We start from the raw sequence: 69,760 nt of genomic DNA, 5'->3' as shown, positions 1-69,760 counted from the left end.
AGCCACTGATGACCTTGTTTCCTGTTTCACTGAGGAAGCAGAAGTAATCAGACGAGACTCCACCAATGCCCACATCCCCCTTCCTGAGACCAAGGCTCCACAGTGCCCTAGACCCGACCTCTCTCATCCCCTCAAGGGTGCTCCTCCGGCATTTCCCCTTCTTTCTCCTTCCTCTTCATTTTCATTTTTTCCCTCTCCGAGATCATTCCCATCACCACACACGTACTATATTTCTCCATTCTAAAAAAAAAAAAAAAGAACTGTCTTGACTTCACACCACCATTTCTCTCCTTTTTTTTACAGAAAGAAAAAATACCCAAAGAACTGTCTCTATTCCCTCGCCCCAATTCCTCTGTAGGAGGCCCCTGCCGTCTTTGCCCCTCCCCTCTGCTCCTTGTCAAGGTCACCAGGCTCTCACGTCACCTCTGACTTGTCCGGTCAGCCCCCTTAGACACAGCTGACCACTCCCTCCTTGAAACCCTCTCCTCTTGTTCTTCTTCCACCTGAGTGTGAGCTCCAGGAGAAACAGAACGTTGGCTGTCTTGTTTACTGATCCATCCTCATCCCCACGGGAGGCCAACGCTATTCATTAAATTAATGAAGAGACAGCTAGCTATCCCCCAATATCCACACTCCCCTTCTTCTACAGTACTAATAGAAGTTTTGCTGAATAGGTACATAGCTGCCCAGATAAAGACTACATTTCCTTTTATCAGGCAGATAAGTGTGACCCCATGACTGGATTCTGGCCAGTGAAATGAGAGCAGAGAGGAGTTGTGCAGGTTCCTATGCATGTCCTCAAAAGGAAAGATGCATACCGCTCCTTGTTGTTTTGCACTTCCCATAGGCTGGAATGCAGATGCAGTGGCAGGAGCTGGAGCAGCCATTTTAAACCAGATGGTGGCAGCACCTGCAAGTTGAGGAAGGCAGGTAATAAAATAAAAATCTGTAGCCTATCTGCACTGGTCACATTATGCTGAGACTGTTATACAAGAGAGAAGTAAACTTCCAAGTTATTTAAATCACTGTTATTGGGCTTTTGTTTTAGCAGGCAGACCAATATTCTCAGGAATGTACCTTTGTTTATCAAAGCACTTATAGTTGGATTTTTTTCATCACCAGCAGCCTGAGTTGTACATATGTGAGGGAAATGTGCTCCATGATTTACTGGGGTCCTGTTCATCACTCAACACTGATGCTGCAGGAGAGAATTTTTTTTGTTAAGCTGATGGTAACTTTGTGAGCCAAGATGTGGACTGGAAAGGGACACAGGGATCCGGACTGACTCTCAGTCACCCTGTGGGTGGCAGGGAGGGGCACAACTCCATGGATAGAGGCACTAGCTGAGGAATGCCAGCACTCAGCGCTTGTTCACCGAGCAGCTGGCAGGCAACAATGTGCCTTCCCATCTTCATTCAGCACCAAGAGAAATGGAGAAAATAGCAAGTACAGGACTTCCTAGGTGGCGCAGTGGTTAAGAATCTGCCTGCCAATGTAGGGGACACGGGTATGAGCCCTGCTCTGGGAAGATCCCACATGCCACGGAGCAACTAAGCCCGTGCGCCACAACTACTGAGCCTGTGCTCTAGAGCCCGTGAGCCACAGCTATTGAGCCCGTGTGCCGCAACTATTGAAGCCCACTCACCTAGAGCCCGTGCTCCACAACGAGAGAAGCCACTACAATGAGGAGTCCGCGCACCACAATGAAGAGTAGCCCCCACTCGCAGAAACTAGAGAAAGCCTGTGTGCAGCAACGAAGACCCAACACAGCCAATAAATAAATAAATAAATTTTTAAAAAATACAAAATTTTAAAAAATGGACTTCATCAAAATAAAAAACTAAAAAAAAGAAAAGAAAAGAAAATAGCAAGTACAATCAAACCAAGGCCACTGAGTGGACGTCTTTTCAGCAACTGTCAGAAGAGATGGGCCGAGCAAAAATCTGCTTTTGCAACCTGAACAACGCTTGTTGTTGAATAAAGGTGCACATCAAGGTTTTTGAAATGAGAGACAAGATTGAAAGTCTTTCTCTGCAACATGATGATGGCAATGAAAACCATTCCTTTGATTTTAAAAAACATGACTTGGGGACTTCCCTAGTGGTCCAGCGGTTAAGAATCCGCCTTCCAATGCAGGGGAGGCAGGCTCAATCCCTGGTTGGGGAACTAAGATCCTACATGCCGCAGGGCAATTAAGCTTGTACACCACAACTACTGAGCATGCGGGCCACAATTAGAGAGAGGCCCACATGCTGCAATGAGGAGCCTCACGCCGCAGCAGAGGATCCCGCATGCTGCAACTAAGACCAAACACAGCCAAAAATTCAATAAATACATAAATATTTGTAATAAATAAAATAAAAATTAAAAACATGACTTGGCTATACAGTCAGCACCTTGAATAATCTGTCTCTGTCACCTGAGGGCTACATCACAGTGTTCACATTTGATAGAAAGATACCAGGGTTTTGTGAGACCGAATGTGGGGCACATTTCTTGATCCCTAAGAGCCTGACTCTTCCCAGCACTTGACGATTTTCTCCACTTTCTCAGGGGGAGAAATTGATGACACAGCAATGAACATATTAAAAGCCACATCCAAGAGCTTCTGCTGAACAAGAAGGAATCCTCTCCAGTGTGAAATGCCACCAAAGCCGGGGCCTGGCTGTTTGTCCCCAGGCATTTCGGCTCTCAAGGGTGGCGCCTTCTCTTCTGATGGGCGCTAAAGAGAGGCTTCTGTGAGAAATCGCTTCGTCATCACCTGGGGGCCGTGTCTAATCCTCAAAGCCCAGAACCATCTAATCGCTACCAGGCACTTGTCCCCATCCCCGACAACCTGTGGCCGATTCATGGGTTGTTGGGTTTGGTGCAATCAGGAGAAAAAGAGAAGCAGCTGCCTGGCCAGGAACCCTGAGCTGCTGGTGGAGCTGGCGCCTCGTGGGGCCAGATGGGAGGCCTGGCTCTTTCATCCATTCACTAGGGGATGAGTGAGGACCTGTTTTGTGCTGGGGACATGGGGGCCTGGAGGATCAATGATGGATGTTAAAAAATAAAAATAAAAAAGATAGGAGGATAACAAACAAAATCATCTCTCCCAATGAAATGAAGCCTTTTACTGTGCTAAAATATGCATAACAAAATTGACCATTTTTAAATGTCCAATTTCTTGGCATTAAGGACATTCATACTGTGGTAAAACCATCACCACCACCCATCACCAGAATGTCATCTTTCCAAACTGAAACTCTGTATCCATTAGACACAAACTCCCCACTCCTCCTTTGGCCAGCCTCCTGACAACTTTTATTCTCCTCTCTCTGTGTCTACAAATTCGGCTATTCTAGGTACCTCATGTAAGTGCAATCATACACTTCCATGAGTGTATAATATGGAAAATCAAATTTGACTGGAATCAAATTTGGCACTTTGGAAAAACTGTGAAAATCAAATTTGTCGCTTTGTGTCTGATTTTCTTCACTTGGTATCATGGCTTCAAGGTTCACCCATGTGGTGGCACATATTCAAATTTTATTCCTTTGTTAAGGCTAAATAATATTCCATTATACATATTTGTGTTATAGTTTTTATGCCTTTATATACGTTTTGTATTCTGTTTATCCATTCATCTGCAGATGAACATTTGGGTTGTTTCCACCTTTTGGCTATTGTGGATAATGCTCCTATGGGCCCTGGGGTACCAGCTGTTTGAGCCTCTGCTTTTTTCAGAGGATGTACTTTCAAACTCTTTTGGGTATATACCTAGGAGTGGAATTGCTGGATCATATGGTAATTCCCTGTTTAACGTTTTGAAGGACTGCCAAACAGTTTTCCACAGTGGCTGCACCATCTAACATTCTAGCATTCATTTTAAACATACTTTATTTCGATTTTTTAAATTATGACCCATCTTTGAGGTGGTGGGGGGAGGGGCAGGAATTCCTGCCAAGCATCAGAGCTGGGCTGTGCGAAAGGAGAGGAAGAGGCAGAGATGAGACAGATGGAGGAGGAGCGCCCAAGTCCTGGAGACCCACCTGAGAGATGTTCTAGATATCCTGAGCTGGCTGAGGGCTGGCTGAGGCTGGCATCATGTCTGGGAAGAGCTGAGAGAAGAGAGAATCATTCATTCATTCAAACAACATCCTCTGAGCACCGGCCCCACCTTGAGCTGGCCTACGGAGATGGGAAGACCCAGCCCCCCGTGTGTCTGTTCTTTCACCGTGTCTGACCAGCCTGCTACTCATCTCCTCAAAGGACCCACCCAATAATAGCCACTGGTCATTAGGGGTTCACCAGGTGCCAGCTGCGTTCTAAGCACATTACAGACGTTAATATTTAATCCTCACAACAAACGCCATCTCACAGGTGAGACGATAACTACAGTTCAGAGAGGCTGAGTAGCTTCCTCAAGATCACACAGCCAGTAAGTAGACTAGCCCACGCTCCTCACCCCAAACTGCCTCTCTCAATGCCAGAGCCTTCTCTGAAGATGCCAAAGGTGACGCCAGCGAGGGAGTTGACATCACACACTCCACAGGATCCGATATTTTCCGAAGTCCCTCTTGGAGCCTAGCACACCACCAAGGATTTCTCCCTCCAGCCCTCCTCGGATGTCCCTGGGTCCTCCTTCCTTCTGCCAGATTCCTGCAGGGCCCAACCCCACCCACCCCCAGCCCTCTGCGGTGACACAATTCTCCTCCTCTGGAAAGCAAGGATGACACACCCAATCCACCATGGCAGTCTCCACAGAAAGCCAGGCGCTCTGGCTAGCAGCCCCACCTCCCCGAGAGTAGACAGGACTGCTGAGAGCAAACATTTTTCCCCTTTGTCACATAGAGTAATAGACTCTTGAAAAATCACATACTCAGAGGATCACAGCTGAATCTTATAATCTGAGGCTCTCCATCAAAGAACCTTAGAACCATCGACTAATAGCATCTTGGAGTCAGTGACTGGAGAATCCCAGAACACTACAATGTCTCCATCACAGACTGGGCGGTGGCTGATGTCATGGAGGGGCCCAGGCCAGCAGGCTGACACAGAGCAGGCCAGGAGAGCGATGGGGTCTGGGAGGAGAGGGAGCCTAGAGGGTACAGCGGACAGGGTGGGGGCAGAGGAGGGAGGCTCGGCCTGTCATGCTAGAGGAAGCAGTTGGCGGGTGAGGCCTGGCTCTGTTACTGATGGTTTTTAATTATGTAAATCAGCCCAGGGCCTGCGTCTGGCACAGGCTTGGCATCTATCAGCTGGCAGCAGAATTAATCAATAAATAACCAGCTGGATGGAGCCTGCGAACAAGCGCCCAGCCACACCCCCACCGCCCTCCAGAGGGGTCCTCCCGAGCTGGCAGGGGTGGAGGGATTACACGAGCGCTGCAGCTCACAGCTGTCAATGCAGCTGCACACACACACGCGCGCGTGCCCGCACACACACGCGCGTGCCCACACACACATACACACGCGTGCCCGCGTGCACACACGCATCCTCGCGCATGCTCCATACACGCAGCTGCAGCTTTGGACGCCCCGTGTACATGCACGGGTGGACACACCTGCACACACAGACCCTCAGGTGCCGCAGCCCCGTGTGCCCGGCATACGTCTCCCCACGAAGAGCCTAGCACGTGCCCGGGAACACAGCAGTGGGGGGCAAGTTCCTCATTCCCGCCTCACACTTGTCACCTCTCGGGTGGGACAGAGCTTTGTGGCCCATGGCCATGGACTCTCTTCTCCACAATTGCCCTGTGAGGCTGGCTGGCAGGGCTGAGGCTCTGGTTTTACAGATGGGGAAACTGAGGCTCAGAGAAGGGTCTTACCCAGGGTTGTATTCAAGGGTCTTTCCTCCCCATCCCACCCCCCACTCAAAGGTTCAAAGAGGCTGCAGACCCAAGAGAATTGGGGAAGAGAAGTGGGGGATACTGGGAGCCCCAAAGATATGTGCTCCCTCCCTGAAGCAGGGAAGGCCGGGCAGCGTGGTGGGGGTCAGGCAAGTGGGGGTGCAGGAGTGGAGGCTCTCCGCTCTCCTAGGGAGCTGTGATGAATTGCTCTCTCCCGCGGCTGGTGCCCTCACTCCCGCTCCCCAGCGCTGCCCCCATAAATCAGCCTCCTCCTCTAGGCCTTGGCTGTTCCTTGATCACTTTCCAGCATCAGGGGTTGGGTTTTTTCACCATCCCTAGTGGCAGGAGGGGACTCGCAGGGGGAATCATAAAATTAATGGCGAGGGTTCCTCTTCCCCCTTCCTTCTCTGTGCCTGCGGCTTTCTGCTGGCCTCTAGTTCGCTCTGGTCGGGATCGCTAAACACTGAATGAGGGAATGAACGGAGACATAAATGACTTTCTGAGCCGTGGAGCCGTGGTCTCTGTCTGTGGGTCTGGCTTACTGTGCAGCTGAGGTCAGCTCTCAGTGCCTGCTTCCCTCAGCCTCAGCCAAGGGGGCTCCCATCAGGAAGAGAAAGCAGCAAGATGCCCTGTGTGGTCATCGGGCCCTGGGGGAAGCTGGGAAAGGATCTTGCGAGCCAGGGGCTCCCGGGGCGGTCAGTCTTTTGGAGCCACCACTTCCTGGAGCAGCTGACAAAAGCCATGGGCTTCTGAAAAGGCCAGGATGCACAGCCCTGGGAATTTGAAACAGTTTAGAGCAGTGGTTAGTGGCTCGGCCTCTGGAGCTAGCCTCCTCATCTGAGTCTAGGTTCAGCCATTTAGTAGCTGTGTGACCCTGGGCAAGCTGCTTCACCTCTCTGTGCTTCAGTTCCTTATGTGTAAAGTAGGGTGAGTAATAGCACCATAAGTGAGTGGATACATACTCTTTAGAAGAGTCACTGGTGAGCACAGCTAAATGTGCTAAAAATTAGCAGTTATTGCCGTAATTAAATGCACTGGTGCTCAGACATTTGCGTGCATCAGAATTCCCTGGAGAACAACTCGATGCTTGGGGATGACCTAGACGGGTGGGATAGGGAGGGAGGCTCAAGAGGGAGGGGATATGGGGATGTATGTATAGTGGATTCGCTTTGCTGTACAGCAGAAACTAACACAACATTGTAAAGCAATTATACTCCAATAAAGATCTGAAGAAAAAGAAAGAAAAAGGATCCCCCCGGAGGGCTTTTAAAATACAGATTGCTGTTCCCCTTCATCCCCCAGAGTTTCTGCCTCAGAAGGTCCGGGGAGGGGCTTGAAGTCTGCATTTCTAACACTTGTATCAGCTGATGCTGTGACCGCTGGTCTGGGGATCACACTTTGAGGACCCACTAAAACCTGTGTTGGCGCTCGGTATCCTGCTCAGCCCCCCACCCCCTCTATAACGCGCGAACTGAGGCCCAGAGAGGTGAGCCAGTGCCCAAGTCCACACACAGTGAGAGCAGCCCAGGCTGCAGCCTTCCAGGGCATGGGGCTCTGAGCAGGAAGGGGAGGGCCCTGGAAGTGGAGGTGGCGCCATCACTACCACCCCCCAACACTCTCACCCCTCCCCCTCACGGCTCTAGGAGCAGAGAGGCAGAATTTGCCTTCCCTGCCAGAGGTAATCTTTTAATCTCTTTGGCTTTAATCTTGCAGCCCAGCATAAACCTAAATCCGCACAGGGGAAGGAAGGCGGTGGGGGACACAGACCTCGTGTCCTGGGGAGGCTTTAACCCTGCTCTTCCCTACAGAACTCCCATCCCATCTCTGCCTTCCTCACCCCCTGCTCCTAGGAGGCTCTTCTAATAGAGGATGCAGAGGCTGAGAGAGCAGCCAGTTGGGGTGAGGCCAGGTGGAGTTGTGTTAAAAAGACTCCTTGAGGAGGAAAAGATTTCTTAAAGAGGACACAAAAAACATTAACCATAAAAGAAAAAAGTGTGAATTGGGCTTTGTAATAATGAAGAACTTATATTCAGCAAAAGACACCATTGAGAGAAAGAAAAGCCAGTCCACAGATGCAGAGAAGATAATTCAATACATATATCTGACAAAGGACTACTATCCAGCATACATAAAGAACACCTGCAAATCAATAAGAAAAAAACAAACAATACAATTTTTTAAATAGGCAAAGGATATGAACTGGCAGTTCCCAAAAGGAAATATCAAGATGGCCAATATGCACATGAAAAGATACTCCACGTTAGCTGTCGGAGATATGCAAATTGAAACCACAATAAACTACCATTCACACCCACACAAAAGGTCAAAATTAAAGGGACTGATAATATCAAATATTGGAAGGAAGAATGAGGATCAACTCTTCTACTTAGCCAGTGGGACTGTCAATGTTTCAACCTATTTGAAGAACTGTTTTCTGGCAGTTTCTTACGAAGTCACACCCATTCTATTACCCAGCCATTCCATTCCTAGGGATTTACCCAAGAGAAGTGAAAGCACATGTCCACACAAAGATCTGAACATGAATTCTCACTGCAGCTTTACTCATTACACTCTGAACAGAAAACAGCACAAACGTCCATCAGTAGGTGAATGAATAAGCAAATGGTGTATATCCTCACAATAGAATATTACACAGCAATGAAAAAGAATCAACTACTGCTATACATGCCACAACCTGGATGAATCTCACAGGCATTACGCTAAGTCCAAGAAGCCAAAAGCAAGAAAACATGCTCTATGGTTCTTTTTAAATGAAGGAGAAGAACAGATAAAACCAGTCTCTAGTGATAGAGGTCAGGGTAGTGGTTGCCTTGGGGGAGGAGGGGTCAGTGACTGGGAGGGAACACGCGGGAGCCTTCTGGGGTGCTGGGAATACTTGATAAACATATGTTAATCCATCAAACTATACATGTAGAATCCATGCACTTTCTTTCCATTCTTGTATGTAAATTATACCTCAATTTTCTCTTAAGTTAAAATAAAAAAGAAATTAAGGCCTTCCCTGGCAGTCCAGTGGTTAGGACGCAGCACTTCCACTGTCAGGGGCCCAGGTTCGATCCCTAGTCTGGGCGGTCAAAATAAATAAAAAATAAAATAAAATAAAAAAGAAATGAAAAGACAGTACGTTTGGAACATGTACTCAGACCATCTCTCATTCACTTGGGATCAAGGAACCTGGGGCCCAGCCCAGCTCAACCACAGTGTGACTTTGAACCCATAGTTTAACCTCTCTCAGCCTCAGTTTCCACATCTGTAAAATGGGTGTGAGAATCTCTATCAACCTCACCAATATGTGGAGAGGGTCTGTAAGGAATGTGCCTTGAGCAGTCAAATGCTCCCTTGGATGGTCGGTGCCCAGCAGAAATGGGGGAGGAGCACAGACTTCATCTCTGGGCCCAGGTCTCAGGGGTGGGGGTGGGGGCTGGCTGGGCCTGCTAGAGAGTGTCAGGAGGTCTTCCCAGATGGGCCACCCACATCCTCAAGACTCCAGGCTACCCCATCCTGCCCTCCCAGGTGGACCTCCCAACTCAGGGCCAAGCTGTACCATCACTGCTGTGTCACAATTCCTTCTGGAATGTACCTGCAAGGCACAGAGCCCTGTGCTTAGCAGCTTCCTCCCTCTCTCCCCCCAATCCCTCCATGGTCAGCAGAACCTGCCTCTCCAAGGCTGGCACAACCACCTGACACTATAAAGAGGAAATAAACCCCCAAACTAGCAGGCCCCTGGAGGGCCTGGGTCCTGGCACTCACTGCTAGGGCTACTTCTCCTCACTCTCTCTAGCTGTTTGGTTTGAAACAGTCACAGAACCTGGAAAAAGAGATAGACTTCACCTTGGGGTGCACAGGACTCTACTGCACTCTGTGGCAGAGACTTATAATACCCTGTTTCCCATTTACCTTAGTAACAAACACTCACTTGGGCCCAGCCAAAAGACTCCATTTCCCAGCCTCCCTTGCAGCTAGGAGAGACTAATGAGGGAGTGAGCAAAACTTGTTAGAAGGGACAGAGGGGAACATTTGGCCAGTTTGTGCCTACCCCACCCAGATAGTAGATGTGATGATGGAGATCCAGCAGCCTTCTTGGAGCATGAGGTGACTTTAAAGATGAAAGACACATGCTAAGGTTGGTGGGATTCAAAGAGAGATGGAGCCTAGGTTCCTGATGACACTGTTAAGCCCCCCACCAGTCCTAGATACCTATCTCCTGACATCCTTTATGTAAGAGAGAGATAAGCCTCAATCTGGTTTAAGCCACTGTCATTTCCAGTCTCTATCATCAGCAACAGGAAGCAATCCCCAACTAAAACACAAAAGCCTTGTGAGGTAGACATTACTGTGCAACCTCCATCTCTTGCACCCCCATTTTCCAGCTGCACCCCAGCCTCCCTTCCTCCCTCTCAGGTTTCCATGATGCCCAAAAGACCAGTATTCAAATCCCAGCTCCCAGACACTGAATCAGCCTCGGCCTGACCTGGAGAATGCCCCACAACCCAGAGTGGGTGGTGCTCCACGCCAATCACTGCAGCTGGAGCTGTCACCACAAGTGTAGTTGCGACAGCAAAGCACTGGGCTGAACATCATATCTGTTGTAGAAATAAAGGAGAAGCTGGGGAATATTTGCAAATCAAAAGTGCAAACAAAACGAATACTAGCCGGGTGGGGTAAAAGTCTCTTTTAAACTTGTCCTCCCCTGTTTTTTTCATGTGAAACTGAGGTAGACCTCTTGCAAGAGGGGAAACCATTAAACTCACACTGAGACCACCTTACAGGGCTGTCCTATCATTCATGGCCTAGCAGCTGGGTACTGGGCAAGGGTAACAGCCAGCCTGGGTTCAAATCCCTGCTCCATGAACTGTGTGATCTCAAGGCAACTTCCTTACCCTCTTTGTGCCTTAGTTTCTTCATCTCTAAAATGGGCACCATGGGACTTCCGTGGTGGCACAGTGGTTAAGAATCCTCCTGCCAATGCAGGGGACATGGGTTCAATCCCTGGTCTGGGAAGATCCCACATGCCGTGGAGCAACTAAGCCCGTGCACCACAACTACAGAGCCCTCGTGCTGCAACTACTGAAACCCGTGTGCCACAACAAGAGAAGCCACTGCAATGAGAAGAATGCGTACCACACCAAAGAGTAACCCCTGCTCACCACAACTAGAGAAAGCCCGTGAGCAGAAACGAAAACCCAACGCAGGCAATAAATAAATAATAAAATGGGCACCATAAGGTGGCTTTGAGGGTTTCAGGAGCTGACCTGGGACGACCTCAGTGCCTGATAGGTAGGAGATGTTAAGTATCAACCACTGTTGACATGTGCGTGCTGAGAACTTTCTTTACTGTGTGTTTGTTATAGGAACCTGAATTTACTCACCAGTTTTGGAACATTTCATCTGCAGACTTCACACTCGCTGCTCTGATCATAATTAACCCTGTGTAGAGTCTCCTGGCACCAGAAGGAGCAACCCAAAGCTTTTCCTCTTGCTTTGGTTTATGCAAGTAAAACTAAGTGGTGATTATACGCGATTCATTTGTCAAACACAAGGTCAAGAATCTCAATTTGTCCATGTCACTAAGGCAGCACCGGGAAGCGCCCTACATCCCAAACCATCTCCCCTCTGACACCGACTGAAATGCGACCATTAGAGCCAGAGAACCTCTAGGAGGAGAAGCAATTTAAGAGCACAGCGTCTTGCAGCAAATGCACGTATCCAGGTCAGCCAGGGGAGCGAATCATGGCAAAAAAAGGGGGAGGAAAGGAAACACCACAGGCAAATTTTTGGACCTTCTTTGGGGTCGTTGAGGATTCTGCAGCCGCTAAAGGCTGTGAGCTCGGTCTCACCCACCTACACAAGCACACGGGCGCACACACGCACGCATACATAGATAATCGCTTTACCCCAGCAGTAGGGGCTTAAGCTGCTATCTAGGCTAGCACCACCACACCCCCCCCCCAGCTGCACGAGCCACCTCTGTCCCAAGGCAGGGTTCCCAGAGGTTCAGCAAGGAAACCCTGCAGGGTTGGAAGCTGAATCCCACAGAGCCAGCTACCTCTCTCTCTGCTACACACACTCACAGACAGACACACAGTCGGAGACAAAACATCAGACACAGACACACACTGAACTGTCCTCCCAAAGGCAAGACAAATCCAGAGGACCACACGGAATCAACCTGTCTCAGAGAAAGCCACAGCTGTGTACTCCCAGAAACAAGGAGGACAGGCGTACAGAAAAACGCTCACCCACAGACCTCCCCTGGGGTCTCTCTGCCCTGTGCCTCCACTCCTACCCCTAGCTAGGCTTCTCCCCCCAGAGTCTTCTCCCCAGGAGCTAAGGCTAATCGGGGTTCCCTTTCCTCCCCCATCCCTTTATCCAGGTAATCAGTCTCCCCAGGAATCTTCACCCTCCCACACTTCCTCCATTAATGCTGCTCCCAGGAACGGGGTTGCAGACAGTAAAGACAGTAGGTGCTCAGCTGCAAACCTCCCCCTCCCCCTTGACTAGAGCTTACTCCTCATCTCCCCTCCTCCGTGGAGCTGGCGGCTCTTCTCATTTTCCAGCGAGTGCGTGAAAACACAGATTAGAGCAATTAGAAAAAAGTCATCGGAGGGCAAGGCAGGAGCCACCACCGCACCTAATTGCCAGCTCCAGCAAGGTGTGGTGAAGCACAGACTCACTTGCACAGATTACAAATTGGCACAAATTCCAAACTAGGAAGGGGTGGGGAGGAGGGGGCACCGAGTTCCCTTTTAGATTCTCTTGTTTCTATTTAAACCTGTTCTCTGCTGTTTGCAGCAGTTTTCACAGCCATGTTCCTAAGAGAGGCAGGTGGGGCAGAAATAATTTCAGTTCCATTTTATAGAAGGGAAAACTGAGGCCCAGGGGAAGAATAGTTGTAGAAGGTCCCGTCCACCAGGACTGATCCTCCTGGCTGGAGGTGGGCATCAGGGTGGCCCCAGTCCCCTGGAGAGGCCCCCAATGACCCGCATCGGTCCTCTCCTCTCCCTGGAAAGAATCAGCAAGGGTTGAGGTACAGGGCACGTTCTGGACTGGCCACAGATGCACTGTCTGGTGCTCATGATGGACTCAGTATCTGCATATGGAGTAGCCTTGACATTCACCAAATGGCAAGATTATTTAATTGATAGCTGCTGTCTTCAGCTGCTCCTGTATAAAAAGATGTGCTGTGTGCTCTTTTCCCCTGACAGGGAGGAGGGGAAATTTCCTAGAATCTGAGTGCAGGGGGCGCATTTCCATGCCTCCTTATCCCATAAGGCTCTTCCCAAGACTGGCCTGGTCTCCCGCAGTAGTGTCCCAAGCATCCTAACGTTCCAGCCACGGCCCACCTTGCCCTGGCCCTGGCCTGGGCGAGAAGCCAGCAGTGGGGCAGGAGTGCCCCCTGGTGGTGACAGCCTGCACTACCCACTGGGACTCCAACCCTGGGGTCTATATCAGGGCCTGAAGGCTTTCGGGATGGCTCCACTCCTGTTCCAGCCGCAGGGAGGATGGGAGGCTCCTGGGTGGCAGATGAACACTAGGCATGGTCGAGCAAGAAGGCAGGAGAGGATGCCCTGTATCAGGCATGACCCACCAGAGGAGCTCAGGAAATGTGGGATGGATGAATGAAAGAATGAGTGAACAAATGCAGAAATGAATCCATTGTTTCCTAACAGGTGGTGTGGATATCACTAGTAACATACAAGGTACCTTTCAGATAGCAGTTTACTTTTTAGATAGTAGTGTACTTCTTAGATAATAACTCTTGTTTATATTAAGAATTATGTACTTATTTTGATGTATGTTAGATAATATACCTGGCCCATCAAATCCATTATATAAACTTCCTGTTTAAAACAAATGTCTTGGGACTTCTCTGGTGGCACAGTGGTTAAGAATCTGCTTGCCAATGCAGGGGACGTGGATTCGATCCCTGGGCTGGGAAGATCCCACATGCCTTGGAGCAACTAAGCCTGTGCACCATGACTACTGAAGCCGGCACGCCTAGAGCCCATGCTCTGCAACAAGAGAAGCCACTGCAATGAGAAGCCTGCACATCCAAGAGTAGCCCCTGCTCGCCGCAACTAGAGAAAGCCCCCATGCAGCAACAAAGACCCAATGCAGCCAAAAAATAAATAAATAAATTTAAAAAATAAAACAAATGTCTTTAGGGCCTTCCAGTCCAGTGGTTAAGACTCCACTGTAGGTGGTATGGGTTTGATCCCTGGTCAGGGAATTAAGATCCCACATGCCGCAAGGTGCAGCCAGGAAAAAAAAATGCTTCTGTTTAAAAAAAACAGTGTCTTTAGATACAAAAGAAAACCATTAGGTAAATAACATATTGGTATCCTCAGGACCTAGCATAGACAGTGTTCAATAGAAGCTAGTGTAATAAATGAATGAAGAGATGGCCAGCAGATTACGGTAATCTTTATAGAACAGAAGGTAGCTGGTCCCAAACTTTGCTGTGTGCTGAAATCACCTAGGAAGCTTATAAAATATGTATATCAACTGGGAAGCCTTAAAAAAAACCATCTCTGGACAGGTATGTGTCTCCAAATCTAAGGTAGCTGAGAAAGAAGCCAGTGTGTCCTGGACCACTCCCAGGGGAGGGGAAAGCCACAAAGCACCCAATTTAGGTGACTTTTAAGGAGCAGCATGGCTTCGTGGCCATTTGAGACAGTGAAACTCATCACTGGAGAAAGCAAACAGTGCTTGGGTGACCTGGCATTCCTTTGCTGGTTAAGAGGTTGGGCTGGATGAACTTGAAGGTATCAGGCAAGGAAAGAGAAGTGAGTTATTATTTATGTAAACTAGCTTCTACATTGACACACAGTACAAAGTTAATGTGTATTTATTGTGGTTTTAACATACTAATTATTTCGCATTTATTCACCCTGCACATCATGTTTTATTTGACATATGTCTTTATTATCAGTTAATATAAATATTACATTAGTTGCCGTGCAGAGGATATAGAATGTGCTGTCCTGAATTGATTTACAAGTTAGTTCTCATTTATGGGAGTTTTCTCCCCTGAGAAAAAATTCCCTTCTTCTTGAAAACTGTGTCTAGTTAATTATGAACATATATTAATATAATGTAGTTAATGTGGCTACAATCTGTTTATCTGTTTTAATTGGATCCCGGTTTGATCACAATAACTTTCAGTTACTTTCTTAATTAAAAGCTGGAGGAATGAGGGGTTTGCTGTTGGCTTTGGAAAGGGATGCTGTTTGCTTCTAAATGTATACATATTCTAGAAAGTGCAGGTTGAGTTAATATTTGATGTGTGAGTTGTTTCATTATTTTGTTAGATACCACTGATAACAGAAAAGAGTTTCCCATCATGAATTTTCATGGCTATACCACTGGGGGGGGAAATTGATAAAAATAAATTGTATCCTATTTGGAAAGATTGGCGTACCAATTGAGATTGAGTCTAATTTTCTACATCATTTTAATAGTATTAAAGATCAGCTTTTTTTAACTTAGAACGGATTTTTAAAACATAAAATATGAATAGATTTGTCATAGCACAGGGTCAAAAATCAGTTCTGTTGATGGCAAGTTATTCAATATTAATTCCATTTTATGAACAAATGCAATTAAGTTGCAAATCCCTTAACAGAGGGCAGTGTTAGGCCAACATTTTAATCGGTATTAGGAAATGTCAGATTAGCATCCCCAAGGAGGAAGAAATCTTTGGCATAATGCTGAAAACATATGTGTTAGTTTTAAAGCTGCGCCTTGCTCTCTTATGTAGCTACAGGGAAAATAAATCGGTACATCCTCTCTCAAGGGCAATTGGATAGTATCTACCTAAATGATAAATGCAGCTTCTCTTTAATTCACCTATCGTACTGCTAGAAATTTATCTTCCAATATACCCACACATGAGCATGACAACATGTGTACGAGAAAATTGGTTGTTGCATTGCTTGAACAGCATATGATTGGAAACAACCTGAATAGCCATCAATAGAGGACTGGTTAGTAAAAGAACTATATAACTCTTCTTTGAAATGCCACATGGCTGCAAAAAAGAATGAGGGCTCATCAACAACAAAAAACAACCCAGTTTAAAACTGGGCAAAGCACTTGAAAAGAAATTTTTCCAAAGAAGACATACGAATGGCCAATAAGCACATGAAAAGATGATCAAAATCACTAACCGTTAGGGAAATGTAAATCAAAATCACAATGAGATGGTTCACACACATTGATGAGACTTCGCACCCATTCGAAAGACTATTACTTTTTTAAAAACAGAAAACAAGTGCTGATGAGGATGTAGAGAAATTCGAACCTTTGTGCATTGCTGGTGGGAATGTAAAATGGTGCAGCTGCTGTGGAAAACAGTTATGTCAGTTCTTAAAAAAAAAAAAAGTATGCAGAATTACCATGTGATCCCTCAATTGCACTCCTGTGTATATTCCCAAAAGAATTGAAAGCAGGAATGCAAACAGATATTTGTACACCAATGTTCATAAAGCATTATTCGCAATAGTCAAAAGATGGAAGCAACCCAAGTGTCCGTGGATGGATGGATGGATAAACAAAATGTGACATATACAGACAATAGAATAGTATGCAATCATGAAAAGGAATGGAGATCTGTTACAACACGATGGACCATTATGAAAAAGTTTTGGTGGTGGTTGCACAACATCGTGAATGTAACTAATGTCACTGAAGTACATTTCAAATGGTTAAAATGGCAAATTTTATGTTTTTTATATACTATATTTTTAACACAATTTTTAAAGTTAATGATGTTATTTCTTAAAGGCAAGGATGGGGAGTCTAAATCCCCTGTCTCTGAATATGGGCTGGCCTCAGTTGATGCTGCCGGACCTTCTAAGCTGAGTAATAAGAGGCAACCCAGCTTATACCTGGGAGCCCTGAGCCATTATGTAAGAAGTCAGGAACATCACACCAGAGAGACCTCATGGAGAGAACGACAGCAGCAATTTGAGTCTTCCCCACCCAGGCATCAGACACATGGGAGAGCCTTCAGATGACCCTAGCCGCGGCCAAAGCCGCCCCAGCTGACACCAAGTGGAGCAGAGATGAGCTTTCCAACGAAACCCTGCCCAAATTGCAGATTCATGAGCAAAATAAGTGTGACACTGTTTTAAGCCCCTAAGTTTTGGGGTAGTTTGTTATGCAGTGATGGATAAATGGAACAGTAAACACATTACTTATGTATTAGAATGTATTTCAATTTAATTTAAAATAATCAGATACAAATAAAACAGATTTGGACTACATAAGTGCCTCTTGCAAACCAACTGGTAAATTGGATGTTTCCACTCTCATGGTCTGTATCCTGCCTCTATAAAGTCATTAAAGGTACAAATATACTTTTACCCAAATACTGAACAAAGCTGGGGTGGGGGAGGGTCAATGGGCTGGAGAGATGGGAACACAGGTCTATCTGGAGACTCGTCTCCAAAAAGGCCAGGATACGGGTGGGAGAGAGAAAGGTCGCTGGAGCTATGTAGCGTGAAGGGACAGGTTTCTGACCCAGCAGGGCCAAATTAAAGACAAACTTGGTCAGAAGATCCTTGAAATAAAATCCAGAAGGTGAAGTTATGAGTGACATATATCACACAAGATGGGGATTCAGGAGGCTTGGGAAGGAGGTTATCTGGCCAAAGCTAGAGAATTTCAGACCAGGACCACTGAAAGGCTAAAGGTTTATTTGTCAGCTTAGAAGAATTTAAAAACAAATTCATAATGTGTCCTGCAAAGATCTCCCACTGTTTCCTTCCTGCGTGTGGCCCTCGTCACTCCATGAGTTTTGAAAACTCCTGTTTATTTATTTACCTGTTCGTTGTATCTGCCTGTATTAGTCAAGGTAGGTTAAGTGCTGTAACACACACCCCAAAACCTAGAGGCTCTACTCAACATTAGTTTGTTTCTGGTTCTTCTAACAATTCAGAGCAGCTGTTCAATGGACACACTTCCCCAAAGAGATTCTGGGACCTGGGCTTCTCCCATCTCCAGGCTCCTGTAACCCAAAGTCCTCTCCATCCAGCCAGTGATGAGGACAGAGAGAGATCATCTCGTGGGGGAGGATTTTATGGGCCAAGCCTGCAAGTGGGGCACATCCATCAGCCAGAACTCAGTCACATGGCCACCCTCTCACTGCAAGGGAGGCTGGAAATGTAGTCTTGCTGGAAGCCAGGAGTATTGCCCTACCCTCCAACTTACCACCACCACACACACACACACACACACACACACACACACACACCCACCGCATGCCAGCTCTGATCTACCCAGTTCACATGACTGTCACACCTGGCATAAATGTTGAGTCTATGAGTGAATGAACGGTGCTGGGGCTGCATCCCGGGAACTGGGCTGAGTGGTCACTTTCCTTACACATACCCTGGGAGATGAGAGGATTTAGTCACTCTCATTTCTCAGATTAGGAAACTGAGGGTCTGAAAGCTACAGCAGGCACAAGGCCACACAGCTAGTCAGTACCAGGGCCAGGTCTCAAACCCAGGAAGCCTCTTCTGCCACTCCCCTGGCTGCCTCTCCAGTAAGCACACTCGCTGACTCCGGGTCTGGTTATCTTCAAGGTTGCTCTCTTTCCTAACAGTCAGTGAACCATGTTTGACAAGCTGCGGGTTCCTTGGGGCAGCAGTTGTGTTTCACTCATCCCGAGGGGCCCCTGGTTACCAACATAGCCCTTGAACACAGTAGGTGTTCAAACCATGTTTGGGGGATTAATTTGCTCACACTGGCTCAGGCTTCATGCTTGGCTGCTTGCACAGTGTGAGGGTCACTTACAACTTATAAAAGAAATAGAGGGGATATTTATTTTGCTGCCTCTCCCTGTGCAGTCAGAGCTGTCTCCCACAGCAGGACCAGTGCTCACCCTAAAACTCACTCCTGAAGCACAGAGGAGGGCTGTGTCACATGAAGGCCAAGGCCACAGATGTCTCATGGCCCTCTTCAGGGTTAGACCATTAACTCCCATCACTTACACACACAGAATCCCCTCACCCCAGCTAGTCCCAGGAAGGAGGGTAGAGGCACCAGTGTGGGGTTCTGTCCATGGTGCTGAACTCACCTCAAATCCCACCCTGTTCTCTAACCTAGCAGCCGCTTAGATCCTCTTGGGGAACCAGGTAAAAATGCAGATTCCCTGGCCCCTTCTTTGGAGAGTTGGATTCTGAGGATCTAAGATGGGGCCTTGGAATCTGTTTTTACTAAGCACCTGTGATTCTAACTCAGCCAGCTTGGTACTAGCCTGAGGTTGACTCACCCACCTAAACAGTCATTGGTCTTCATAACGTGCCTGCTGTGTGCCCAGCACTGCGCCAGATACTAGAAGGCACAGAGGTGCATCCAGCAAGGTCTCTGCTCTGGGGGGAGTTTACAAAGTCATTCAGGAGGAGAGGTAGGGAGAGAAGGAGGGAGAGAACTCCCTCTGTTTAATGTGGACACAGGGCCAGGTACGTACTTCACCTTTATCCTGCAAGGTGAGATAAGCAGGCATGTGAAAACAGTAATCATAACCATAACTAACATTTTATCTCTTCTGAGAGTCTCCCTAGACCTATCTGCAAGGCAGTAGGTGATCATTCTGTCCCTTCTGACGTCCTCATGGCTCAAGACCCAGATCTTCCTGATTCCTGCTGTCCCTCAGAGCCCCTAGAATTTAGTCCTCCCTTCTACTGCCCTATGGGCACCTTTCATCATCGGTTACTTGACACACCATGTTTTCAATACTGTCCCAACTGGGATTTGAGCTCCCCATTGAGGGAAGGGCTTGCACTTGCCTCCCCGTGTAGCCTCTAACACAGGAATCTCCCCATGCCCCCGCCAGAGGAGGTGAACAGTAAATTCTTATTAAATGGATGACTGGGGGAGTGGTAAGTCCAGTGACTGTGCCCAAGGAAAGTGCTGCTGGGTTACAAAGCAGCTGAGACAAGTGCTCAGAACCAAAAGAAATCAGGATGGGCCTCCGGGAAACCAGGAAACAGGCAAAATGCAAATCAGGCAGGGGCCAGCTTCCAGTCAAGGTCTGCCTCTCCTTTCTCTGGGTGTTTGGGGACAACAGGAAGTAGACTCAGGACAGCAGTGTCTGATGAGAACAGATGTTCTCTGGGCCTGAATGTGGGCCATGGAGGAGGGGATGGGGAGAGAGAAAGGGAGAAAGTGAAGTGAGGGGCATAGCCAGCAAAATGGAATATCTGCAAGCCGTCTTATTTATTTAATTTTACTTTTTATTATGGAAAATTTCAAACACACACCAAAATAAAGGAAAGAGCAATAATGAACCCCCAAGTGCCCACTGCCCCACTTCAACAACCATCCCCATTTTAACATCCTTAGTTCATTCCTTCCCCCCAAGCATCTCTTTAAAGAAAATTGCAGACAATATATCATTTCACCCATTATGTATTTCAGAATGTATCTCTCACCTGTCAGAACATTTCTGAAAAATTAACCTCATCACACCTAATAAAATGAACAATTTCTTAATATCATCTAATGCAAAGTCCACGTTCAAATTTCCTCATTTTTATCACATATGTCTTTTTAGGGTCCATGTATATGAACCAGGATCTAAACAAAGTCCATGCACTGCGTTTTGTTGCTATGACTCTTAAATCTCTTTTAATCTCTAACATTCCTTCCTCTTTCCCTTTTTTATGTCATTTTACTTGTTGAAGAAACCAGGTCCTTTGTCCTGTAGAATTGTCCTCATTGTTGATTTGGTGGGTTGAGCCCTCATGGTGTCATTTTACATGTTTCACTGCCCACCCCCACCCCACCCCCATTTCCTGGAAACTGATATTTAGATCCAGAGGTTTACTTTGTGTAGGGTCAAATTATTTTGGCAAGCAGACATCCTGGATGAATCTGTGTCCTTCCTAGTGCACCATATCAGGAGCACTTAAGGTCAGATTTTCCCTTTGTGAGCGATACTAAAAATGATCAATGTTACAAGCCTGATCCTTCCATTATAAAGCTTCCCTATCACTTTGTCCCCAAGGGGTTTTAGCACCTTTCATAGAATCATAAAACTGACAGAGCTGGAAGAGCTCTGAGAAACCCATTTACTGATTCCTTGTTTTTTTCTGCTTTGGGTGTTCATTGCCGCATGCAGGTTTTCTCTAGTTGTGGCAAGGTGGGGCCTACTCTCCGTTGTGGTGTGCGGGCTTCTCAGTGCAGTGGCTTCTCTTGTTGCAGAGCACAGGCCCTAGGCACGTGGGTTTCAGCAGTTGCAGCACACAGGCTCAGTAGTTGTGGCACACAGGCTCAGTAGTTGTGATCCGCAGCATGTGGGATCTTCCCAGACCAGGAATTGAACCTGTGTCTCCTGCATTGGCAGGCGGATTCTTAACCACTGAGCCACCAGAGAAGTCCCCATTCAGTCATTTTTCAACTCATTCCACAAATGAGTTGAGCATCTACTATGTTTGCTGAGCATCACCAGGCTGTGAGCTGCAGTGAGCAAAACCAACACGATCTCTAGGGTCATGGAGCCAACAGTCAGATTGGGGCGAACAACAAATACATGAGCAAGCAGGTGCACCAACAAGAGGCACGTCTGCGAGATTTAGAGCCATGCAGAGAGCTACCCGAGAGAGGTGACAGCAGCCAGGTAGCCACTTTGTGGTGGGTGATCAAGGAGTGCCTCCCCAGGAGAGGACACTGGGGCTTGACAAGAGCATTCCAGCCATGCAGAGATGGGAGAGCATTCCAGGGAGAGGGAAGAGCTAGGGCAGACACAGAAGCTGCACACCCACTGAGAGTAAGGAGGAGGCGAGTGTGTCCAGCAGCAGTGAGCAAGGCTGAGGGGGCCTGAGGGGAGGCCAGCGAGGAGGCTGCTATGGTAAAACGTCCTCCCCCTTTTACAGCCAAGAACACTGAGCTCGGGGAGGGTGGGGAGATAGTGGTTATTGAGTAACTACCTGCCCCCGGAGCTTTCTGTGCAGCATCTCAAAACCACACCCGCAGGCTACATCGAGGTCACTGTGCCTGTTTCACAGGAGGCCAGTGAATGGTGAGGTCACCTGCCCAAGGGCATAGAGGCAGAGGGGGAAAGGAGGGTAGAGCCCAGGCCTGAGGAGGCCCTCCGACCCTCCAAGGTCATCCCACGTTGTGATGACCACTGTGGAGTCTGAAACTTTGGCCCTGGCATCTAAAAGCCCTGTGGGAAGTTGTTGTATAACAAAGGGAGTCCAACTCGAGGATGGAAGATGCCTTAGAGGACTGGGGCAGGGAGGGTGGGGGGGACTCGAGGGGGGGGCGTCAAGGAAGGGAAGGAATATGGGGATATGTGTACAAAAACAGTTGATTGAACCTGGTGTACCCCCAAAAAAATAAAATAAAATAATAAAAAAATAAAAAAATAAAAAAATAAAAGCCCTGTGACCTCGACCAAGGGTCGTCTCCCTCTCTGTGCCTCAGTTTCCTAACCTGTAAAATGGGAATAATACTTGCCCAAGGGGCACGACAAGGCCAAGACAAGGTGGTCCAACCCTGCCTGCCCCCCACACTCCCAGTCCCTGCCTGTGGGGCCCACAGGGGTCACCTTAGCACAGCCTACAGGCAGCTTCACACCGCCCCACACAGACCCACGAGGGGTTAAACCCAGGCTCCCTCCTTCCTCCATCCCAATTCTGATCCTTGCTGACTCTGCTCCCTGCCCTCCCATAGCTATTCTGGGACAATAGAGGCAGCAGATGGCCCGAGTCCTATTCCCTCCACCCGACCCTCAGGATCTGGGAACAACCCGCAAATCTGCTGCCGCTTCTAAAAGTGTACAGGGTGGAGAGGACAACGGCTGTGGAGCGCGCCATCCCATCCCCCCACCTCCCCAGGCTGTGAGCCCAGGGGCCGCCCCACTCGGCTCTCATCCCACAAACCCAGCGTTAGGTCAACCCAGAAAGAAAGGAAGCCCTGCACCTAACAAGCACAGGCGGCCCCTCTTGGACTCAGACTCCTCCTTGGAAAAGAAGGTGCTAAGGCCCCAGTGCTCGGCGGTTCCACCGGCCCAGACAGAGCTGCGACAGGGACAAGGTCCTTCGAGGGCTGGAGGACGTGCTCCAAAGGAGCCCCCGGCCCCGGCTGCCTGGGTCAGAGCCCCTCCTCCGTCCCTCGGGATCTCTCCTCCCTCCTTCCCCCAGCCCTGAGCCCCACTGTGACCCCAACTCCCCAGCATCTCTGAGCATGACGTGGGTGGGGAGCACATGCTCCCCTCCCTAACCCTCCCCCAAGGCACACCAGGCCTGAAACTTCACCATGACCACTTTCATCCAGTCATGCAATCTCTTTGGGATGTGAAATTCTAAGGGCACTCACGTTTACGCAGCTCCTACCTGGGCTGTCTAAGTGCCCCTTTATCTGACACCAGAGGCTGAATCCCTCAGCTCCACTCTGCCTTCCTTGATTCTGGGCCACCCCAACCCAGGCCCTGAAGGCAGATAAAAGGAAGAACCATCCCCAGCAAACCAGCACCTTATGGCACATGTATTCACACGCACGTGCATCACACACACAGAGGCGTGACAGAGTCACAAATACATCCATACACCCCACACACGTCCTTAGGCAGACAGGCGTAGAAGGGTGCACGGCATACACACACCCACGCACACCTTCCTAGGCTCTGGCACGCCATCACACTGCACACGCTACTAACCATCACTGTTCATTGAGCCGTTCCTTTCTCCGTGTCAGGCGCTGTGCTGTGCCCTTTACAAACCCTGCATCACTGTACCCACATATCAACCCACGAGGCAGGTATTCTTTTTCTCATCTATAAAATGGGCAAACAGGCTAGAGAAACCAAGTGGATTCCTCAAGGTCACACAGCCAGCAAGGGTAGGGCAGGGCTGTCTAGCTCAGGGACCCAAATCAACACCACTGCAACAGACAGATCAAAGACCCTGCCCCGGTCAGGAATGACCTTGGCTGCATGTAACAGAAAACTGAACCAAGAGAGGCTTAAACAAATAAAGGTTTAATTTTCTTACAGAACCGGGTGTTAGAAGGGACAGCTGCCGATGATTGTCTTGGCCTTTCCTTCATGGCAGCAAGGTGGCTGCCCTAGATCCAGACATCACACCCACCCTCACAGCAGGAAGATGGTCTGGGGCTGCAAAAGCTTCCCCAGAAGCCTCCCTATGGGCTTTGCTTAATTCATACTAACAGACAGAGCTCTGGCTCTGGCCAGAGCTGGGTCATATAGTAGCTCCTAACAGCAAGGGAAGCTGGGAAAGTGAGCAAAAGGATCACCATGATTGACTGGGACCCATTCTGATCCATCACCTGGGTCTGGTCATGCAGATGCTCCACACGAAATCGGGTGGAGAGCAGGGGCTGGAGGCTGGTCAGCAGCAACAGTACCTGCCGCAGACCCTCGATTCTGCCCCTCTTCCACCTGGGCCCCCACCATGGTTGGGGATACAGCCAAGGAAGTCAGGAGTGGGCACCGCAGTGCTTGACCCCGGGAGAGGGACTGAGAGACCAGGGCTGGGGGCTCTGATGACACCCAGGGACCCAGGTAACGCTCTGGAGGGTTAGGACTCCTCAGCTGCCCTTGCTTAATTCAGTCAAAGCCCATGGAAGCCCAGCCCCTGAGGCCTCTCTGGCCCTCACGTGGTGCACCTGGTCCTGGGCTGTCCAACCCACCTCCCAGGGGCTTGGGATGCCAGCCACCATCCAATCACGGGCTTGCCCACCACTCAGAGGCCCTGCCAGGGACTGCCCCCCCACACGGGACCTGCCACGGGCCCTCAAGGCTGCCTGGGAGGCTAAGGACAACCGGAGGTCTCAGCCCAACCTTCGCTCAGTGGTTCAGGCTTCATCGGGCCACCAGCTGTGGGCACCAGGGAGTATCTGGGTAGAGGAGGCAATGGAGGGAGCGAAACCTGTGGAGAGACCAGAAATGGACAAGACAGTCACCCCCACGGACTCCTGGGAGGGGCACAACACAGGGATGGTTTGGAGCGGGGTTTTTCCACCTCAGCACAATAAACATCGGAGGCCAGGTAATTCTGTGATGGACACAGAATTAAGCTGTCCTTTGCATTGCAGGATCTTCAGCAGCATCCCTGGACTCTACCTGCTAGATGCCAGCAGCATCCCCTGAGTCTCAACAATCAAAAATGTCCCCACACCTTGCCAATTGTCCCTTGGCGGGGGGATGGGGGAGGAGTTGCAAAATGACCACTTGGGAGGGAACCACTGGTTTATAAGGACATCAAAGGCCAGAGAAACCATGAAGAGACCTCAGCTGAGCCCACACCACCTGACTGCATATATCCGAGTCCCCAGTAGGCTCCAGCCCCATTAGGTAGGAACCTCTGGATTCTACAATCTTCAGGCTTTGAGAGAATTTAACACCAATTCTTAAAGCTCTCGGCAGTAGAGCCATAGCTTGCACAACTCCACTGATGGGGAGCTCATTCCATTAGAAGGCAACTCCTTTCCTCTTGGAAATTTGAATTTTTCACCCTATATTGGGCCAAACTATGTTTCTTTGTTAACATCCAACTTGTTCAACACAGCCCTGATCCTGGCAGCCTTGGGACAGTGGAGAGTCCTCTGCCCCCAGACAGACAGCTCTGCAGAATTTCAGAGGCAGGAGTGCTGGCTCCCCAAGGGTTACGCACTTCAAATAAACCCAAAGTGCAGACAGAGCCTAGAAGGCCTGCAGGGGCATGGGGTAGGGGGTGTTCCCTGCCACCTCCCCAACTGCATCAGATGCCACTCTCCTCTCTTCTCCCACGTTCCAGTCACACTGGCTTCTTTTACTTCCCTGAGTAGGTCTTGCTCCCCTGCCTCAGTATGTCACAGGCTGTGCTCTGAGCTGCTCTACAGCAATCAGGGCTGGGATGGGATGGAGGGGACTGAGCTGAGCAGCCCTAATCCCCCTGGGGTGTGTCTGGGGACAGAACTGGAAGGTGCGTAGGTGGCATTTTAGCCCCCATTCCAACCCTCTATCCATTGAAAAGTATCATCAAAGAAACAAAGGGCCTAAGAAAGATTTTTTTTTCATTTCCCCATGAGGGCCTGAGGTTCCTCCATTAGAACATCTCCTTTGCTCAGTGAAGACAGTTCAGTCTTCCAGAGGCTCCTGAAGAATCCCAGAGGATCAGGCCTGGCAGAGCCCTTTAGATCCACAACACCCAGGCTCCTTGTGTTACAAATGGGGTGACTAAGGTTCAGAGAGGGCAAGGCACCGGCCCAAGGTCACACAGCAAGCCAGTGGCAGAGCGGGGACTGAAATCCACTCCCTCCACTTCCAACTCTGCACTGTCAGCTACCGGCCTCTCTCACTTCCCTCCCTCCCGGCTCCCCCATCTTTGGATGCCTGGATTCAGGTCCCACTCCTATCCTACAGTTTCAGCCCCGAGACTCACCTAGAGGGGTCCTCCTCATGGGAGAAGGGGCCATGGAGCTTAATGACATTGAGTTTCCCCTCAAAGACGCCATAGCTGAGGGTGACCTGCGCAGAGAGAAGCAGAGAAGAGAGTGAAGGGTGGGGGGTGTCCCACTGGGGACCTCACAAGGGGGCAGCATTTGAGCAGAAACAGAGAAGGCACATAAGGCATTTTGAGGGGCACAGAGAGCCTGCCTCTGCACCTGAAATTCCACCATCAGTAACTGGTTTCGCTGAGGGGCCCACCCCACTCCCGTGTGCCCATAATCCTGTGTGTGCCCCCCAACAGTCCAGTTTACAAGGGGGGCTGGAAAGAGTCCCTCAGCCACAGATTGGGAGACTGAGGCTCAAGAGGGGAAGGCACCTTTCCAGGAAGTCGTGTGCCTGAACGGAGGTTTCCTGAGACCCACTCTAGGGCCTGGGCAGTCCCTCTCCCCCCGGGGCCTCAGGTCACTCCATGAGCAATGAGGATGTGGGATGACGACCCCCGTCAAGCGGTAGTCAAGCACAGGGGTTAAAGACTGTGGGCTTTGGGGCCACCCACCAGGGTTCAAATCCCTCTCTGTCCTATACTAGCCACAGTTAGTTCCACTCTCTGGGCCTCAGTTTCTCCATCTATAGAATGGGAATAACGTTAGGACCCACCCCCATGTGAAGGTTGGGAGGAAGCTAAGAGTTAAAGAAGTTAAGGCCCCCCGTGTGGCACCTGGCACAGCAGGGGATCTGAAAAGCCCAACCTTTAGGGTGCCCTGGTTCTGCTGCCCAAAACCTGCCCCTCTTTCCTGGTTGTGGTCCTAATGGGACCAACCTGCACCCCAGTTCTAGGCCTGGCCAATCAACACTAACTCTAGGCGCTGTTAGGAGTCTGGTCATGTGACCCAAGCGGGCCTTGTGACCAATGAGCGCCAGCCCTGGGATCTGGCGGAAGGAGGAGCTCTCTTCCCACGGGTGGGGTGGAAACCTGGAGTTGCCATCTCACCCGCATGAGGGGCGAGGCTGCCTGAGAATGAGGACGGCGTCGGGGAGGGCACATGAGAGTCGGACAGAGTCTGAGCACCTAGACCCTGCCAGACCCAGCAAGTCAGGCCAAGCCTCCAGCCTGTTAGGTATGCGGGCCCATAAATGTCCTTTTCTGTTTAATTAGTCTGTTGCCTCTCTGTCACTTGCAGCCACAAGGGCTCTGACTCACACTGCGGGGCAGAAGATCCCAGGGGTCTTCCCAGCCAGGACCCTCTACAGGGCTGGAAACCTGTGAGTTGGAGGGTGGTGTCTGCAAAGCAATGCCAGCTGGCCCTCAGCAGAGTCATTACGTGCCAGGTGATGGAAAGGGCCCCCACCCTTCCCCAAGCCTGACATTACACTTGGGTGTCCCTACTGAAGACCTGGTCCTTCCCAGGGACACCTGGGTGACAAGGAGAAGCAGTGGCCGGGTAAGCTTTGGTGAAGGAGAGGGCTGTCGACAGGCAGTTGAAAAGGGCAGGACTGGCCCCTTTGGAGGATGTGGGGAGGACGGGAGGTTAAAGAGAGGAGAGCGGGAAGGAGGCAGCACGTGGGGAGCTGGGTGATCTGAACCTCAGGACGAGCTTCATCTCATCTGTGCAGGTCCCTCCAGCTGGCATTTGGGCACCAGATCAAAGAATTTTAGCATCACAAATGCCGACCCTTTGAAGGTTAGAGGTGGAGAGGGCTGAGTCACTGTGTGCCCTTAAGGGGGTCCTCTGTCACCCTGGGCCTCAGTTTCCCCATCAATAGGGGAGAGCCCACCCACACACCTGCCCCACGGGTGGCTTACCTGCTGCAGGAGCTGGGCAGCGCCCAGCAGCTGTAGGGTCTCCAGGTGGGAGTGGAAGAGGGGACTCGAGTGCAGGTGGCCGCCCAGCTTGCACTCGACAATGTAGCCCACAGTGCAGTCGTCAGGCAGCCGGATGAGGGCAGACGTGTCCATGAAGCGGGGGCCACTGAGGGACAGAGTCATGTTGCAGCCACTGGCCTAAGGCCCTCCCACCCAGAGGTCCCCCCCGCCGCCCCCCGCCTCCAAGAAGACCCTCCCTCCACCAGGGCCAGCTGGAGAGCAGAGCTCGGCTCTAGCACCTGCCTCCTGCATACTGTGTAACCTCACACAAGTCACAAGCCTCTGTAAAATGGGTATGATAATGCCCCTGCCCTCCCAGGGCTGTTGTGGGGATTAAGTGGAGGAATGGTGAGACGAAGCCCTTTATCAATGTATCCTTTCCTTCTCTCTCTTTTCACTCATTCATTCTTTCACTCATTCATTCGTTCTTGAGTTTGAGCATCTACCTGCTGCCAGCCACCAGGACACAGAGGCTGAGGACACAGAGATGAGAAAGAAATGCTTGCTGCCCTCAACAGCAGCGCCCCTTCTGCAGGGAGACAGACAGATGAGCAGGTCACCTCAGAGGAGGACCAGTGCTAAGTCAGAGAGAAGCACGAGGCCTGGAGACACAGGGAGGGCAAGGCGGATTCCCAGAGGAGATGGCAGTCTTTTGTTTTGCTCCTTATTTAATCACGGCCATAGCAGTTTTTAAACGGAGTCTTACAGGATGAGCTGGAGTCAGCCAGGTGCCGAGCGGGGAGGAGCAGTGTTCCGGGCAAGGGCATCACCTGACTGCATACCCCATGAACGCCCCAGCAGGCCAGGCCAGGCCAGGCAGCTTGCCCTGCTGCACAGGATGCCTGACCCAGGGGTCGAGTGGGTACAGAAACCCAGCCATTTCTCACCTCCCCAGGCTGTACCCAGGGAGCAGGTTCCTTTTTCTAACTCTCACAAATGTGCCATAGAGGTGGGCATAAGCCTAGCTGGGGGCACCCCAGGCGCAGGGATGACCCCTGGTCGTGTGACCCTAGGACAGCATTCCTGCCCCCAGTCAGGGCACAAATTGCCCCCAGAGGATGCCTCCCATCCAGGGCAGGGCACGGCAGGCTGGTGTAACGGCAAAGTACGCAGGCCTTAGAGCCAAACCCAGTGACCTCGGACCTGGGTGACCTTGAACCAATTACTTTGCTTAACCTCTCAGCACCTCAATTTCCTCAGCCAAGCAGAAATAAGGCCAACACCCCTTCCTCCCTGGAGGCTGTGATACTCTTAGCCAAGCACAAGCCTGGCTCGGAGTCAACCCTCAATTCAAGGTAGTGACACTGATGAGGCTGTTAATAACAATAAGAGCTGCCCAGCAGACCTCGAGAGGCTCCACCTTCGCCACATCCTCTCTAGAGTATCAGTACCCCCACCAGGTACGGAGGGCTTCCACTACTCCCGCGATCCCCCTCAGCCTGAGCCCTCCAGGATCATCCCAGCTCGAATTCCACCTCTTCCAGGAAGCTTTCCCTCCTGTCCCCAAGCGGAAGGCCCTACTCCCTCCTCTCTGTGCCCCTCCACTTGGCCTTCACCTCCCTTGTAACAGTGACCAGTCAGAAGAGGGCTGAAAATGGGACCTAATGTTTGCCAGGCTCCTACCAGATGCCAGCCGGACACTTTTTCATTTAACCCTTATAACAATTGGCCATTGTATTATCAGGTCCACTTTACAGATGGAGAAACTGAGGCTCCTAGAGATGACACAACTTGCCCCTGTGTGGCAGAGTACACTAGGGGGTGTACCCCCAAGGGCAAGGTGGCAGGTGGCTTGCTCACCACTACCATGCAACTCTGTGACACAGCAGGAATGAGAGGTAGTTTCTCCTGAGCTTGCTCTCAAGCCCTTCCTGCTGCAAAGGCCCTACCCACACAACAGCCAACACCCCCTCTCTTCACACCCCTTCCCCAACCTCCCCCACCTGCATGTAGGTCTTTGCTTACCTGGCCCACGGGGCCATCTTCAAAGCCAGTTTGCGGTTGATGCAGAAACCAGCGCCCCCAGTGGCAAACCAGAACTGTACCAGCCTCTGGCAGGGAGAGATGGGGGGGGGGCCAAAGCGTAGGGTGAGCCTGGGGTGGGGGCATCAGCCAGGTCACCCCTTACCCCTAACCAGCATGGCTCAAAAGCTTTTTATTTCACAAATCACTAGAGTCTTGCTACAGTCTGACATGATCATGCCCATTTTATAGATAAGGAAACCAAGGCCCAAAGTCACATAGCTATTTAAGAATGATGGGGACACCAATTAGACCCCAATCTGGCTGGATTTCAGTTAAAGAGGACATGTATCATAATTGTCCACCCAGTGCACCTTACCCCATCCTCAGAGAAATGTCCCCGTGTGGGTCAGGAAGGACTGCCAAACACAGCACCTGCTCCCATAGGCCACAGATGCGGGCAGGGGCCCCAGGAATGATGGGTCACAAGACCACACCCCTGACCCAGTGATTGGCTCAGCAACAGGCACATGACTTAGGCCAGCCAATCAGAGTCCTCCCCTGAGCTCTCTATGCTGCAAGAGAGAGAGAGAGGCTTTTACAGGGTCATCAGTAAATATAATCCTGATGCCATTTACACTGGACGATGTACACTGGCCTCGCCAATCCCAGCTCCTGAGACCAAGAAAGCTTTTCTGCATAAGGAGAGAATGAGGCCTCATGGAGGAAAGAGAGAAGGGCAGGCAGGCCTGTGAGCCCGTGAGGCCAGCAAACCCCTTGACATTTCAATCTCAGCAACCAATACCACCCCTTTGGGGTATAAACCCCGTTCTGCCTTTGCCCAACATTGCCACAGCCCAAGACCTCTTCTGCCTCCTCTGTAAGGACCTGTGAATTCACCCATGAATTTCTTTAAGGCTTTTGAGAAATACTGTACCTTTTCAGCTGTACCATCTCTTAGTCAAACAAGTGCCCTAAAGTTACTTTCTCCCAAGTACACAGTTGGTGCTTCATTGATGTGTGTTGCATGGGGCTGGGTTATCTCCCATGATGGAGCAGTGAGAAGAGCCCTGGACAGGAAGTTGGAAAGTCTGACAGTGGGACCCCTGCCTCCTCCACTGCACAGCTTTGTAAGCTTGAGAGAGTCCCTGCCCCTTTCTGGACCTCAGATTTGTCACCTGTGAGTACAACATTGGCTCCACTTCTGAAATCTGATGGTTCTCCTGGTCCAGAGGTATCCTCTTCCTAAAGAGCTCTACGAGCTTACTTCTGGAAACTCTGCCCTCTTAGAGAGAGGTCAGGCCTCAACCAGGCCTCTTAGAGAGAGGTCAGGCCTCAACCAACATTCTGTATGGGTTCTTGAGGACCTGACGCACCAGAGGTGCCCGATAAATGCTTGTTTAATGAATCAAGGAGGGCAGGGTTTCCACTCCGAGAAAACTGTAGTGACATCAGCAGTGACCATGCAAGTGCCTAACCCTCAGCACTGACCATGCAGAGCCCTGTGCTGCGGATGAGATGACTGAGGTGCACAGAACTGAGGTCACTTGCCTGAGGTCCCAAAGCTGGGACTGACCTCGAGCTAGAGCTCTTGCCACCTTTGCTGTCCCACCCTGGGGGGGGCGCCAGTGTCTGAACGGGTCAGGACACTTTGGAACAGTCCTGGGATCCCGCTGGTGGGGTGTCTGACAAGGAGGGCGTTCGGGTCCTCCCCGTTGTGGGCTCGGGGACTGGGTGTGCCCAGAAGGGTTCTGAATCAGCACAGGAAGCACCTGGCTCACAGGTGAGGCTGAGCTGAGTCAAGTGTTGATCAATAACACTCACTAGTGTCTACCATGTGCCACATCTCGTTGTAAGCCCTTCGATCGGTGATCTCATTTAATTCTTTTTTTGTTCACAACTGCCCTATGAGCTAGCGACGGTTTTCACTGATTTTACAGCTGAGGAAACTGAGGCACAGAGAGATGAGGTGACTTCAGTTAAGGTCACAAAGCCACGAAGTAGCACGGCTGGCGTGTGAGCTCTGAGAGTCGGGTTCCAGAGGAGAGCTCTCAAACTCTTAGGCCAGGGGTGAGGTGGTGGCGGGTGTCTGGGGGACCCCTCAGCTCACCTGGCATCAGCTTGCTCACATACACACCACCCGCCACCCCGGGCTCAGGAGGATTTAATTAGGGCTCAGAGGCCGATTAGCGGCAGATAATTAAGGTTTTGTGTTTCCTGCTCTTGGTTTCACAAGTGAAGCAGATGGTGACCCTGGGATGGAGGAAGCCCCACAGCGGGCCCAGCTCCCGCTCCAGAAACTGCCTCTAGAGAGGGGGGACCCACAGCTTGACTATACACAGGGGCCAAGGGAGCCCTAGGGGCCTGGGCCACCCCAACATCAGAAGCCTGATGGGTTCTGGGGACAGGCGGATAACCATACTTATACTAAAAAATTCTTCATTCTTGCTCTGAAAGTCAAATGTAACAGGTATCCCGGGGTTTTTTGTTTATTTGTTTTCTAAATCTGGCAACCTAAATCCGTCCGTTCAGATCTGGCGCCGAAGCTCCTGCTGGGGTGAAGCTGCCAGGTGTCAACTCCTCAGTTGCTGGTTAGTGAAATCTGGAGAGAGGAGAGGTGTCTAGGGAGGGGGGGGTGGGGTTCGGGGCTCCCGGCGGCCGCAATTCTCCACCTGGCCCAGCACGTTCAGCATTTTAACAACCTGTACAACTGGAAGCCTCACCTCACCCCTACGCTCACTGTGTGACCACGACGAGCCACTGCTCCTCAGTGGCCGAGGCCCTCCTAAGTGCCAGTCTCTGTGCCTTACTTGCATTATCTCAATCTCCCCATTTCCTAAAGGAGGAGACAGGATCAGAGGCGAAGCCACTAGCCCACACACACAGTGATGCAGACAAAGCTGAAACCCAGAAAACCCACCAGACCCCTCCGCGGCCCCGCCCCCGCGCGGCCCCGCCCCCGCGACCAGCCGCCAAAGCAAGAAGGAGGCAGCGAGGGACCCACCGTGCGGTTGTGCGGCTGCGGCTCAGAAGCGCGGATTGGCCGGTTCAGGCTGGGCCGGCCTAGGTAAACGTCGCGGGTCCGTGGGAAGGTTTTTAGCAGCTTCAGCAGCGCCTTCGGGTTTAGGTAGTTGTCGTCATCCACATGGCAGAACCACCTGTGGGGATGGGATGGGGGACAGTGAATTTGGAGGGGGTTCCCAAGGGGAGCCAGACTCCCCCTGCGCCCTCGCAATCAGTCAACAGACAGTTAGGAGGTGGGGAAGGCTAACGTTTAAGGCGCCTGTTCTGTGCCAGGCAGCATCTGGTGTAAGCTCATGAGGAAGCTGTGCCCACTTTGCAGGTGGGAACCAAGACTCAGGAAGGTTAAGACAGTTGCCCAAGGTCACACAGCCAGTGAATAACAGGACTCGAACCCAGACGGTCTGCGCAGAGACAGACCCCAGCAGGCCCTACATGTGATTAAATTCACAGGACCTGGACAACTTTACTTTTTTGACGAGACACCTCATTCAGGAACTGGCCTGAGGCAAAGGTCACGCCTGCCCCCAAAGACCAAGGTCAACTCACCTCAGCCCACTGGCCAAGAAGGCATCAAATTCAGCAGCCATCTTGCAGGACAGGGCGGGGTGGCTGTGCTCTGCAGAGCAGTTGGTGACCACGAGGTGGGACCCTGGAGAAGGGAGGACAGGTCAGGGGCCCCTGCCCAGCTCCTCCCCACAGCCCTACACAGTGTGAGAATGCAGAGCAAGGCAGGGCCTCAGAGAGCCTGGAGCAGTCCATTTTACACATAGGGAAACTGAGGTCAGGGAGGGCCGACCTGCCCAGGACCCTGGAGCTGATGGACAGTAGGCCGGGCTGGGACCCAGGTGTCCAGAGTCTTGTCCAACACAGCCCCACCCCACACCCATACCCGATTCCAGGGAAGAAGCCTGCTCCCCTCCTGGGCAAAAGGGGGAATCTCCATGTGTCCCCTGTTTCCTGGGGACCCTCAGGCCAGGGGACAGCCAACCCAGCTTTCCCTGGCAACAGCCAAGGAGCCCCCACCCCTCCCGGAGTTACCCAGTCTCTCCTGGAGGCCTTCATCTGGGCTGTCGGTGAAGATGAACGTCTAGGAAGGAGAAAGGAGTCAGGGCTGGGGTTGGCCAGGGAGAGTCCCATGCCAGCCCACAGCCCACAGCCCACCACAGCCAAGTCCAGGCAGAGACACGCGTAGCAGACCTCTGTCCTCCTTCAGTGATGGACATACACCCCTCTCACAGTCACACATTCCCTGAGGACAACACGACTTTTTCAGCTACCCAATTCCACCCCCATACAACACACACAACCCAGCTTTTGTAGACACACGACTTTGCAGCGTACACCAGCCCATCAGTCACACGTAGCCCCCTTACAGACCAGTACCCACAGGGTCTCTACCAGAGTCACACACACACCCTTGGCAGAATCATACCTGCTTCAAACACACACATATATATATCACAGTCCCACTAGGCCCCTCCACAACCACACCTACACAACCCTACACACTTGTTCAGCAGACAGCCCAGCAGGCTGGGACACTGAACCGTGTAGGGAGACAGTCACAACTTTCACAGCCACGCAAACTCCCTATGCAAGTGCCAGGGCCCTTACGCATTTCCCAGACTGGAGAGGCGCCCCACCAACAGCGTTCACACGCCTGGTCGCCCATGACCTCTCTAAACCTCCAGACAGGTGTTGTGATCGATCCCCTTCACAGATCGCAAAACGGAGGCTAAGTGACGGAGCAAGGCTGTGCGGTTAGCAAGAGGTGAGCTAGGGTTTGAACCCACAGGCCTGGACCTCCCTCCGTCCTCAACTCCCACCGCAGCCAGACTTCTCCCTCCCCAGGGACCTAGAGGGCACCTCAGACTCAGCGTGAGAACACCGAGCACCCAAGCACCCCCAGACCTGGGCTCCTCCTGCTCTTCCCCATCTTGTGGGACCCAACACCTTGGGGTCACGGTGCCTCCTCTTGTCCTCTCACACCCACATCCGGTCTGTCAGCAAATTCTGTCCACCCAGCTTTCAACATGCCCGGGGCGCACCCTCTCCCCCCAGCCTCCACAGCCAGCACTCGTCCAGCCCACCCTCGTCACCTCCTGCCCGCTTGGCTGCAGTCACCTTTTCCCTGCTCTCGCTGCTCTGTCCTGCCCACCCCAAGTCTGTTTTCAACACAGCCCCCGGGGGAGCCTGCAAAATAAGTCAGACCTTTCTTGCCCTGCTCCCTGGCAAACGTTGGCCACCAGTCACCAGATAGTGGAACTCTCTCCAATCTGGAGCACAAGCCGCATGGGCCAGGGAACGCCTGTGACTGGATCAGTGGGGGCAGGGGAGATGGAGGGGCCCCCGCAGCAGGGCCTGGGGGCTGAGCAGGGTGCCTGAGGCTGGTGTTTCGGTTCCCTGGAATCCTGAGGTTGGCACGGGGAGGTGGCCAGCGTTTCCTCTGAGCTGAGGGTTGCACTCTGAGCTGAGGGTTGCATTTGATATGTTTAAGGAGGAACTCCGACAATGGTTAAAACCTCACAGGAAAACAAAGGGACAGACAGCCTGCTGGGGTCAGGGGAGGGGTGGCCGGGGGGCCATCTGCGGCAGCGGAGGGGCGAGGTGGGGCGAGGTGGGGCTGTCGCTGCTCCCCCCCACCCCCCGGCCCTGCCCTCCAGGACTGTGGGCAAGAGAAAGGCTCCCCCAGGATCACAAACCATGCCTCCCCGGAGCCCACCCCCTTTGCTTGGGACAAAGGCCGCACACCAGCCCCAGCCCACTGCCACAAAGGCCCACCTGCCACCCGGCTGCCCTTAACCAGCTGGGGCGGGTGTCCAGCCCTGGAGTTCACCAGCTCAGGCCCGCTCCTGATGGCAGAGCTGAGAGAGGCTCCGAGACCTTCCTGCCCTGTGCAGCTGGGGAAACTGAGGGCTGAAAGAGGGAGGGCCTTGGCCAGGGTCACAGGAGAGAGAAGCCAAAGGGTGGAAACGAAGGGGACCCAGATGCAGCGGCGAGAGTGGGTCTCCCTGTCTCATGTCCACTTCCTCTGAATAGCTTTCCTTTTTTCAACTCTGCCTTAAAAGACAAGGTTTCTAGACTCTGCCCCTTGTGCTGGGGGTGCGGGTTGGGGGATTGGGAGTGTCCAACAGAGTGAATTTACCTCCTACCTCTGCTTAACCTTGCTCAGCCTCCTCACGTGTAAAATGGGAACATCAGTACCTACTACTTGGGTTATGGTCAGGGTTCAGTAGAGTGATGCATGTCTCTTAGATGCTGTCTATGCCGATATGCTGTCTCTTAGATGCTAAGCAGCGGGCAGGTACTCCCTCTGGCTGCCTGGTTAGCGTCTGGGATTGAGCTCAGGGCACAGAGGGGGTGGCTGCTTGCCTCTCCCCTGCCGGCCTGGTCCTGCCGGGCCCAGACACCCAAGCCAGAGGCCCAAGTGATCAGGCAGCTCTGGGATCCCAGGTCTCAGCAGAGAAGGAGGGGCCCCAGCTGGGAGGTGGGGGCTGGTCCTGCTGGGATCTGCACCCCCGGGCCTCCAGGGAGATGCTGGCAACCACTTCCTCCTCTCCGGCCTCAGTTTCCTCATCCGGAGCAAGGGCACCATCACAGTGATCAAGACAAGACAGGAAAGGGCCTCCGACCACGTGAGGCCAGGCTCCCGGGTACACACAGACAGCACCATAAACAGGAAGGTCTGCGGGGAGGGCCGGGCTCAGCAGCTTCCGCAAGCGGAACCAGAATCTCCCCAAGAGGAGACGCGGTGCAGAGCCCCAGGGAAGGGCCTGGGGTGCTGGGGGGTCTGCCAAGGAAAGGGTGAACCCAGGGTGCTAGGATATCGGGGCCAGGGTGCCCCCTCTCCAGGGGGCCCTGGCCTCTTCCAGGCACCACCTCCCCCCTCCTTGGTCTCCAGGAGCCCCCAACCCCCTCCAAAGGCTCGTCACTTCCTCCCACTGAGCCCGCTGCCAAAGTGGGGACAGTGCGTGTGTGTGCGCGCACGCGCACGCGCGCGGGCGCCTCCGCCTCCCCCGGAGATGGCTCCCAACCCCCCCAGATCACTGACTTTGCGTGAGGAGGGCACCGGGTGTGGGGACTCACCCAGAAGGGACTCAGCATATCAGAGCTGCCTCCCCAGAAAGACAGAAGCCACACAACCCTGTCACCCACATGCCTCTTGTCATGGCACGTTTAACACTGACACCGGCTCCATGCATGTGAGCATACACATGTGTACACACACACACACACACACACACGCAATGCCGTATACCAGGCAGGCCTCTACCCCGGCCTCTTGCCCACCCCTGCCTCAGCCGCCACCATCCCAGCACACACCCTCCCTCCCTTGGAAACTGCCCCACAGGAAACGGAGCACAGGAGGTGAGGTGCCGCTGCCCTGGGCACACCCTGGGCAGCAGAGGCGTGGGGGCAGGGACTATCAGGAACTCTGAAAGGACGCCCTCCCTGCCCCTCTCCCCACGCAGGCCCCACCTAGACCATCCCCTCCTCAGCCGCTCCGCCCCTGTGCTCCATCCTCACAGCCAGGGCAGAAGGACAGCACCCAGGGCCTGGGAGGGGGCAGCCTGGCCCGGGCGCATGTTAGCGTCAGGAGCTCTCGGAGGCCTCTGCCCAAGGCGCCAACATCCACCATTGCCCCTGATGCCAGGCTAGGCAGGAACGAAGCCCATTGCCAGAACAACCAGGGAAGAGGGACCCGCCTACCCCAGAAGGGACCCAGGAGCCCGGGGTAGGGGCCCAGCCTGGCCCCAAAAGAAACGAAGCAGTGGGCCTGAGGAGCTCTTGGCTCCGGAGCCAGCGAGGGACACAGTCAGGGCCACGGAGCCCCTGATCCTTTGAGGAGGGAGGAGTGGGAAGATAGCCCAGGACGGGGCAGGTGGGTGAGCCACTTCTCCCTCGAGGCCACCAGGGACCCCAGCTCGGTAGAAAGGCCTCTGTGAGTCCCTCAGCCCAGGAGCCACTCCCGGGGCCCGCAGTCGCCCGCCTGTCACCTGTTCCCTGGTCCTGGAGACCCACGTGTCGAGCAGCAGCTCCAGGCGGGAGCGGTGGAAGGCTCGGGTTGTCTTGACTGCGATGAAGACGTCGTGCAGCTGCAGCTCGGGGGGCCGAGGGCTTGGCGGGCTCAGCCTGGGGGTCTCCGGCACGCCCTGCGGGGACAGGCTTGAGTGGTACCGTAGGGAGAGGAGCCCCATGCACAGAAGGGTGAGGAGGACTCCGACCAGGCCCCGGAGGAGCCGGCACTGCATTGGCCCCGGGACCCCAGACGGCTCAGCCCCCAAATCCCAACCAGATGGGGAGGGGAGGCTGCTCAGGCGGGAGCCCCGGCAAAGGCGAAGGTCTGGCAGGCATGGGGGACAGGCCAGGAGGGGAGAGGTGGGAGTCGGTGCCCTGCACCGGGAGGCCGAGCCATGGCAGCCCCGCCGCCGCCGCCGCCAACCCTCCACCTGCTCCCCGGGCCTCCCGCCGCCGCCACCGCCGGCTCTGGGGCGCCTGGCCCCGCCCCTGCCTCCAGCGCAGCCCAGGGGCGGGGCCGGCCCAGGGGAGCCCAGAGGTGGCTGAAAAAGAGTCACCAGCTGAAGGCACAGCCCCGGCCGGCCCTGCCAGCTGCTGCAGCGGGGGTGGGGGCAACAACACCCTCCCCCCGCCGGGATGGGAGGGAGGGGGGCCCTCCGGCCTCCCCACTCCCCAGAGCCCATCGGCTAAGCTGACTCAACACCCTGTATCTCCTGGCGTCCAGCCTCCCAGGTTTTGCTCACGCTGGTTCCTGTCCTGATGCTCTTCCCCCAGCCCCCGCCATCTCACCCACGTTTCCTCCACCGGGCTTAATTCTTTTTGGACTTTAAGGCTTGGCTCAAAGGTTCCCTCTTCCAGGAAGCCTCCCAGCCTCTGGGCCTCCCACAGTAGTTAGCTCCGTTCCTTTGGTCTTCACAACCGTGCTAGAGTTATTTCCAGTTCACAGCTGAGCACGTAAGGCTCAGAGGGATGTAAGGTGATCTGGCAGCTCAGCCACAGAGCCAGGTGGATCCCTGGTCTCTGGCCCTCGTCTGGTCCACAGGAGGCCCCTGAGGGTGCGTGTCCTGCTGTGGCCCACTGCAGCCCATCTTGCTCAGTAGTCTTTATTTCTGCCTCTCTCCCAGCCAGGCCAGTGGACAGAGGACCTTCTGCAGCTACCACCTCTGTCTTGTTTTGTACAAGGCCACTCGCATCTTGTCCTCCCTCCGCTAGAACCCTGATGTCTCCCATCTCCCTCAGAACAAAAGCCAAAGATCAAACACCAGCCTGCAGGCCCTGTGTAAGGGGTGCCCTGTTACCTACTATCAGGGAACAGGTGACAAATGGGTGAGGCCCGTCTCCTACTATCCTCACTCCAGACCCAGTGGGCTTCTGGCCAGTTCAGGGACATACCCACCTCAGGACCTTTGCACTTGCTGTTCCTGTCTGGGCCCCTCTCTAGAGATCCATACATCTCACTCCCTCACCTCCTTCAAGTCTACATAAATGTCTTCGACATGAAGCCTTCCCAGATCATTTTATTTAAATTGCAATCCCTTCTCCCCTCTCCTCCCAGCCCCTCAACCTCTCCTTCCCAGGCCCCCTTTTCTTCTGTGTTCCCCCCATAGCACTTTTCATCTTCCAACATCCTGTATATTTTATTTATTGTCTGCCTTCCTCATGAGAATATCAGGGCAGGGATTTCTTTTTTCTCACTGAATCCCCAGTGCCTAGAACAGTGCCTGGCACATGGCAGGAGTTCAATCAGTATTTGTTAATAAAACACAAGAAAAGTACCAGATGGCTGGTGAATTGCATTAGGAAAGGAAAGGCAACCCTTTTGAGTCACCTTTCTATGGGCCAGCTCCATGCCAGGCCCCTTCACAGCCTATCTTCTTAGAATGGCATCACCAAGGGATGAGCCCGTACTTCATGCCACACAGACCAGGGTTCAAATCCTAACTGGGCCACTCCCTAGCTGTGTGACTCTGGGCAAGTTACTTCACCTCTCTGAACTTTACTTTCATTTGTAAGATGGGGACAAAAATAAGACTTGGTAAAGATTAAAGGACTGGTGGGCTTCACCCCCATGGAAAGGCCCCCTAACATGGGACCAGCCAGTGGGCTCCTGCACCTTCACTCAGACTCATATGTCTGTAGGCCAAGCACTGGGCCAGGCACATAGCAAGGAAGGGGGGAGGTTTTTTACCCAAATGAGTATGACCCAGTATCCATGGCCAGGGAGCCCACAGCCATCCACAGAGACCCACCATCCCGCCACAAAGCAGAGCATGGCATGGCCCACGCGAATTCCCAAGGGTGGTAAAATCGGGCAGGCTTTGCAGAGATGGTGTCTGAGCCAGACCTCAAATTTAAGCAGCTGCCAACCTCAGGACTTGGACGTCTCAGCCTCATTTCCTACCACTCTCCAGGTGGCCGGTCTCAGCCTACTTTGTGCCCCTGAGCCTTTGCTCTTGAGATGCCCTCCACCTAGTATACCTACTCCCCCCAAACCTCCCAGGAGCCTGCCCAGGTTCATCACTGTGACTGAGGACAGCCATAGGAGGATCAAGAACAACATATAGGCATGTAAGTCCAATAAGTGCTTCCTGAAAAAAGGGATCCCACACCCCAAGCTCAAGCAGCACCTCCTCCAGTAAGCCCGCCTGGCTTTTTCCCGCTGGAGGTGACCACCCTCTCGGGTGAAGCAGTGTCAGGAACCTGGTAATACACTGAGGGTAATACACGTAAGTCTCCTGGATTCAGCAGCTGGGGCCCTTAGCCTAAGACCACACCCAGCTGGCTCGGCATCCCTGCTCCAGGGGACACTCCTTTGATGATCACACACAGGCAGAACGAAGCGCAGCGGTGGCCCATCTGTGGGGCCCTCCTCCGGTCATCCGGGGGCACGTAAGGTGATGCCAGCACAGATGGCAGGCAGCTCTGGGATGAGTCAGGAGCGAAATCTGACCCTCCCCACGGGCGAGTGGGACCCTGACAGGTGGTATCAACCTGAGCTGGGGGTTGCAACAAGTGGGGGGGATGGAAAGGGGGCCTCAGGCCAGGGATGCAAGCAAGCAAAAGGCCACCAGCTTCTATGACAAACTGTTTAATGTTCCATAACGTGCAGCTTCTAAGTGAAAAAGGCTCATTAAAAATCTCCGAGCTGTACATTCTGGTAGTAGAGCAGCCGGCCCCTCCCCACCTGTCCCTCCGAGAGGCAGGGTAGGGCGGGGCGCAGGTGCATGAGAACATGGTCCTGGGTGTGCTCACCGGAACACACGGGGGTTAGTGCCCAAGGGTCATGGGGGTGGGGGCATGATATTTACACAGGGGAGAACCACGGACACACGTGTGACCAGAAGACACGAGGGGCACAGGGGACAGGGGACCGGGAAAGCCACAAAGCCCTCGTGGAGGTGTACACACGCGATGTGGGCTGGACGGGCGAGCATCACACATGACGGGCTTGGGGCTCCTGTGAGCAGAAGAGGCTGTGCAGCTGGGCGACCTCGTGTGCCAGGGGGAGGGGCAGATGCAAGCTGCCCCATGGGATCTTGGGTGTGCAGACCAGTGCACGGGGGTGAGAACGCAGATGCTCCAAGGTGAGCGACGAGGGAAAGGAACAGACGTGTGCGTGACACCCACGAGAAGGGTCCGGGAGACACGGGCCACGGGAAGGCCCAGAGCAGCAAGTACAGGGACGGGAGGGAGCTCTGCCCCAGGGGCTCCTCCGGGGGAGAGAGCCGGGGGCCCAGGGCCCCACGTGAGAATGCCAGGGTCTAGGAAGGCTCAGCATCGGGGGGACCCGGCTCCACGGCAGACACCAGGGTCCCCGCGGGTGGCTCCTGGGGTGCATGAGGAAGGCAGAGGCACCAGAGGGGGCCCTCAGGCCTCGCTGCTGCTGCTGCTGCCGCCTCTGCTGCTGCCACGCTCCACCCACACGAGGCGGGCCTGCTCCTGCAGGATGCGGCCACGCACCACCTTGGCCAGCTCCTCCGAGTGGCCCCACTCGTGGGCCGGCACCTGCACCCAGGAGCAGGGCAGCCCCCAGAGCACCTGCTCCGAGCCTCGGCATTGCCGCAGCAGCTCCGAGTCCCGCCAGCCCGGCCGGCCCAGCAGACCCCTGCCGAGAGAGAGGAGGGTGGGCAGTGGTCAGAGTGGGGGATAAAGATGGACAGTGAGACAGAGAGAGGGGATGGACAGAGGGAGACAGAAAGAGGGACAGAGGTAAACAAAGAGATGGAGAAGAGGAAGAGACGGAGAGAGAGAAAGACAGAGACACAGGCATCCAAAGAGGAGGAAGTGCTGGGATCCTCGCCATCCTCCCAGCCCATCTCACCTGACTTCCCGGACATTCTTCTCGGTCACCTCCACGTAGATGACGATGGGGTAGATCTCGTTCTGGACCAGCTCCCGCACGCCCCGAGCACCCAGCTCCAACAGGCAGTGCTTCTTCTCGGGGGATCAAGGCTACATTTTACTCTCAGACCAGAGACCCTAACCTCCCTGCCCCTTAAACTGGCCCCACAGCACGGCCCCCTACAGGGTCCTCCTTCCCCACCCAGAGGGATCTCAGCAACAAGGAAAGAACTGGAAGGGAAGGGCCAAGACCCAGGGAAATAAGTCACCTCCCCCCACTGGACCTCAGCCTCCCCATCTGCAGGATGGAGCTGACCCCGGCAGCCCCAGCCACCTCCCAGGGAAGCAGCAAGTTTGAAGACAAGGAGGAACAGGTGAGAGGTATCAGCCAAACTCTCCAGGGTGACCCACATGAGGTCGACTGCCCCAGGCCACGCACTTCACAGGTGAGGAAACAGGCCCACGGAAGGAAAGGGACTTGCCCAGGGTCACTCTGCAACTGAGCGGCACAGGCGCATACACTCAGACTCTGCTCTTGGGCTGAGAGGGCACCCCACCCCCCGGCCCTGACCCAAGCACTTACCTTCCCAACGGCCTCCTGGATGGCACGGATCCTGCTGCCCAGCCCGGAGGTGGCAGGCTGGGCCTTGGGGGCCCCGGGCGCTGACAGTGTGCACGGTTCCTCCCCAGAGAGGCTTTCTGCAGGGCAGGGAGAGGCAGGAACCAAGCACCAGTGGGCCTGGCTGCCCCAGGGTGCCACCCCGCCCTCCCCTCTCTGGGCACGCAGGCTCACCCGCTGGGCACACTTGGAAGTCCAGCCGGGAGCTGGGCAGGTCTAGGAGGTTGCGGATGAGCCGGGGCGCCAGGCACTCAGGCAAGAGCACCACGGGCCGCAGGGCAGACACCAGCAGGGGACGCACCAGGCTGTAGGGTTTGAGGCTCCGCTCTGGCTCTGGGCAGGGGAGGGGGTGTGGAAGAGATGAGGGTGCGGGCAGGGCCCCAGCTCCTCTTTCCTTGGGCAGCCAGTCCCCTCGATACTCAGAACCCCAATGCCTCCTCTCAAGGCGCCCATCTTTTTTCCCTTCCTAAGTCCTGGGGCTCCTATCGCACAGCAGAGCCGCCCCCTCTCTCGCTGGGACGTGGGACCGTGGCAGGAGGCTCCTCCCCATCCCCTGCCTCACCCTCGCCCCCTACAGGCCATTCGCCTCCCGGCAGCTGGAGGGAGGCTTTAAAACTGAAGTCAGATCCTGTAACTGCCCTGCTTTCAATGCACCAGTGACTTCCCACAGCTCTCAGGAGGGAGGCCACATCCTCCACGTGGGTGACCCAGCCCTGCCAGAGCCTAGAGAGGCAGTGAGCCACATGTCCCCTCACGACAGACTCCATTCCTGCCTCACAGCTCAGCATTTCTAATCACAGGGCCTTTGCACGCCCTGGGGTGGCCCAGCTAACTATCCTTTCAGAGCTCAGGTCACGCTTTCCCCAGGTCCCCAAGGGGAGCGTGGGGCAGGGATCCCTCCCTCCACCACAATGTGATATAGTTATGCTCTTGCTGTATTCAGTGTCCTCCAAACACACTACATCCAGCCATGCCTCTGAGCCTTTGCACAGGCTGTGCCTTCTGCCTGGCACAAACTCCTCTCCATCCTTGAAGGCCCCAATTCAAATAACCTCCCTCCCAGGAAGTCCTCCCTAACCACCCTCTCCTCCTTGCTCCTCAGAACTGCTATTTCCTCATCTGGGCTCCCCCATCCCCTCTTCCCTGATCTGGCCCAAGGCCTCACCCTCCTGCCTCCAGGAACTCCCTCTGGGGTCGTCATGGCACCCGCCACCACACACAAGCAAGAAACAGCTACGTGTGCTTTGCCAGACAAGGACACACCCGTGCTCATGCATGCCCCGAACTCACACAGACCCACAGTCACACCTGGACACAGATAGCTCCGTGACCCTGGTGGCCCATCTCCCACCAGGCCCCTGGCATGGGCCCTGCCCCTCACTGGAACCCTCCCACAGGCCCTTTCAGGCCAAAGGGACCACCAAGGCCAAAGGACACCCTCCTGGACCCCGTGAGCAGCGCAGGCCGCACCTTCGCATCTGTACACACACCTGAGCAGGGCTCCAGCAGCAGCTGCTCCGGGGAGTCCCCAGCAGGACTCCCCACATGCTTGGGCTTCACCAGCCGCAGCTGGTCCAGGGCTCGCTTCTTCAGCTGGGGAGGAGGTAGGGAAAGAGGGGCACCTGAGAGCTCAGCTCCATCCCACCCTCAGGGAGAGAGGGCCCTGCTGCCACTACTGTCCCGGCTCACTGGTCAGCACAAGAGCCCCCTCCCCACCAGGCCTTCCCCTGCCCCCACCCAGCCCAGCACAGCCCCCAAGGCAGGGGAAGGCAGCCATCGCTAGGGACCCAGAGCAGCAGCCTTAGGTCTGCCCCCACTTTACAGATCAGGAAACTGAGGCCCAGAAGAATCTAAGACATAAGAGACAAACTTTGGGGTCTCTTCCAGTGAATTACCAATGTGACCATGGGTAGAAAGATTACATAAACCAGTATCAACAGCACTAATAATACCAATAGCTGACAAGTGTCGAAGGCATACAATGTGACAAACTCTAGATTCCACGTGCATGAGCCCACAAGGCAGGCGGTGTCATCCCCCCATTTTACAGATAAGGAAACAGAGCCTCAAGGGAGGGTCAGGTGGTTGTCCAAGGTCGTGAGGCTGAAAAGGAGCAGGGCTGGTATACAAATCTGGGTGGCCTGGCTCCAGAGCCCAGGCTCTCCTCCTTCTCTCTAGCACCGTGGTCTCTTGAGACATTTGACCTCTCTGAGCCTCACTCCGCCCAGGAGCACCGTGGGGACCATCTCCCAGCCCAGCCCCGGCCCAGGGATTAGAGAAGGGGGTGTGACTGTTGTTCTGTTAAGTGCTCACCACGTGCTACGCATGCTCCTGGGCACGGGGCACACTGTCTCACTTCTCCCTCTCAACTACCCGGATGGGAGCCCTGTAGTTCTCTTTGCTGGACACATCGGAGAGGATCAACCAAGTCTGGGTGGAGAAGCGACTAAAGAGCCCACCAAGGAGAGCAACCAAGTGTGGGTGGGGTCTCCTCCCCCCGGCCCCGCTCCCGGAGAATGGAGCCTGTCCTCTCCCTTTTTGGGGCTACCCCTTGGCACCCCCTTCCCTGGCCCTCACCCTGCCCGCCCCCGCCCTGCTTACATTACTGCGGGGCCCCCGGTGTCGGCTGGAGGACAGGCATTTCTCCTGAACTTCTAGCAGCTGCTGGGCTCTGGGGGGGAGGGGTCGTGTCATGCGTTTGTAGAGAGAAAAGGGAGCCCTTCACCTTCTCTCCCCCAGCCCCCCAAGCCTGTCCCAGAGGATAGCGAGGGGCTGCAGGAAAAGGGAGAGAGAGCCCCCCATCCCAGTGGTGGCTCCCGGGGCTCCCGGCTGTGTCACCTCTGATAATTGGGCACAGTGCCCCGGTCCAGGTCCCGCAGCGTGAGGGGGTCGACGCGCGTGCAGAACCACTCCTGCCGCCGCTTGTACGCTGGGTCCACCAGCCGCAGGATCTCCTGGGTTTTCACGCACAGGGCATGGGGGTCGGTCCGCTCAGGCAGGGTGAGGTTGGCTCGAATGTAGAAGGGCTCGGCCCCCAGCCCCTTCACCCAGGAGTCTAGGGCCTCATGGAAGGACTGGCAGGCTGGGCATAGACAGGCGGGGGCAGCAAGGAGGACAAGGGGAAGAGAGAGTCAGGCATCAGACTCGGAGAGGCCACAAACCTGGCCTTCTCGAGGACTGAGTGGCCAGGACCCCACCTTCCCCTTCTTTCTTTTTTTTTTTTAATATTTATTTATTTGGCTGCGCCAGGTCTTAGTTGCGGCATGCGGGATCTTTAGTTGCAGCAGGCAGAATCCTCAGTTGCGGCATGCAAACTCTTAGTTGCGGCATGCAGGATCCAGCTCCCCGACCACGGATCGAACCCTGGCTCCCTGCATTGGAAGCGAGGCGTCCCAGCCATTGGACCACCAGGTAAGTCCCCACCTTCCCCTGCTTAAAGTGAGAGTCCAAGGCCCAGAGGGTGGGGACTGGCCCAAAGCCAGCAAGCCCACTTAGGACAGAACCAGGACCCGAACCCAGGTCTCTGGACTCCTATCCAGTGCCCCTTTCACTGTAAGCTGCTTACTGAGGACAAGACAGAGGAAGGGCACAAGAACAGACAACTGGCAAGGAGGCCGCAGTGCGTGAGGGGAGGGCACTGCCAGAAGTCAGGAGGCGGAGCAGCCCCCTCTCAGGCCTTGGCTGTCCCACCCACACTGTGGACCTGACGAGCCTTCTCTTGGCCCCTCAGTTCTGACCTTCCAGCACTCCTGAGTCCTCGGTCCTCCCCCAAGGCCAGATTTACCCTTGAAGTCCATCAGAGGGAGTGTGGATGTCTGGTTCCAGGGCAAGGTTCTCTGCTGGGCCTCCCCTTCCAGGCCTGCCCCCTCCAAGCCCGCAGCCTCTGCCCTTGACTGGAAGAAAACCCAGGCAGGGAGGGAACTGAGCTTCCCAGGGCTTCCGGGGACAGCCCTGGGGCTGGAGAACATCGGGTGTGGGGGTGACCATGCCTCAAAATTCAAATGTCCCCACCTCCCAGGGTGCGTTCCCAGTCAGACCCTGCTCCCTGCAGCTGGCCTCCCCACCCAGCCTGGCTCAGTCTGGTCTTTCCCACGTGTAAGGGTGGGGATCTGTCCAGATGCAGTCAGTCTGCCCCACCACCCAGCCCCTGCCCAATCAGATTTCATTTAATGCTGGCTGAGGCGGGGCAGCCAGCAGCTAGTCACTGAGCTCGCCTCCGCTTCGGCCAATCCCCAGAAACTCCGCCCAGTGACCTAGATCCACCAATCAGAGGGCGCCCAGCCCCAACTAAAGCACTGACTCCGCCCCCAGCTCAGAGGGGCGGGGCCTCACCTCTCTTGGTTCCACCCTGGCCGACCCTGGCCCAGAGAGCACCCTCCGCACGACAGCCCCAGACCAGCTGTCTCCGCGGAACGACAGGCCATCTGGGCCCTTGTCCTGGGGCTCGGGCCCCCCCGGGGGGCTCCAGCCAGACACTCGGATGGCCAGAGACCTGAGAAGATTCAGAGAAAGGAGATGGGAATTAGCGTTCAATCAGTATTTTGATTCCCCAAGGATGCCATGACTCCCGTCCCTGGCCACTGTACCTGCTGGAATGCCCTTCCCCTTCCTCTCTGCCTGCTCATCCTTCAAAGTCAGGTCAAAAGCGACCTCTCCCTCCCAAACCTCTCCCTGCACACGGTGAGGCGGAGCTTCCTGCCGGAGCCCCATGTTTTTGTATTTTCCCATTTGTTTCCTCCCTCAGAAAGCACACCCTGAGAATCAGCCTGCTATCGTGTTCAGCTCGGGATCCCTACCACCAAACACAGTGTCTGGCACACAGCAGATGACTAATAAAAGCTTGTTATGCTCATAGTCTAGGGTGGGAGGTCACCTTTAGAACACAACAGATGAGAGATGGTTACTGCTGGCAGTGGGAGCACAGAAGGGAGGGGCTTCCCAGAGGAAGCGGCAGCTGGGCTACATCATGGTGAAGAATAGAAGCGCTCCAGGAATCGACAGAGAGGACAGGGTTCCAGGCTGAAGAGCTGGCATGGGCAAAGGTGTGGAGGGCAGGATACAGGATGCAGTGTGGAAGGATTTAATAACAACAATAATAATAGCAGCAGCAAACACTTACTGGGTGCTTCCCATGTGCCAGACACCATGCGAAGCTCCTTGCCCTAATTAACTCCCCAAAAAGGCAAGCTGGAACCCGCCTATGGAGGGCACAGGATGAAGGCGCCTGGCCTTCCTCTCATGGGCAGTGGGTACCACTGACAGGACGAAGAGTCACCAAATCCCCATCATGGCAGGGCTCTGCCTGTCCCTGGAGGAGAAGTGATGAGGCCCTGTGGCCAGACTCAGAGACAACTGTCCACAGGTCTCCCCATGACCCTTCCGCCACGGTTCTGGGGAAGCAGAGAGGGCAGGGGCCGTGGGTTTGCCCCAGCTGGGGAAGGGGCCCAGGAAGAGCCTGGCGTTCACTCACCTCCCCACCCACCCTGACAGCTGCAGCCACACAGCCACACTGCCCCCTGCTGCCAGCCTGGGGTACAAAGGGTACAAAGACCTTAACCCAAACAGCACCCACGCAGGGGGGGGCGGGGGGGAGCCCTGGCCCCAGGCAGCCCGTCTTGGCTCCTGCCCTGTCAGTCAAAATAGAGAGCCAGGCCCCAGGGGCTGGGGCTCGACATGAGGGCTGGAGGCATCAGGACTGCCTTTACAGGCTCCTTCAGCCACGGGACTGCCCTGGCCACATCGATGTGGCACAGAAAGGCCTGGGCAGCGACAGGAGGCCTGAGGCCGGGCCTGGCTATGGTGCCCAACGACCCAATGGCTGAAGCCAGACAATCCAGCTCCAACCCCCGCAGTAACCATGCCCTCGCCTTGGGCAAGTGAGCTGGCCACTTGATTCTGTCCCCGCATCCCTAAAGCAAGGACAATGACGGCACCCATCTCCCACCATGGGTGTGAGGGTCAGACAGAAATAATGCAGGTAGAAGTGGAGGCCTCCAGGGCCTTCCAACTAAATGGGCTGTGAAATTCACTGGGTAATGACCAGCACTGTTTTTTTTCTTTTTACTTGCCTCCCTTCAAGTAAATCCAACTATCTTCCTGTGACCCTTTTGTTTCGGGCACACGTCCCGGGCTTCTCATGCGGAGGGCTGTGGTCAGAAGAGTCTGAGAAAAGTGGCGTGGAGGATGGCAGTAGGAACTCTGGGGCCAAGGCCAGGCACTTGCCTGTGGTTCTCAGCAGTCCCATCTGTGTCTACCTACCTCGCTGTACAACTCAGTGAGTTAAAACACGGGACGCTGTTGGAACGGTGCCCAGTGAAACTACATGCTCAATAAAAATTAGACATTCACTGTCATCAGGTGTGATTCAGGACTAGTCACCTCTCTGTGGCCGTTTCCCCACCCGTTTCAAGCCCACAGACAACTGACCATCACGGCTTTCCCAGAACAGCCTGCACCCAGGCCCTCCAGGACCCACCAGCTCACCCCCCACCCTGCCTGAGCCCGCCCCCTCCCCTCCCTGTAATTCCAGTATCAGGGCAATTTCTCAGCCATCCCAGGTTTTCAGGCTCTTCTTGCCAACTCCTGCTGCTGTGAGACCCAGCTCAGGCATCCCTTCCTTCAGGATGCCCTCGCCCACCTCCCCAAGGGACCAAGTGACTTCTCTGAGCCTGCACAGCCCCCGGCTACTGCCTGGGGGTTCCCTGGGGGCAGGGTCCAGGTCAGGTCCCTCAGCCCCAGGCCTCAGCAGACAGGTAGTGGGGGAAGAGAGAGGAGCACAGTAGGGGGCAGGGGCTGCCTGCTCCAACCTCTCAGGACTCCTGGGTCACCGGCAGAACAATCTGATTGACCCCAACCCCGCCTGTGGGGGGTGGAAAGGATGGGGTGCCAGTGCCCTTCCCCAGTGTCAGGTCAGGAGTTGGGTCACAGGAGATCGGGGCCAAGTCCTTCACTCTGCCAGCCCTGAGCTGTCATGAGCCAAGTGGCCTGGATGAGTGTTGCCCCCACCCAGGGCACTGTGGGAAAATCCCTCAGCAGGTCAGGGACCTATGAAACTGAGACAATAAGCAAGTCACATAGATTACGTCACTGAATCCTCCCGACAACCCTACGGGAGCCGTCTATTATCCCCTCCCACCCCCATTAGAAAAGAGGGAACCCGAGGCACAGAGAATTTATAACTGTCTCCCGGGGTGGCCTGCCCGGGTGACAGGGCCCTCCCCACTCAGTGCCTCCCTTTCAGTCTTTCCTGTCTGTCCATCCTCCAGCCTGCCCCAGCACGCCCACGTCCCCCATCCTGCCCTGCCCCAAGGCCCTGGGAACCAAGAGGAGCAGGGGGGAGCAGAAGGCTGAAACGCCCAGCACACGGTGAGCGCTCAGCACAGGTGCGAGGTTAAAGTAGCTGCAAGGGAGGAAGGAACAATGGAATCCCCAGCTCCACCACCAAGTGGCCATCGGACACATTCCTGACTCTTAGCCTCCTTTTCCTCATCTGTATAATGGGGCTTGCAGGGCTACTCTGAGGATTAAGCCACAACAGCACCAGTAATAATAGGTGAGACTAGCGTCCCCGCTCACTGCGAGCCAGGAACTGTACTAAGTAACGGAACCCCCACAACGACCCCAGGGGACAGGCACTATTGTGAACCCATTTTACACAGCAAGTAACTGAGGCACTGAGAAATTAATGACTTGCCCAGCACCCCATGGTAACAGGTGACAGAGCGGAGACTTCAGCTGACTCCCAAGTCTGTTCTTCTTCCCCGTACTCTGAGCTGTAACCCTGTGTCCACCCCAGGACACATGCAAACAGCGCCCCCCAGCCCGTTAGGACTCTTGCATCCCTGACCTCCCATCGGTCCACCCCATTCTCTCTCGGTCCACCACCCCTGCCCCCACCTCAGTCTGTGTTCTTCCCCCATCTCCCTCCTCCCCAGGAACTGCGTGGGCAGCAGAGGTGGCCCCATGTGATCATGGGGCCCAGGCTGGGGCTGGGCCAGAACCTCCAGCTCCCTCTGCTGCATCCCGGCACCCCCTGGACAGCAGCCAGGACCCCTGCTGCAGGCCTGAGCTGAGGAAGGGAGAAAGGGCCCAGGCAGGGAGGAAGGGCCGAGGCAGGCAGGAAGGGAGGCGCCTCCGCCCCTTCCCCTAGAAGCACGTCCTGCACAGTGAGAAACAATGTCGCACTGGGCCCTGTGCCGGAGGGTGAGAGTGGGGGCAGGGGTTTGGCCAGGCTGCTTCCAGGAGGCAGGAGGCCCCCGGTTCTGCTCTGCCCTGATTTCTTGTGTGACCTGTCCTCTGTAACCAGCATCCCCGCATTCCAGCTCTGACATTCAGTGCTTCCTATGCCCTCTCCAAAACCCAAATCTGATCAGGTCACTCTAGACCTTGGCCCTGGTATGTCCCAGCTGTGTGACCTCAGGCAAGTCGCTTAACCTCTCTGAGCCTCAGTTTCCTCCTCTACAAAACAGAGGTAATCCTAATAATGCCTGCCTCCGGGGACAGAGGGAATGCTGTCAGGCAGCCAGGAGCCGGCCTCGCATTTAGTGATAGCTAAGCTCCCCTCCCGCCCCGCCCCCCAACCAGGTTTCCCAGGGTGTGCAAGCCAAAATCCACACTTCCCCAGCCTGACTCACAAAGCCTGCCCTGGCCTTTCGCTTTCCCCCCTCCCCCACCCTCACACGCCAGTCACCGCCAAACTCCAGGTCCATCCCTGGACAGCCTCTGTTCTCTCCTCTTCCACTACACCCAGCGGCACTCCCTGCCTGCTTGAGAGTTCAAAGGCCACATTCTCATACCAGCCTCCTCCGTCGCCCGCTCTGCTGAGATCACTGACAGCCTTGACCAGAGAGGCCACGCACCCACCAAAACGGACAGAGCACGTGGCCTGCAGCACACTCAGAGCCGATGAGTTTCCTGACTCCAGCTGTGGGCCTGGGGCCAGCGCAGCTGCAGAGGGCCCGCCCCACCCTCAGGAGCTCCTAGCCAGGAGGACAGGCAAGCAGTGCAAGTAACAGTTAGCATCTACAGAGCACCCACCACGCACCAACGCGAAGTCCTAAATCTCCAGACACCACCTGTGGAAGACATCACTGTGCCCCTTTAGCCGATGAGGAAACTGAGGCCCAGAGAGGTCAAGTGACCAGCCCAAGTCTCCCAGATGATAAGCGGAGATGACAATATATGAATCCAGCGTGTGGCTCTGTCCAAAGACCTTAACAGTCTGACGGCTGTGTGAGGCAAAGGCTTTGCTGCTGGTCCCTCCTTCTCGCCCCTGCTCACCCTCCTCCAGGAATCTGAACCAGCCCCCCAGCTCCACCCACCCCAGGCGGCTGCGGTACCTGTTGAGGAGATCCAGGCCACAGCCTCTGGCCAGAAGGCCATCCGGCTTTCCCAAAGGCCACACGCTGTCGGAGGATGAGGACGAGGAGAGGCCGGGGGACCAGGGCTTAAGCGTCACACTCCCTGGGGAGGAGGAGTGAGGTTCAGGGGTGCCAGACTGAGCAATGGGGGAGAGCCCAGGTCCATGAGAAGGGGTTGAGCCCCTCAAGCCTAGGGATGGCCCAGGGCCCAGAGGCCTGGGGACATGGCAGGTTTCAGGCCCCGGGAACACACTGGACTCTTGGGGCTCAGGGCTGGGCCTGGGCCAGCCAGGGTGACCCTTCAGTTTCCTGGAAGAGGGTGGAGGGCAGGCTGGAATTGAGGAGGCCCACAGAGCACAGCCGGGACCAGGAAAGAGGACAAGGGTGGGCTTGGGGTGAGAGGTGAGAAGCAATTCCTCCAGGGCCTCCTGAGCAGAGCCTCCCTGCCCGGTCAGGGGACAACAAAGCCTCAAGGAGGGGATGCAGGCCAAGAGCAGAGCAGGCAGCATAGGCCCCAGGTGGGCCCCCAGATGAGCCCTCTCCACGGAGTCCCCAGGCCTTTACCTGTGATGTCCGACATGCTGCTGAAGGACCTGGGCAGAGAGAAGGCGGGAGGGGGCAGTGCTGAGCACAGTGCCCCCGTGGCCCTAAATGTCCTGCAACCCCAAGCACATGCAGGCTAGACCCAAGGCGGGGGTCTCGGGCACAATGCACCCGCGCCACCCAGTCCCCTAAACTCACAGGGCAAGAGGCTAATATCCTGACCTCTGCCCCGTGTCCTTCCACCTAGAATGCCCTGGCCTGTCCTTTAATGCCACCCCCACCTGGAAGCCTGCCCTGACCTCTCACACCTCATCTCAGCCCCACTTTCTACTACCTTTGTCATTCGTGGCTCCGGGGTCTGCGTCCCACACTAGACCATGACCTCCCCATCATACACCCATCATGGCGGGTTCACTCATTAGATCAAGCCCATGCCAGCAGGCAGGATGTCTCCCACCCTTGGTCTTGCCAACAGCAATATGGCTCAGTTTTCCTGGCCCCCATTTGCTGTTGCTGCCTGAATCTGGGGCCTGACTTTCTTCCCTGAGGTCCCTGACTCTTGGGAACTTCCTCCGTGTCTCCTAGCCCTGAACTACCCAGGCTCCCCTCTGGATTAAGGATCTTAGAGGCTTGACCTCCAGTGACTCTTATGTCAAGGTGCTCAGCAGCGACTGAACCCTCTCTGCCCTTTGACCTTGTCTTAACCCCTGACCTTAGTCATGCCTATGACGCCCAGGACCTCAGCTTCCAGAGCTCCAGCCATTTAAAGGCAGTAAAGGGAGGTGACAGCCTGGACCTGACTCTGGCATCAGGGATTCTGGGGGGAGGCTGTTTACCTCTTAGGAGGTGCGGGGTCCTCCTCCCGCTGCCGGCGGAGGATGGAGCCAGCGCTCGGGGGGAAGGGCAGGATGGAGAGCCGGTTGATCTCCTTCTCGCTGTCTGTGGCTTCCTCCTGCAAAGCCACAGCAGCGCCTGGTCACCCCCACAGGATCTACCCACAACTCATTGTACCTAGTTTGTGCCCATTTCACAGATGGGAACTAGGGCCCAGAGCCTAGGGGCGGACTCTGCAAGTTTACAGCATGTGAGTGGCTCCCCAGGTCTCCCGGCGCCCAGGCCCAGGCCCAGGCTCAGGCCCAGCCCTGAGCTGACTCTGCATGAGCTTAAACAAGGCATTTGGCCTTCATGAGCCTCAATTTCCTCTCATGTGAAACGGAACTGTCAGCAAACTGGAAAGCACTCTACGTGTCACTCACGATGGCCATCCGTACCCCCCATATCCAGGCCAGGGCAGGTGACTTACCGAGGTGTGGGGCTCGGATCCCCCCATGACAGCGGCCTCCCCAGCTGCTTCCGGGCCTCCCAGCGGGGAGGGGAACTCACTCAGGCTCCACGTGCTGCTGAGGTTGGAGCACAGGGAATGGGAAGAGGCGCAGGCCTGGGAGAGGAAGAGGGTAGGAAGAGGTCAGCAGCGCTGGGCCAGAGCCAGCCCCCTGCCATTTTCTCACTGCCTGCTGGGGACAGGGATGTAGTGGGAAAGGAGGGAGCTGGATCCCTGCCCTCATGGAGCTCACAGCCTAGAGGAGGAGACAAACTATAAACAAGCAGACAGATGAAGGAAATAAGGCTCAGTTGCCAGGAGAGGCAGAAAGGAAGGTGCCCAGGGTGGGGAAGGCACTCAAAGGCCCCACCCAGCTGGGGGCATCAGAGTGCTTTCAGAGAAAGTGTGCTTGGAACTGACAACTCAAGGATAAGCATTTGGGGAGGATGGTCTAGGCTGATGGAACAGTATGTGCAAAGGCCCTGAGGCAGGACTGTGACACCCTCTAGGAATTAAAAGGCTGAGATTGAGAGAACCAGGCTGGAGGTGAGGGGGTGGGGGTGGGGCCACCCTGAAGGGCCTCTAGGGCATGGTGAGGGGTTTTGCCTTTACCTAAAAGCCACTGATGATTTTTTAAAGTCAGAAATCACAGACTCATGCTTCCTTTGTTCTATCTCTTCAGGCATTAAACTCCTGGCCAACTGATCATCTTTAAGCAAACCCAAGATAAGAAAAGGCAGAGTTCCTAGCAGAGGTCTGAGAACCAGTGTCTGGTTTATAAGGGGTGTGGTGGGGACTTCCCTGGTGGCTCAGTGGTTAAGAATCTGACTGCCAATGCAGGGGACACGGGTTTGAGCCCTGGTCTGGGAAGATCCCACATGCCGCAAAGCAACTAAGCCCGTGCACCACAACTACTGAGCCTGTGCTCTAGAGCCTGCGAGCCATAACTACTAAGCCCACGTGCCACAAATACTGAAGCCCACACTTCTAGAGGCCATGCTCTGCAACAAGAGAAGCCACCGCAGTGAGAAGCCTGGGCACCACAACGAAGAGTAGCCCCTGCTCACTGCAACTAGAGAAAGCCCGTGCACAGCAACGAAGACCCAACACAGCCATAAATAAATAAATAAATAAATAGATTTTTAAAAAATAAAAATTTTTTTGAAAAGGGATCTGGGGGCCCAGCTCCCCTGCTAGCTGGCTATGTGACCTCAAGCAAGCCTCTTACCCTCTCTGGCCCTGTGCAATGAGGGAACTGGACTAGCTTGTCTCTGAGGGACTCCTAGGGCCCACATTTTGCATTCTAAGATGATCGCAGGCCCTCAGGCAGCCGGGCTTCTCCAAGTATATACTAAGAAGGGCTGCAAACTATTCCTTGTGCCCCAGGTGTGACCCCAGAAACTCAGAGACCCCCATGCTCCTGTCCTGTTTGGATACACCAACCCACACCCACCTGAGCTGCATTTTGTCCACCCTGGCCAACAGGTCCCTCCAAGACCTGTTCTTGACCTTGGGTAAGGGTTCCAGCCACGATCCACATGTTTCCTGCCATAACCTGCATCTGCCCAGGCCCAGCTGAGGACTCCCAATGGGTCCCCCACGTCCCCACCCCCGGCTGAGTTCTCCCACCAAGTCCCACCCTGGCCAAGAGCTCCAGCTCAGACTCCTGACCCTGCTCACCTTGAGGTAAGGGCCGCCCTGGACCCGCTGCAGCTGCACCTCCAGCAGGGCCTTAGCACCCTCCAGGCTGGTAAGCGTGGTCAGCAGCTCGTCCCGCTCGGCCTCCAGGCCCCGGACCTGCTTCCGGTACTGGTCCTTCTCGATGAGGCTCTGTGAGTACTGCAGCTGAATCCGGTCTCGGCTCTGGATGGCCTGGCGAGAGCAGGCAGGGAGGGGGTCGGGCCCGTAGCCGAAAGAGCCGTGTCGGCTCAGCTGTCCTGGCCTCTGACCTCTCAGATGGGGGTGAGGGGGGTGGCAACAGGAACGGCAGCTAACATTTATTAAAAACTTCCTGTGTGGGGCTTCCTAGGTGGCGCAGTGGTTAAGAAACCACCTGCCAACACAGGGGACACGGGTTCGAGCCCTGCTCCAGGAAGATCCCACGTGCCGTGGAGCAACTAAGCCCGTGCGCCACAACTATTGAGCCCATGTGCCACAACTACTGAAAGCCCACGCGCCTAGAGCCCGTGCCCTGCAACAAGAGAAGCCACAGCAATGAGGAGCCCGTGCTCCACAACGAAGAATAGCCCCCACTCTCCGCGACTAGAGAAAGCCCGTGTGCAGCAGCAAAGACCCAACACAGCCAATAAATAAATAAATTTATTTTTTAAAAAACAAACAAAAAAACTTCCTGTGTGCCGGGCCCTGTGTTAAATATCAGCTCATTTAATCTCCACACTAACGCTTCCAAGTTACAGATTCTCAGTATTCTCACGTCACAGACACGGACACAAAGCCAGCAGGGACAGAGCTGCAGGGTCCAGGCGCATGCCGTTTCCCACAAACAAGCTAAAACTCTTCTGCGAGACCCACTGTGTGCAGGGGGCTTTATTTCCAGCCTCCAGGGTTCAAACCCAGCCCCGCACCCAAAGAGCTTTTCCCTACAATGAAGCCCAGGGTCCCTGAGAGCTGGGCCCACAGCCTGGACCTGTTACCCATTGTCTCAGAGGGAGCTGGGGCCAGAGACCCACGGGCTGGGAGCCACCAGGTGAAGTGTAGATTCCTGGGCCCACCCAGACCACCTGAATCAGAATGTCTGGGGTTGAAGCCTCAAACTGCCTTGTTACCAGACCCGCCAGGGGATCCTGAGGCCCTTTCTCACGTGCAGACTTCAACTCCTCTAGTATGATTCGAACGTGGTCCAAAGACAGCACCTCCTGCCCTCCCCGTGGCATGGAGAGCCACCCAAGAGGAGGGCTAGGGGCCTGGAGGAATGGGCCCAGGGTCCACAGCCCACCTACAGCCTCAGGAGAGGAAGGCCATGGTACCCAGGGCCTGAGAGCCAGAGCTTTTGAGGATTTCTTCATCAGCAAATATCTGTAAGCACCTCCCCTTTGTAGGCCTTGCCCTTGATATGGGGAGAACAAGGGATTCAGAGGCAAAGGGCACCAGGACCGACTTTGGTAACTGTCCCAGGAGCCCAGTGAGGCAGGTGTACGGAGAGGGTGGGGCTGGCGTATCTCAGGTCCCGTTTCTCCTGGCCTACTTGTCCCCTCCTAAACGGATGAGTGAACTGTTCGTCTCCATCTACAATTCCAGTCCTGCCTGCTTCTCGCCATCTTCCCCTGGACGAGAACCACTGGCCAGGCACGCAGCAGGCCAGGCTCACCTGGTCCCGCTCCTTCTCAATCTCCTCCAGCTGGGCCAGGATGGTGGCCATGCGGTGCTTGTACAGGTCACAGTCCTTCTGCAGTGTACGGTGCTTCAGCCGCAGGTCCTCCATCTCCTGCAGGTACTGCGGACGGGCCAGGGCGGAGCGGGGTGGGACACACCCAGGTCAGACCCCAGGGCTGGGGACCAGGGGCAGCTAACCAGCTGGTGTCCCGCTGGTCCGGGGAGAGAGGGCTGAGCCCCAATAACGAGTGCCTACCTGCCCAGCTGGGCAGCCTGGGCCACTGACCAATGTTACCTCACTCGACCTCAGTGGCATGATCTGTAAAATGGGGATAACAACCCTGTCCCAGCCAACCTGGGCCTCCCCAGTTGAACTGCAATCTGCCCCCTTACCCCGTTCCGCTTCTTTCACAGCACTCATCACCCTCTGTGACACGAAGTCACGGACTGCGGGTTACATGTATGACATCCTGTTTGTCTCCCCTGCTGGAATCTGCCCTCCCCAGGAACAGGGACCTTTGTTTTGTCCCCTGATTGATCTCAATACATATGCGAGAACAAATGAAAGCACAGTTCTTGGCACAGGACCAGGCACACAGCGGATGCAGGGGGAAGGCTGGCTGATGGAAACTGGTGATGCCCCCCCCACCCCAGGAGCCTCCCCGGGCTGTTAGCAAGAAGGCACATGGGGGCAAGGCTGAGGGGGACATTACCTTGTCTCGCAGCTCCTCCGCCCACTGCAGCTCCCCCTGCACGGCGTGCAGCTTCTGGCACAGCTCCTGCCTGCTGTCCTGCGCCTCCCGCCAGTCATGCTCCAGGATGTCTAGGAGGATGCGCTCTGAGCCTGGGGCCCCCGGCCGGCTCGCCTCCTGGGAGGGTCAGAGTTCAGAGCTCAGGGCCTACCCTGAGCATGGGGTAAGGGGGACACACAGCCCTCAGCCCTCAGCCCCACCCTGTTAGCTCTGTCACCTTGGCCAAGGGCCTTGACCTCTAGGGACCTCGGCTTCTTCCCCTTCTATAGAGTGGGTGTGGCCCCCGCAGCCCTGCCCACCCTCCAGGGAGCATCTGGGGTATAAATGAGGTACGTGGATAAGGGCATGCAAGGACAAGTTGGACCAGGATCTTATTCCTCAACAAGAACCAGGCCTGTTCTCTCTTGCTCTGGCCCCTACTCGCCGCCCAGGACAGCAGACAGGTAACATTTCCAAGGCCTCTCCCCTCCGCCCTGACAAGGGGTCTTCATCAGGTCTGAGCCTGGCGCAGGGAGGTAGACCATGGGCCCAAGATCCAGCTCCCAGACCCACACCCTAGCCAGGCACCCCCAACCCTATGAAACACACCGGAGCCCCGGCTCCCTCCCCCACTTCCTGTGAGGAGCAGTGGCCAGGTGGCAGGCCCACACTGCTACTACCTGCCACTAACCTGCCACAGGGCACGGGGAAAGCCCCAGGGCCACCCAGGGGTCTCAACCTTTCCAGGGTCAGACTGCTCTACAAATCCAAGGAAAGCTGAGGCCCTCTCCCCAAAAAAATGCTCACACATAAAAAATCGTGTACACAGTTTCAGGGAGTTTAGAGGCTTCCTGCCCCCACCCCCACCCCGGCAGACCCCAGACTCAATGCCCAGGGTGAGCTGAGTGCTGAGGGCCCTCTGCTCAGAGCTTAAGATAAGAGGACACCAGGGTTCCATCCAGATCTCAGATTTCCCGATCTAGAATCCTCAATTCTCCAGGCTTCAGGGGGACACGTGAGCAGCGGGAGGGTCTGATGTCCCCCACCCTCCCCACCCCCTGTACCTGCTGCAGACCCTCTTGAAGCTCCTGCAGCGATGCCGTCAGCCGCTGGTTCTCGGCACGCAGCTCGGAGACCAGGTCCGCACTGTCGGGCTCTTTCTCCTTCTCCTCGGCCCCAGGGAGTGGCCCCCTGGCCCTTCGCAGCAGCGTGCACTCTTCCTCCAGCCGGCTCACCTTGAGCTTGAGCTGATCCACCTGGGGCCCAGGACAGGGATCGGCTCAGGGAGGGAGCACCAGCCAGGCCAGAGGGGAGAGGTCCTGCGCCCGCACTCCTGGGTGCCTCCCGATTCCCAGAGGGGCCGGAGCAGGCATCCTCCCCAGACGTGTCTATGAAGAAGAGACAGGCTGAACAAATACGATAAGGGAGGCAGCAAGGCCAAGCCACCTTCCCAGGAGAATCTGCCCCAAGGACTTGTGGGTACATGGGCTGCACCATAACATGCATGTCAGCCCTGCAGTTCTGACACTGAGCAGGCAACTGAGACCAGCACCAGGATAACAGAGCGGAAGGAGGGCTCCACCTAGAACAGGAGGACCCAGGGGCTGGGCCCAGCTTGGCCTTTAACTCAGTGTGGCCTTGGGCAAGTCACAGCCCCTCTCTGTGCCTCAATCTCCTCATCTCCCAGGGGGAAGAAGGAGAAGGATGGTTTTCAGGGTCTCACCCAGCCCAAGAGCCCAGATGTCCCCTCTCACTCAGCCTCGCCACTCAACATACACTCATGGAACACGTGAGTCTGACGCTCTCTTAAAGATATTCCTACCAGAGGGACTTCCCTGGTGACACAGTGGTTAAGACTCCACGCTCCCAATGCAGGGGGCCCGGGTTCGATCCCTGGTCAAGGAACTAGATCCCACACACACACCACAACCAAGAGTTCGAATGCCACAACTGAGGAGCTGGCAAGCTGCAACTAAGGAGCCTCCCTGCCGCAACTAACACCGGTGCAACCAAATAAATGAATATTTTAAAAAAAAAGATACTCCTACCAGAGTCTCCACTCGGAAAGATTATGCTGTTGGTTCACCCCCAACACAAATTCCAAGTCTGGGGTCCAGGTTTCAATTGTACCATCTTATCCTCAGTCATCCTGAGCAACTCACTTACCTCCTCTGGGACTCAGTTTCCCCATCAGTAAAATGGGCCCATTCAATCCCCCTGCTCCACCACCTGCCTCCCAAAGTCACTGCAGGAATCAAACAAGACAGCAGGTAGACAGAGGCCTTTAAACTATACAGCTGCTGGGGGAGTGACAGTGGCTATCTTTACAGCTTTAAATAAAATCCTAGGACCCCGACTGTCACCAGTTCAGTGTGGGCAGCCAGGAGCTGGCCAAGGGTGCTGGGCGGGCGCCTGGGTGGTGGCAGAGCAGACACACACGGCCACTTTGCTGGATTATGAGTGCATTCAGCCAGAGTGATTTTCCAAATTCATCCGGGGTCTGAGGTGGCTAGACGGTGACAAGAGGAGCAGCAGGTGGCAGGCCACAAAATGAAGTCATTGGAAAAAGGGCACAATGACCTCTGGGGCTACCCTCAGGCATGCCGATGTCTGGTGCCCTAGGAGTGCCCTGGCCTTGCTTGGAAAGGACTTGCAGCCCCCCACCTCCCCAGAGCCAGGCGTTGGCACCATCCCCCACACAACAGACACACGCACGCACGCACGCACGCAAGGGTCTGGAGGCTGCGTCAGGCAGTTCCATGAATTAACAGCCCACTCCTCCTCCGCAGAGGACTCAGAAAGAAATTCATGACTCTCACATTCCTTTCCCCTCACAAAACATGCTTTGTGAACCGCTGGAGAAAGACAGCTAGTTACAAGGGCAAATGTGGTCACACCCTCTCCAGCAAACCACAGCCACACACCACGGCCTCCCACCCGATCCACAGCCAACAGGCTCCCCCGATGAGCTCAGGGGACAGGACACCTGGGAGTCTCCGCTGAACGCCAGGAAATACATTTGCATTTCATCCTGGTGTACAAACTCACTTAGCACAAAATTATAGCGTTCGTTCCTTTAAGTTTACGTTGCTTAGAAATAACAGCTCATTAAATTTGCACCTTATAAAACACAATATTAAATCACAGCCACCACACACCTGTCCACGGAGGGGGAACGGAACCCAAGCTTCCAAGAAAAGCACAGTCAGCTGCTCTGTTCTTTTCCATCTGCAAAGCCTTCGCTAATTTGTTGCCGAAAAGCTTCAGTATGTTAAAGCAAATGTACAGTAGCTACATTTAAAGAAAAGCTTATCTATTAATTAAATTTCATCCCTTACCCTCCACCTGCTAACTGGGAAAAAGCAGCTATTATCTGCCTGCTGGCAGATTTCCGTACCCCTAGGCCATATCACGTGCACCTACAGCTGAACTGCAGACACACAGAGAAACTCCAACACCTCTTCTTCATCCCCCTACCCAACCCCAGGAGACCCCAGACAGCTGTGCGCGTGCACACGCACACATACACACACACACACACACACACACACACACACAGGGCATCCCCCCCCCCCAGTTCAATGCACACATCTGCCACTTCAGGGGACCAAACTCACAATCACACCCAGCCCAAAGGTGAGACAAACCGTGCCGGCCACAGCCCCTCCCAACACGGGGCGGGGGTAGAGGGAGGCCGGTGGCCATCACGCTGTCCTCTGAGCAGGCTCTCCCCACCGGCCCCCCACCCCACGCCACCCCACCCTACCCCCAGCAGTGCCCAAAGCAAAGTCAGAAATGCTCAATCTTGGAACTCTGGAAAAGTACTCCAACCAACCTCTCTGTGCCTAATCTATAAATGAGGATAATAACAGGGCTCCCCCCAAACCCCTATTCCAATAGAGTTGCTGGGAAATTAAAGGAGTTGATGGACGGCAAGCCCAGAGGACCATGCCTGCCGCACAGGACGTGCTGTAATACTGTGATGTCATCTGCACCCATGACCTCCCACTTCAAGGATGCGCAAACTGAGGCTGAGTGGGCCTGGCAGCCTGGGCCCGTCAACCTGTGGCCTCAACACCCCCAATCAGGACTTGTTTCTCCAGACGTCAACCCCCCAGCATGCACAGCCGCACACTCCAGCGCACCCGTACACCCGCACCTACAGCCTCACACGTGTCACGCCTTGTCCGTGGGCACCCGTCACCCCCTGGGATGCTCCAGACACAGCTGGGGCTCATGGGGTCAAGGGGCTTCAAATGCCACAGTTAGAATCCCCCGGTGGAACCTCTCTTGGTATTGCTGGGGAGAGCCTACTGTGTGCCGCCGGCACTGTCAAATCCTTGGGACAACTCTCTGCGGCTGTAAGATCCCAGCTTTATCCCCATGCAAAGCCCCAGTAAGGAACCAAGAAAGAGAGGCTCTGTTTCTCAGCCTGTAAGAGGCACGGCCTCGTTCGCTGATGGAGAGAATTGAGTGAGATGTCACCTAGACTGGAGCATCACAGGGCGGAGGCCAGCGCTGGCGCCAGCTGGATCTGGTTCAAACCCAGGCTGTGCCATTCCCCACTTTGCAGCCTTGAGCAAGTCCTTTTACCATTCTAAACCTGTGTCTCTATTTCAAAATGAGAAGGTGGTGTGTGGTGCCTCAGTGAGATTACATGATGGGATGCGTGAAACCCGCGTAGCGCAGAGTAGCACTTAATAATAATATCAACAATACTTAATAATACTATCAATAACAATGGCTCACGATAACCCAGGTTTTGAGCACTAACTGTGCCAGGCACTGTACATGTCTTAAATTCTGTGTCTTAAATCCTAGGAAGCCTCCAAACCCAAGGTTTCTCTGCACTTGCTGACATTTTGGGCTGGACAATTCTTGGTTGCGGAGCACTTAGGACGTGTAGCAGTACCCTCTAGATGCCAATAGCATCCTCCTGGATGTGACAACCAAAAACGTTTCCAGGCGTGGCCAAATGTCTCTGGGGGGTGGAGGAATCACCCCCAGTTGAGAACCACAGCCACCACTCAACGAAATAAGTGCTATCAACGTCCTCATGTTACAGATGGAAAAACTGAGGCACAGGGCCGAGAACCTGCCCACAGTCCAATAGCCAGCAGATGGTGGCTCTGGGACACAGGCTGGCTACCATATGACCGTCATTTTTTGCAAAGGTGCCCCTTTCCCACGGCACCCACCCATCTCCCCAGGGCCTACCGCCAGCTGCAAGTCCCGGCTGCGCAGCACAGCTGAGTTCTTCTCCTCACTGAGCTGTGCCAGGCGCATGGCGATCATGTAGTTCTCATCCTTGAGCCGCAGCAGCTCCAGGCTTCCCGCCTCCCAGTCTTCCCGCAGCCGCTGGCAGCGCTCCTGAGCCTGCTGTTGCTCCCGCAGCCTCTGCTCCAGCCCTGCCCGCTCCTCCTCCAGCACCCGGCCCCGGGCCTGCAGCTGCTGCTCTCGCTGCAGCTGGCTCTTGCGAGCCTCCCGCAGCCGCCGCACCTCTGTCATCAGGAACTGGGTCAGGCCCTCGGGCCCCTCCTCATCTGCCAGGGACAGGGGAGAGAAAAGCCAGGTCAGGCAAATAAAATCCAGGGGGATGGCAGACTGCACAGAAAAACCCAAACCAGAAAAACACTAGAAGGAAATACTGGAACCTATTTTTACAATTTGGGGACAGGGAAAGCCTTCCTAAACAAGGCACAAAATCAAAGAGCTATAAGAGATTTCTGAATGATGACAGATGTAGGAAACAAAGCTAAAAGACAAGCAACAGAGTGGGAGAAACTATAACAAATATAACAAACGACTAAGAGCCACGACATATAAAAAGTTCCTACAAATCAATAAGCAAACAACCAAATAAAGATATGGGCAAAAACTACCAATAGGCAAATCCCAAAATAAAAATGGCTGTCTAGAAAAATACATTCCAACTCACTAGCAATAATAATAATAATAACAATAGTTGTACCACTAACATTTGACTTTATTCTTTGGCCTATGTACATATATTAATTTATTTAGTCTTCGCAACAACACTTAAGGTAGGTACTATTTATTGTAACCATTTTAAAGACAGGAAAACTGAGGCACAGAAATGTCGAGCCATCTGCCCAAGGTTAACTAACTATCAACAGTAAGCTGTGAACATCTCTCAACAAAGTACGAACTTAAAACAGCATGTTATTTTTCACATAGCTGATCGCATAAAATGTTTTTAAATGATTCCCCAGGATGAATGAGGTTACAGCAAAATGGGCACTCGTACACTGCTGGAGGAATGTATGTTGATTTAACTTTTAAAACACACATTCTCTAAGAAATTTGAATTCTCAGAACGTCTCCTCCTGAGACACACATTTCCACAAAGGTGCACCTAGAAGGATGTCCCCAGCATTGTTTGTAATGTTGCAAACTGGAAACAACCTAGATGTCCATCAACAGAGGATGGGTTAAATGACTGTGGCACATCACTAATAAACACTATGCAGGGCTTTCCTGGTGGCACAGTGGTTAAGAATCTGCCTGCCAATGCAGGAGACACAGGTTCGACCCCTCGGCTGGGAAGATCCCACATGCCTCAGAGCAACTAAGCCCATGCGCCACAACTACTGAGCCCGCATGCCGCTACTACTGAAGCCCACACACCTAGAGCCTGTGCTCCACAAGAGAAGCCACCGCAACGAGAAGCCTGTGCACCACAACAAAGAGAAAGCCTGCGTGCAGGAATGAAGACCCAATGCAGCCAAAAATAAAAATAAATGCAGTCATTTAAAGTGTAACAGATGTGGAAGAATCACAAAAATCAGCTGTTCTGAGAAAAAGCAAAATACAGAGCAAGACGTGTGTGTCTGTGTGTGTGTGCGCGGCTGTGTGCATCTGTGTGTGTGTGTGTGTATCATTGCAAAGAGAAAGGAGATGCGCCAAACTATTACCAGTAGAGCACAGCTGAAGGAAGAAGTAAAGATCTTTCCTATTTATTCTCAAGTCTCCTGGCATGTTTGAATATCTTACAGAAGAAACTGTAAACTGGTAGTACCTGCCTGCCACGTACACGTCCGAGAACAACTTTAGGGGGAAAGAGCCACATGAAGGGTGTGGGCTCTGAACTTGCGTTATAACTGCATTAGAACTGCAGCCCCACGCTCAGTCTGCTGGAGAGGAGGGAACCTTGGGCAAACCGTTTCAGGTCTCCCTGTGCCTCCATTTCCCCATCTGTTCAACAGCGACCACAGGAGTGCCTCCCTGACAGGGACGGGGTAAGGAACCTCTGCACCGGTGTCCGAGGCACTGGCACCCACTGCCGACCCACTCACCGAGGATCATGGAGCAGCGCTGGGCAGGCTCCTGGCCTGTGAGCAGCGTGAAGTACTCAGGGTAGTAGAACTCCAGGGCTTCCAGGAAGGCCTCGTAGCCCCTCTTCCCCCGGCAGCGCAAGATGTCCATCAGGCGCCCTGGGGAGGGGTGGGGGGTGCGGTGCCCGAGGGTCAAGGTGAGGGCCTCCCCCAGTGCCTAGCTGCTTTCTCTCCCCTCCCCCCCAATACTCCAGCGCCCACGTTCCCCAGATTTCTGAACCGGTGACACACACAGGGGCCTGACTCAACACATCAGGGGGGAGAGCCCGTCTGCCACAGCCAGGAGAGCCAGGACCCACACCCCCCACGACCCACAATGGCACCTGAAGCCCCCGCCTGCCCCCGCCCCCCCAAGACACAAGGCCAGCCAACGCAGCCTGCCTTTTCAATGTCACAGAGAAGCCCCCTCCATCGCCAAACGCAAAGAAAAATATTTCTCTCGTTGACCAATGCCTGAAATTCCACCATAAGCCCCTCACCCCTTTGCCAGCTCTGTTCAAAGGCCCAACTTATGGGAGAAGGCACCCTCAGAAAACTGAGATGGGTCCTGAGCACTTGAGGAAAAATAACTCCCCGAGGAAGGGGGAGCGGAAAGAACTAAAGGGATCAAAGGACACAGGAAAGACGCCAGGTCCACCAGCTGTGACCGGGAGGTCCCAAGCCCGGCCTGCACCGCCAACTACAGCCAACCCTTTGCTCTAAGGTGGGCCCAGGAAATGGGAGAAAAATCCAGACGCGGTCTGCTCACCGCGGACAAGCCGGGTCATAAACCGTGGTTCAGGAGGAGGCAGGATGGGAGGCGCACCAACCAGCCCACTCCACCGATGTGGAGACCGAGGCCCCGGGGATCAGAACCCTTGGCCCGTCCGCCCCGAAGAAGGCCGGCACCGCCCGCTCAGGCCGGACCCCGCTCCCCCCACGGCTCACCGGTGCGGTTGACGCGGCACGGGAAGCGGTAGGTGCTCAGCACCTCCTCCTCGTCCTGCTCGTCGATGACCCGGCATTGGCGCAGATACGGTGTGAGCTTGGCCGGGTTGAGCGCGCGCGTCAGCCGGTGCCGGACGCCCTCGATCCGCTCCCACAGCGCGTCCTCCTCCGCCTCGGACCCGGAGCCGGCCCCAGCCTCCTCCTCGGCCTCCCCTGCCTCGGCCCCGCCCGGCATGGCCGTGTCCTCGGGGTCTGCGGGCCAGAGGCGCGCGGGGGTCAGCGCGGGCGCCGGGGGCCGAGGTGCGCCGGCTGATCCCAGCTCGGGGCGTCGCCCGCGGGACCGGCAGGGCCCCGCCGCCGGAACCCCCCACCCGCGCCCGGTCCGCCTGGCGGGTGCCCGGCCCCCGCGCCCCCGGGGCTCACCCTGCTCGCCGGAGCCGCCTCGGATTCCCGGGTCGGCGCTCGGGCGGCGGCTCCGGCGGCGCAGGGGGGCGGGGTCCGCGGCGCCCCCGGCCCCGCCCCCGGCCCCGCCGCCGCCTCCGGGGCTGCCCGGGCCTCCCCACATCGCCGCCCCGGCCCGGGCCGAGGAGCGTCCGGCCGGCCAACCACCCGCACGCCCGGCTCCCCGCCGTCCGGCCGTCGCGCGCCGCCCCTGCTTCCTGTTTCCCGCCGGCTCTCCCGGCCCCGGCTCGGCGGGGTCCCGGCGGCCCGCCCACACCTGCCCGGCCTCGGGGCGGGGCGGCGCCGGCGGGACACACGAGCTCACACCCACCCGCGCGCCGCCACACACCTTCCCGCGTGCGCGCGGGGCGCGCGGCGTCGGCTCCCCGGGTCCAACGCGCGCCCCCCGCGCCGGGCCCGCCGCCCGCACCTGGCACCTGGCGCCGACCTGGGCCCGCAGCCTGCACGGCAGCCAGACGGCGCACACGTCACATCAGCAAGCGGCACACCGGTCACCCCGGCACACGGCGTCACACCCCCCAGTGCACACGTCACGCCAGCGCACGCGTCACACCAGCGCACAGTGTCCTCAGAGCTCAAAGGTCCTACACAACCTACATGTCACACCAACCCTGTGTAGATGCCACGCACCCGATCCCAGTCCTAATCTGCTCCCTCTCTCAGGAAATGACCAAGCGGTGCGGGGCAGGGCTCCCATGCATCCGAGAACTCCCCCAGAGCTCTCCCCCAGAGCTCTCCCCGGGCCAGAGCACTTCTATGGCCCAGCTCAGCTGTGGACCTGGGAGCCGGAGGCCCAGCCCGGCCTCTGACCTACTCCTGACCCAGGCGCGTGCGTGCCCTCTCCAGCCTCGGTGTCCCCAAGTAGACCGCCAGCTCTGGCACCTTTCCTCAAATTAAAGGGCAGCCCCTGGTGGGCATCAAAAGACAGAAGTATGGCGGCGTTCTCAGAGATGGGAGTCTGAACTCCCAAGGCACCACTGACAGCTCCCCTCCTACATCAAGTCTCATTGGAGAACATGAAGACCAGGGATTCATTCCCCCGAAGGGTGTTCCTCCAGATGCTAGACCCAGAAATGCTTGGGAGTGATTCCGTGGTCAACTCAAGGAAGTTTGAGAAATGCTGCATCCACATTGCCGGGTCCCCACTTGGGAAACGAGCAGTCACTTACCATGATCAAGTGTACACCCATGGCTGCTGGCACTGCAATACCATCTCTCCATGGGTTAGAAACTGCCAGTGGGGCCCGCTGAAAGTGAGGAGTATACGGGCAGGAAAGAGTTGTGAGCTCCCCAAACTCTTTCCATACCACCTGAATTAAATGCTAAGTGCATTTGTGTTATTTATTCAAAGACATAAAAGTTTGCAGCAAATGAAGACCCTGGAATGCCCTGCAGTAGAGAAACTGGTTTAACTTTATATATCCCAGTGTTGTTTCCCAAACTTAATTAACAATTTTTTGTTTGTTTGTTTTGTTTTGGAGATCACTAGTTTACATGGGGTGGGGAGGAGGGAATGCTTTGGAAGTACTGGATTCTAGTGCAAATTCCTCAATTCACAGAGGAGGAAGCAGAGGCCCAACAGGGCAAGAAACTTGCCCAGGAAGCAATGGGACCAGGCCAGAGCCCAGCCCCCGCCCCTCTTTCTCCTCACCCAGGCTCTGAGCCCAGGCACACACCAGGCCTTCCTCCCAAAAGCCCCAGGTGCCCTTGGCTTCCTGTTATCCTCCCGCCAGCAGCCCTGTTCATTCTGAAACTTTTTAACATGGCCAGGAGAATGAGACGAAAGCCTCAGAAAATCCTTCCGTCGTTAATTATTTCCTCATCAAGAAGCCTAAGCAGGGCCTGGAGATAAAGCACAGAAACCAAGAGGCCTGCAGGTAAGTGGACAGAGAAGTGATGGGACACTAATCTGAGCAGGGGGGCGCTGGATGCCCAGCAGTCCTGGAGAAGCTGCAGTTCCTGTGGGTGCCACACTCACATATTCATATGCAGTTACACACACTCACAGACACACTCACACACACTCACCCACAGCGGGTGTCCAGCCAGGAAGGAGACAAGGGGGCATACACCTGCCTCCCCACAAGACAGAGCCTCCTCGTTCATCTTGTCCCTGGGCGTCCACAACACAGCGGGTAGAAGTATGCAATTAAACATCACCTCCTCTTATGTCCTCTTGTGGGTTTGCTACATTCATCTTCTCTCTACAGCCACACCAGGAAGGCAGGAACTGCGACAGAGGGTCTAGACCTCACATCGAGGGCCCTGGGTCTCAACCCAGGCTCACTGTCAGGAATGTTGTTCTTCTGAGCCTCAATTTCTTTGTCTGCAAAAGGCAGGTGGTGAGTAATTCCAGCCACACCTAGAGAGGAAGCCTGTCTAGGATCAGAGAAAGTACCCTAGGGACCTACATTTAGCATTAGGTATGTCTCCTTGGACAAATTCCTTCCCCTCTCGATTTCTACATCTGTAAAATGGGCATAATCATCCCCCTATGCAGGGACTGTCTCTGAGCTACATTTCCTTCATTTGTGAAGTGGGCACTGGGCAGTCAGTCCTCTTCCTGATTCATAGCAAAGCATGTCCCCACATCACAAACCAATCCATGTCCCACCACCTCCGACCCTGCTGGTCCAAGCCACTAA

At 54.7% G+C, this 69,760-nt stretch overlaps 2 protein-coding genes across 7 annotated transcripts; both read right to left on the bottom strand.

The window, feature by feature from the left end:
- Window positions 1–23,827: 23,827 nt before the first annotated feature.
- MFNG (MFNG O-fucosylpeptide 3-beta-N-acetylglucosaminyltransferase) lies at window positions 23,828–38,570 on the bottom strand. Of its 2 annotated transcripts, XM_057741623.1 has the most exons (9): window positions 38,103–38,570; window positions 34,144–34,192; window positions 33,652–33,754; window positions 33,086–33,239; window positions 30,085–30,170; window positions 28,566–28,648; window positions 28,060–28,225; window positions 26,248–26,333; window positions 23,828–24,753 (listed from the first exon to the last, which is right to left on the bottom strand). In XM_057741623.1, the coding sequence occupies exons 1-9, from the start codon at window positions 38,355–38,357 to the stop codon at window positions 24,680–24,682; spliced, it is 1,056 nt and encodes a 351-aa protein (XP_057597606.1). In that variant the 5' UTR covers window positions 38,358–38,570; the 3' UTR covers window positions 23,828–24,679. The 2 variants fall into 2 exon arrangements, with proteins under 2 accessions (XP_057597606.1, XP_057597607.1); XM_057741624.1 differs by lacking the exon at window positions 28,566–28,648.
- Window positions 38,571–40,269: 1,699 nt separating this feature from the next.
- On the bottom strand, window positions 40,270–68,349 carry CARD10 (caspase recruitment domain family member 10). 5 transcript variants are annotated; one of them, XM_057741619.1, is made up of 21 exons: window positions 67,077–67,294; window positions 66,654–66,905; window positions 65,688–65,825; window positions 63,589–63,914; window positions 59,436–59,627; window positions 58,354–58,509; window positions 57,636–57,752; window positions 55,988–56,179; window positions 54,290–54,424; window positions 53,823–53,938; window positions 53,008–53,036; window positions 52,423–52,546; window positions 47,417–47,576; window positions 46,869–46,977; window positions 45,923–46,166; window positions 45,686–45,755; window positions 44,575–44,677; window positions 43,259–43,417; window positions 43,049–43,164; window positions 42,446–42,561; window positions 40,270–42,229 (listed from the first exon to the last, which is right to left on the bottom strand). In XM_057741619.1, exons 1-21 carry the CDS (start codon window positions 67,216–67,218, stop codon window positions 41,992–41,994), a joined length of 3,234 nt encoding a protein of 1,077 aa, XP_057597602.1. In that variant the 5' UTR covers window positions 67,219–67,294; the 3' UTR covers window positions 40,270–41,991. The 5 variants fall into 5 exon arrangements, with proteins under 5 accessions (XP_057597602.1, XP_057597605.1, XP_057597603.1 ...); XM_057741622.1 differs by having other exon boundaries at window positions 57,636–57,761; window positions 67,077–67,293; XM_057741620.1 differs by lacking the exon at window positions 67,077–67,294 and adding an exon at window positions 68,285–68,349 and having other exon boundaries at window positions 40,271–42,229; window positions 57,636–57,761.
- Window positions 68,350–69,760: the final 1,411 nt, after the last annotated feature.

The sequence above is a fragment of the Hippopotamus amphibius genome, chromosome 7, assembly GCF_030028045.1.
Source record: "Hippopotamus amphibius kiboko isolate mHipAmp2 chromosome 7, mHipAmp2.hap2, whole genome shotgun sequence".
Taxonomy (NCBI): Eukaryota; Metazoa; Chordata; class Mammalia; order Artiodactyla; family Hippopotamidae; genus Hippopotamus; species Hippopotamus amphibius.
Note: the sequence above shows the minus strand (reverse complement) of the source record. Positions and strands in the feature narration are given on the sequence as shown.

Bases quoted from the DNA above. Each gene is read 5' to 3' on its own strand.
- MFNG (XM_057741623.1), bottom strand. From the start codon at position 38,357: ATGCAGTGCCGGCTCCTCCGGGGCCTGGTCGGAGTCCTCCTCACCCTT. The intron at 33,755-34,143 runs GTAACTCCGGGA...TCCCTTCTCCAG, and splicing joins AGGCCTCCAGGAGAGACTGG to GGTCCCACCTCGTGGTCACC. The intron at 28,226-28,565 runs GTAGATGCTCAA...TCTGTCCCTCAG, and splicing joins GTCCTGGTGGCTGGCAGCAG to TGGCCCCCGCTTCATGGACA.
- CARD10 (XM_057741622.1), bottom strand. From the start codon at position 67,218: ATGTGGGGAGGCCCGGGCAGCCCCGGAGGCGGCGGCGGGGCCGGGGGC. The intron at 53,939-54,289 runs GTAAGTCACCTG...GTGGCTTTGCAG, and splicing joins GATCCGAGCCCCACACCTCG to GAGGAAGCCACAGACAGCGA. The intron at 42,562-43,048 runs GTAAGTGCTTGG...TGATCCCCCGAG, and splicing joins TCCAGGAGGCCGTTGGGAAG to AAGAAGCACTGCCTGTTGGA.